The 66,257-nt window shown below is 43.9% G+C and overlaps 2 protein-coding genes across 2 annotated transcripts in view; both read right to left on the bottom strand.

Annotated features, from left to right (window-relative positions):
• Window positions 1-10,873: 10,873 nt before the first annotated feature.
• Window positions 10,874-37,188, bottom strand: STYX (serine/threonine/tyrosine interacting protein). Its single transcript, XM_089665476.1, has 10 exons — window positions 37,004-37,188; window positions 23,214-23,246; window positions 22,919-22,972; window positions 19,878-19,975; window positions 17,035-17,095; window positions 16,483-16,519; window positions 15,354-15,444; window positions 13,196-13,268; window positions 11,973-12,066; window positions 10,874-11,546 (listed from the first exon to the last, which is right to left on the bottom strand). The coding sequence occupies exons 1-10, from the start codon at window positions 37,058-37,060 to the stop codon at window positions 11,473-11,475; spliced, it is 672 nt and encodes a 223-aa protein (XP_089521602.1). The 5' UTR covers window positions 37,061-37,188; the 3' UTR covers window positions 10,874-11,472.
• A 27,883-nt stretch (window positions 37,189-65,071) lies between these two features.
• Window positions 65,072-66,257, bottom strand: part of PSMC6 (proteasome 26S subunit, ATPase 6) — a 9,190-nt gene continuing 8,004 nt past the window's right edge. The window contains exon 9 of the mRNA XM_089665477.1: window positions 65,072-65,573. Coding sequence (XP_089521603.1) covers window positions 65,455-65,573 — 119 coding nt within the window. The 3' untranslated portion in view covers window positions 65,072-65,454. The remainder of the gene's footprint in view (window positions 65,574-66,257) is intronic.

The following is a 66,257-nucleotide window of genomic DNA, read 5'->3' as shown; positions in this document are numbered from 1 at the left end:
AATTATCAAAGTGTGACAGTTCTGAAAGCTGCAAGAGGGTGAAAGTGCCCAGTATTGGGGTGGTTAACCTCCTCTTCATTTTCGATGAGACTAGCATGCAAAAAAGAAGAAATGCACGATCATTTGTCCAATATCTCATCGTGTGTACCAGGATTTACTAAAGGGACGGCCATTTATTTATTTCAGGTACTTCTATAGCGCCGTCAATTTACGCAGCGCTTTACATACATAAAGGAGGAAGAGAGAGAGGGAGGGGGGGGGGGGAGAGAGAGAGGGGAGAAGAGAAAGAGGGAAGAAAGAAGAGAGAATCATATATATATATATACACACACACACACACACACACACACACACACACACTTCTTCAACTCTCGCTTTCTCAGGGGGGGGCGCAAACTATTGTGCCTAGGGCAGCACAAAATCTAAATACACCACTGCATACACATACTAGGGCCAATTTAGACAGGATCCAATTAACCTACCAGCATGTCTTTGGAGTGTGGGAGGAAACCGGAGTAGCCGGAGGAAACCCACGCCGGCACAGGGAGAACATGCAAACTCCAGGCAGGTGGTGCCGTGGTTCTTTTAACTATTAGTTAGCTTAAAGTAAAATTAAACTCTTTAAAAAAAACAAAAAATCCCTCTAGCTGCACTGGAATCATAATACTGCACCAATTTGGCCAAATAATTATTTGCTTTAGCAGTATCCACATGCTTTTTAGTCTGCTTCTCTGAACCTCAGGCACAGGGACATTCACTGTCCGTGTCTTAAACAGTCATGGTTCTTAGTCGAGGGTAGCTGGAACAGAGCTGCTGTCAATCACTGGCTTGGGAGTGACTTAAAACAAAGGCTTTAGTGCTACATATGTGTGAGCCTAGCCAGAAGCAAGCACCTTTGAGTTGCTAAACCAGGGGTAGGCAACCTGCGGCTCTCCAGCTGTTGCAGGACTACAAGTTCCATCATGCCTCTGCAAATCATAGCTGTAACTGTCAGATTTGTAATGTTGCAATGCCTCATGGGAAATGTAGTTCCACAACAGCTAGAGAGCCGCAGGTTGCCTACCCCTGGGCTGAACCCTAGGGCCCTGGTGCCCAAGCTGTGGTCCTGTGGTATATGATGCATGGCCCTCAGACTTCAGCAGTCGTTTGTGGGAACATTGATTAGGGTAATAGCATCGATCTCACCTAGCCTCATGTAATACGTTCCCAGTTTCATTGCCTTTTGTGACATATCCCCCAACCAAAAATGTATCCTGTTCACACTCTCTGACCCTCATTCCCTCTTAGGTCTGCAGTTTCTGACAGTCCTCTCAAGCATTACATATATTGAACATAATGGAGGATATTTAGTAAAACTGGAGAGTGCACAATCTGGTGCAGCTCTGCATAGAAACCAATTTTTTTTTTTTTTTGGTCAAAGCTTAATTGAACAAGCTGAAGTTAGAAGCGGATTGGCTACCATGTACAGCTGCACCAGATTCTGAGTGCTCCAGTTTTAGTAAATCCCACCCTATGTGCAGCCCTTTGGTGAGGTCAGGGGTCGCATTTGAGGCTTCCTTTAGCTCATAAGTTGACAACCACAGCTCCGGGGAAACCCCCAATTGCAGCGTAACCACTCAAAGTACAATAGGCATGAATTTCTGCTGAAAATAGGATGCAAAGAAAAAAACAACAGCGATATGAAAATTATTTGAATATATACAGTGGGTAAAATAAGTATTGAACACGTCACCATTTTTCTAGGTAAATATATTTCTAAAGGTGCTATTGACATGAAATTTCAACACGTGTTGGTAAAAACCCACCCAATGCATACATACAAAGAAAGCAAAACAAACAAAATTTAGAATGAAGTTACCTTCCAGCAGGGACAGGAAAGCTGGTCAGAGTTGATGGGAAGATGGATGGAGCCAAATACAGGGCAATCTTAGAAGAAAACCTGTTGGAGTCTGCAAAAGACTTGAGACCGGGGCGGAGGTTCCCCTTCCAGCAGGACAACGACCCGAAACATCCAGCCAGAGCTACAATGGAATGGTTTAGATCAAAGCATCTTCATGTGTTAGAATGGCCCAGTCACAGTCCAGACCGAAATCCAATTGAGAATCTGTGGTAAGAGTTGAAAACTGCTGTTCCCAGACGCTCTCCATCCAATCTGACAGAGCTTGAGCGATTCTGCAAAGAAGAATGGGCAGAAATGTCCCTCTCTAGATGTGCAAAGCTGGTAGAGACATCCCCAAAAAGACTTGTGGCTGGATTTGCAGCGAAAGGGGGTCCTACAAAGTACTGACTACTGGGGGGTGAATAGAAGTGCGTAACACACCTTTCACAGATTTGTAAAAAAAAAAGTTTGAAAACCATTTCTCATATTCCTTTCAGTTCACAATTATTGTGCCACTTTGTGTTGGTCCATCACAAAAAATGCAATAAAAGACATTTACGTTTTGTAACATGACAACATGCAGAAAATTTCAAGGGGTATGAATACTTTTTCGAGGCTCTGTATGCGTAATAAAATGGAATGACACAAGGAAAATGTATTGAACACATGAAGAAAGAGAGGTGCAAAAAGGGGTGGAAAGGCAAGACACCAGCTGAGATCTATCAGTAATTAGAAAGCAATCCTGCCCCTTGTCACTGCAAATTAATATCCGCTGGTTCAGTCTCAACTGATGGCCTATAAAAAAAAATGTATCTCATTACCAAGTTGTCACACAAGAAACATCTCATGGGTAAAAGCAAAGAGCTCTCTCAAGACCATCACAACCTTATTGTTGCAAAACACACTGATGGCATTGGTTACAAAAGGATTTCTAAACTTCTTAATGTTCCAGTGAGCACTGTTGGGGCCATAATCTGAAAGTGGAAAGATCATCATTTCATCATAACCCAGCCACAAACAGGTGCTCCTCGCAAGATTTCTGATAGGAGTGAAAAGAATTATCAGAAGCGTTGTCTAAAAGCCAAGGACCACTTGTGGAGAGCTTCAGAAAGACCTGGAATTAGCAGGTACAAGTAATGCACTCAACCGCCATGGTCTGTATGCACGCTCTCCAGGCAAGACTATTGAAAAAGCATGGTGAAACTCATTTAAAAAGTTTGCAGCACATTTAGACAAGCCTGTGAAATACTGGGAGAATATAGTCTGGTCAGATGATACCAAAATTGAACTCTTTGGATGCCATAATACACACCATAGTTGGAGGTCACATGACACTGCACATCACCCCAAAAACACCATCCCAACAGTAAAGCATGGAGGTGGGAACATCATGGTATGGGGCTGTTTTTCAGCATACGGTACTGGCAAACTTCATGTTATTGAAGGAAGGATGAATGGAAAAATGTATCAAGACATTCTTGATAATCTTTTGCCATTTACCAGGATGATGAAGATGAAACGAGGGTGGACATTTCAGCAAGACAATGATCCCAAACACAAAACCAGGGAAACTATCAGTTGGTTAAAAGTAAATAAACCTTCTAGAATGGCCCAGCCAATTACCTGACTTGAATCCAATAGAAAATCTCTGGCAAGAACTAAAGATCAGAGTTCATAGAAGAGGCCCACAGAACCTTATGGAATTGAAGACTGTGTGGAAGAATGGACCAAAATCACACCTGAGCAACGCATGCGACTAGTTTATCCATACAGGAGGCATCATGAAGCTGTCATTACCAACAAAGGATTTTGTACGAAGTATTAAATACATTTCGGTTAGCGTGTTCAATACCTTTTCCCTGTGTCATTCCGTTTTATTACACATACCTTAAATTTCTGAACTTATTTTTTTTGGTTTCTTTGTATGGATTGGGTGGGTTGTTACTGACGTGGTGAAATATTCATGTCAATAGCATCTTTTAGAAATATAGATTTAAAGTGCAAGGAATTGTAGAGGTGGCAATGTCATTTTAGATGCTGGTACCATGGCCTAGATCAGGGGTGGGCAAACTTTTTGACTTGAGGGCCGCAATGGGTTCATATATTGGACCCGGGGGCCGGACCAAGAGTAGATGAATGATGTGTATGTGTCATCCATAGTAAGTATAGTAATATTCCCCCATAGTAAGCATAGTAATTCATCCCCCATAGTAATTCATCCCCCATATAGTAATTCATCCCCCATATAGTAATTCATCCCTCATATAGTAATTCATCCCCCCTATAGTAATTCATCCCCCATATTAAGTCCCCAAGTCCCCCCTGTGTCAATTCACTTACTTTTGCTCCGCACGTTCCTCTCGCCGTGTTCCCGCGCCTTTCCGGTGTAGCATGAAAATCTGTCTCCTATGAGGATCTGTCCCCCTCGACGTATCTGCGCATGTGCCAGTTTCAGGCATTAGCAGCCGATCGGCGATCTCCGGCACATGCGCAGATACGTCGAGGGGGACAGATCCTCATAGGAGACAGATTTTCATGCTACACCGGTCTTCAGGGCGCACTGTGAGAGGAGCCTAGCTCCGCGGGCCGGATTAAAAGGTCCGCCGGGCCGTATACGGCCCGCAGGCCGTAGTTTGCCCATTGCTGGCCTAGATGCAGATACAAAAATCACTCGTGTTGGTGCACCAATTAATGTTTTGACAGCTAGCAGGGGGATCTTCTTAAAAAAAAAGAAAAAGAAAAAAAAAAAAAGCCGTAGCTGTGCAGAGCTCTTCCCGTGTCACTCATTCGCAGTATTCTGTGAATGAAAACTACAAGTTCTGACAGCCTTTATGGCTGTTGGCTTGTAGTTCTCAATTAACTACCACGGCGTACAGATACAGTGACATTGTCTGCAGGAGTCCTGAATGGCACCAGCAATCTGCTGATCATGGGTGCAATGCTTTCCAGGATCCCATAGCAGAAAATAATAAATGCACATTTTTTTTACCTGTAACAAAAAAAAAAAAATAATGTACATTTATTTTTTGTTAAAAAGGTGAACATATCCTTTAAAAGCATCTGATCACACCAAGATTGGTGTGATCAGATGCTTTCCCAATTTAAAAATGGCGCTGTTTACATCCAGGAAAACTGGAAGTGATGAATGCTCATCACTTCTGGTTTCCTATACCATAGATATGATCGGAGCTGTTACAGTCTCCGATTACCCCTCTGGTCAGCCAGTGGAAGAGGCAACTGGTCACTCGGGTCTCCAGGTGGGACGGGAGAGCCAGAGAGAGCTGTGGGAGAGGGGGCGTCCCACTGCTTGTAAAATCCATCCAGTGGCTAATTAGCCACTAGGATTGCTTTTACAAGAAAACAAACTGGAATGATGCCTGCAGCTGCAGGCATCATCCTGGTATAACAACTTGAAGTCCCGCGACGTACGGGTAGAGAACATAGAAATTAGATATGATGGTGACCTACTCCTTTTCCACACCAATAACAGCGCTAAAAAAAAGAGAGTGGAATATTAATGAGTTTTACAAACTAAAACCAGTCATTTCTTTGCTTTTCCCCCAGCATGCTAATTTTTTATTTTTTTTTTATGCTAGTAGGACTTTATTTGATTTTGCCCTGTTGGTGTTAGAGCACTGATTTCTCTAATTTCTAGTTCCTCTATGTGCAATTGATAGCCCATGCGGGAGCATGATTTGTTGCTCCTGTTTTAATTGTTATAAATTAATAAAAACCATTGAAATACAAGGTACATACAGAGGTGGATGCAGACACAACTTCACGACAATTTGACACGCGTACAGGAGCACAGATTCAAATGCAGTCAGTATGCATTTGGATCTGTACACCAGCTCCTGCATGCATGTCAAATTTTTGTATTTCAATAGTTTTTAACAAATTTATAACAGTTAAACACAGGAGCAACAAATCACGCCCCACGCAGGGGCTATCAATTGCACATAAAATATTAGAAAAATCAGTGCTCTAACACCAACAGAGCAAAAGGTCTGCCCACGCAGGGGCTACCAATGGCACATAAATAACAAAACATTAGTATAACACCGATAGTAACTCAAACTAAAAGGCAGCTATCCACTGCCACACCAAAAACAAACAGAAAGATAAAAAAAAAAAAAAAAAAAAAGAAGAAGATAACAAAACCAAGAGCAGAGACCCAAGAACGCCAATGCCGAACAACATCACATCCCAGACTAGCCGGAGGGAGCGTGGGAAAGGCATATTGCAACCACAGCTCCAATATTTTCAAGAATTTACGTTGGGAGTCATTGCAGATACTCGACATCTGTTCACTGAGCATCATAATGGTCATACGGTCCCACACCCCCTGAAGAGGGACAAATGGGCTCTTCCAGGCCTGAGCAATTGTTCTAGTGGCCGACAAAAACAAGCATGTCAAATTTTTTACACCTAGCTGTGTCCATGCAGTCACTGCACGCAGCTTGGGGCACATGCAGAAGCAATAACAAATCAGCCGGCACGTAGAACGGATGTCAATATCCATCTGTAGGAAGCCTTACAAAACATATTGGCAGTGAAGATCAGCAACTGTCCAGTTTACAGCAAGTTTTATAAATCCTGGTACTTTAGAAGGTAAAGAATAAATCAAAGACAAGGTTGTCATAATCCAGGATTCATTTTTAAAATGTCAGAAAAATTAGGATCACTCGTTTAAATAATTTTTTCCTCTTTTGGTGGAATGTTTATTTAAGGCACAATAAAAAGGTGAATTTTTAAATAAAAGCCCATGTCTTTTCTTATAGGGAAAAGCTCATGTATGATCTTATTTTGTTGACTTTGGTAATGTTTACATTCCCTACACAATCAAATTGTGGGAGAGGAGTAGTTGTACAGATTGGATTACTTGTTGCCTAGAGATAAACGTAGCAGCAACAGCTAACTTGACTACGACTCGAATTTGCCTTACTGAATCATTTTTATATTAAGTGACCCTGTCATCACAAGTTCACTTAACCACTTCCTGACCGGCCGTTGCATATAAACGGCCGGACGGTGGCAGTGCAGGGTCGGGTGGCCGTTTATAAACGGCCTCCCCGCACCCTGCTTGTGCGCGCTCCCTCAGAGCGTGAAGCACCGCGATCCGGTGCCCGCTGTGTCCTCCGGACACAGTGAAACACCGATCGTCGGACGGGACCTCTGTACGAGGTCCTGATCATGTGATCACTGATTGGCCAATCAATGATCACATGCAAAGTAGTAAGCAAAATGTCACTTGTGACATCATTGCTTACTACGTGTGAAATCTGTGAATGATCACAGAGGTCACATGGTATGGTACAAGGCTATTCACAACAGCCTTCTACCATGTGACAAGCTGTGACCAATCACAGCTCACTCAGTACTTCTCAATGAGTGCAAGAATGCACACAGAGAGAAAGAGAAATGATTGCTTTTACATCCTATATGGGTGTAAAAGCAATCAGTGTAAAAAAAAAAAAAACTTTCATCACCCCCCACAAGTATTAGTGTCACCATTAGTGTTAGTGACACTGTACTGCTAGGGTGACCGTATGTAAAAAATAAAAAATAAAATAAAAATGTAAAAAAAAAAAGTTTAAAAATTAAAATTTTTGGTTATAAACTAATTTGGATTTTTTTTTTTTTTTACTAAGAAGATAACGGAATAAATTTTGGCAAAGATTTATGATGAAATATTATTTGCAAAATTTTATAAAAAAAACACTTTCAAAATGTTTGGACTTTTTCATTTAAATAGCAAAAAAAATAAAAATCCCAGCGGTGAATAAATACCACCAAAATAAAGCTTTATCTGTCTCAAAAAAATGGTAAAAAATTCATTTGGGTAGTGTTGCATGACCGTGCAATTGTCATTCAAAGTGTGATAGCGCTGAAAGCTGAAAATTGCCAATTGCCCTGGTCAGGAAGGGGGTAAAAGTGTCTGGTCTGGAAGTGGTTAAAGAATATGTAAAACCCAACATTTCATATTCCTGATCTGTGCCTGCTGTACCATGCACTTGCATGAGAAAGTATCCTGTTCCCTTTGTATTGCTTCCTTTGTGTGAAATCTCTGGTGTTCCTGCCAGTTTCTCGGATTTCCTATTTAAAACGGAGCACACTAAGGAGAACACGCCACAGTCAGTTCTCATGCTGTACTGGGAACTCCGTGTGCTCTCCTCCAAATGATCAGACTCCACCCCCCCTCCCACACACAGCTATTCACTGGGAAGATCAGGGGGATGCTGGTTCTCCCCCCCCCCTCTCTGTGCAGCAGAGAACAGAGGGTATGTGATCATTTAAAAGGGGGAAAAGGTATTTATAATGTTTTTTATATCCATACACAAATGGTTTGCCTTTCATTTCTATTTTAAATGGGTTGTTTTACAAGTTGAGGGTTTACATATACTTTAAACAAAGTCAGCCCTGTAAAAAGGACAGCATGCATACTTGTCTTTCTGGTGGCTTGTATTCAAACTTTGCTGCCCCCAGCTGTTGCAGGCATTAAAGTAGTTGTAAAGCTTCAAACTTTTTTTCTAAAAAAAAAAAAACAAAACAAAAAACACACACAAAAACATGTAATACTTACCTGCTCTGTGCAATAGTATTGCCCAAAGCGACCCAAACCGCCTCCTCTGAGCTCCCCTCCTCTTCTCCGTGCACCACCATAGGAAGCCGCTTCTTCTCAGGGGCACCTGTGGACTTGCTCTCGAGCCAGACTATGTTTATTGACACACTCAGCATGGCTTGGCCCCATCCCCTCTGCACAGGATTTGAGTGACAGCAACAGGAGCCAATGGCCTTTTGAGGAGAGGAAGAGAGCAGCCCTTCTGCTCTTGGGCACAACACTCAGGTAAGCATTTAGGGAGGTGCAATAACGGTCACTGGGCCATTTTTTACCTTAAAGCAGGGAATACATTAAAGGTACATAAATGTCCAGCCTTTAGAACCACTTTAACCATTTGATGCCCGGCCTATGGTGTCCGCAAAAATGCATTACCTTTCCGGGAGGCCGCCATATGGCTTCCTCCCGCACACACGCAGCTCGCGCGCTTGCAGAGCCACGCAGTGGCGCGATCTGTCACCGGCCGTGTACCTCGGACACGGCCAATGACAGATCTGAGTACCGGCCCCCGTTGCCGGTACCATGTGACCTGCTGTGACCAATCACAGCAGGTCACATGACAGTTGTATACAATGGATGGCTTCATTCATGCCATCCATTGTATACTAGTGTCTAGCTGTGAATGGTCACAGCTAAGCACATGCACATGTGATTAGCTGTGGCCAAATCACAGTGAAGCACAAAAAAAAACCAAAAAAAAAAAAAACCCTGAATGAATCAATGTCATTCAGGTAAATGCTTGCTTATAGCAAAGTAATTCTTTGCTATAAGCAAAATTGTGTTAAAAAAAAAAAAAAACACTGATCACTTCCCCAAAGTAGTACAATGTTACTATGGTAACATTGTACTACTTCGGACAGTGAAATATGAAAAAAAAAATCTTAAAAAAAAAAAAAAAATTTAATTAAAAATTTAAAATAAAAAAAATATATATTTTTTTTTTTTCCACACAGTCACCAGTCAGTGTGAAAAAAACTGATCATTCCAGTTATATGATGACGCTGTACTGCACTGGTCAGACAGTATGTAAAAAAAAAAAAAAAGTGAAAATAAATTTTTCTTTTTTAATTTTCTGAAAAATGACAAAAAAAAATACAACTTCAAAAAACTCGCCATGCCTCTTATGAAGTACGTCGGACTGTCTACTTTGCAAAAAGGGGTCATTTGGGGGGATATCTGTCCTGACATTTGGGGGATATCTGTCCTGTCCAGACATTTGGGGGATATCTGTACTGTTCTGACATTCATGGACCTCAAGAAATTAGATTGGCTGTCAGTACTTCAGGATTGATCAATATTCAGATCTATACTATAGTTTGTGAACTCTATAACTTTCCTACAAACTAAAATCCTAATTTGGGTTATTTTCACCAAAGACATGTAGCAGAATACATCTCGGCCTAAATTTATGAACAATTATTTATTCGCAAACTTTTCTAACAGAAACAAAGAAAAATGTGGGTTTTTTTTCAAAATTTTCGGTCTTTTTTGTTAATTTAGCAAAAAATAAAAACCCCAGCAAATATTAAATACCACCAAAAGAAAGCTCTAGTTGTGTGAAGAAAATGATAAAATTTTAGTTTGGGTACAGTGTTGTATGACTGCGCAATTGTCAAAGTGTGAGCGCTGAAACCTGAAAAATGGCCTGGGAAGGAAGGTGTAAAATTGCCGGTATTGAATTGGTTAAACACTTCCAGGTGTATCAAATACCTGCTCCCCCTCACAGCCTGTACCTTCTTCTATTAACCTATGCAATTACTAGGGTTGCCCTAGGGATCGCAAGACAGGGAGTCAAAGAGGTTCCTGATTGTCAGCCGAGACCAAGATTTGCAGTTTTGCAACTAGGAGCACCTAGTTTCAGCACAGTGCCTTAGTGGTTTGCACTTCTGCCTTGCAGCACTGGGGTCCCCAGTTCAAATCCTGGACAGGACACTGTCTACATGCAGTTTGCATGTTTTTTTCCTGTGCTTGTGTGGGTTTCCTCCCACACTCCAAAGACATAATGGTAGGATAGTTGGGTCATGTTTGAATTGGTCTTAGAATGTGTGTATGTATGTGAGATTGGGACCAGAGATTGTAAACTCCTTGAGGGAGGAGACTGATGTGACTGTATGGCATGTAAACGCATGCTATAAATGCAGATAATATAGGATTAGCGATTGTGTGCCATAACTTTGAAAGGTTAATACCACCGTAATGTGACATTTTAGTTACAAATGGAGTCTATTGGCTGAACCCAAACATCTGGCTTCTTGCCTATGTCAGGGATTCTCCTGGTCAAACTTCCCCCATTTCTGCCATCATCTGCACTCCAACTACATCAACTACATACCCGACTCCACATGACGACAGAAAGCAAGATCCTGGAAACACTATTAATTTACAGTCTGTTTATTTGAAAAACATCAGAACAATCGGTTAGGAACAATCTTTAGGCCAACGCCACAATAGAAACTGCATAATAAAAAGAACTTTGATACAGAAGGTTATTCAATAGTATACAATCTGATCCAATGATCCAAGTAGCATATTTTATTTCATTTTTTTGTTTTATATTTTAAACTGTATAGAATCCGGTTAGTTTAAAAATTTCTTAACTTCTAAACCTATAAAAATGTATTTACAAAAAAACCCGCAAGTCTAGCAAACATTTTAATACTAAAGCCATTTTTTTTTCCTTATAAATTAAACTTTATAGAAACAGGTTTCCTTCCCATCAGTTGCATTGTATTATACAAAAAAAAAAAAAAACTTCAAGTATGAAAAGTGCATTATTGCAGTAATACCAAGTTGCAAGTCCAAACGAAAAAATTTTCTTTAGTAAAACAGCTGTGTAAAAAGCAGTAAAACAATCAGTGCCATCTGCTTATCCATGGACAAGTCCTATTATTGTCTGATTAAAGCACAATAGCAGCACCTGGACAAGAACATGGCCGAAATAAGAGTCAAAATGTGTAGCGAGTGTCTTTTGGGTTTACGCATCATGAGCTGCCGACACCTGCATATTTCCAAGTTCATCTTCCTCTTCATGTGTCCTTTTTAGGCTTCCTGAATGCAAAAAATAAAACAAAAATTCAAGGGAAGTCTGTGTTACCGGCTTCAAGAATAAAGCGTGAAGCTTAAGCCTAGTACATATTATAAGTTTTCGTTCAACCCAGCGGACTGAACAAAAAACAGAGGTCGCTGTACTAGCTGAGCCACTGTGTTTTAACCCCCCACACCACCGCCAGAAGACCTTGATCAACGCTCACAGCCATTGGCTGCCAGCGCTAATTGGCTGCAGGTTTTCCAGCATTTCCTTTCCACTAAAGCCGGATGTTGGACCAGCAGCTGGACACACTGTCCAAACGTCGATCGGTTCGTGCTGATCCGGCCGACATTCGGATTGTGTGTACGCAGCATTACTGTACACACTTCTCTTATACGATCCTAAGCCGGTATGCACAAAGCCTCACAGATTTGAATGACACTTACCTGTAGCACCAGATTGTATAGAAAAGTTCCTTCCTAATTGCAGAGGTGACATCATTTTAATGGTTAATTTTGCTAGATAGATGGCTTCATATTCCTACAAGAAAAAAAATTGATACAATTAGCCTAGTAAAAAAATTTTGAAAAGTTGAAGACCCACCTAATTTCCAAATAATATACTCCGTTCATTCCATTTTCATTGACGTCTTCTGCAAAGTGACTGAAAAGCACTCCGATGCAAAAGACAGACCTTGAACACACAGGCTTCAGCTTGGAAATCTTTCAGCCAGTTTCAAGCAGTTGTCTAGCTGGCTTCAAAAAGCCCCCCCCCCCCCCCAAAAGGAGTTGCCAACCATCCCTGCAGGCTGCAGCCCTCGTGGAATGAAAATAAGGTGGGGGTGGCAACAACCAGCAATCTCCTGTAATGCTTTCAATAAAGCAGCTGGAAGCCACGGGAGGGAGAGGAGGAGACACGGCTTCCAGCTGCTTTATTGAAAGCCATACAGGAAATTGCTGGTTGACACCACCCCCACCACTGCACAGAACGGTTCCGTTTTCTGCCTTCCGCCGCCGCTGTGTTCTTCTCGCTGCCCAGCTCCTCCTTCCATCTTCCGAACCAATAGGAGAAGAGGGGAGAGAGGCTGGATCTGCTCTGCCTTACCCTGTGCCTGCCCACACTCCATTCCCTGCACAGAGGATGTGTGGGTGGGAAATTGAACACAGAGCAGCCGACAGCTCTGATGCTTCTGAATGAGCCATGGCGAGTCTGACCTAACCTTCCTTCCACGCAGCCACCCCTCCCTCCATTCCTTCCTCCCATCCCTCTCTTTTGTGCACCCAGCCATGCTTCGTTCCTTCCAGCCACCCCTCCCTTCCTTCCACCGTTCCACCCACCCCTCCCTTCCACCGTTCCACCCACCCGTCCCTTCCTTCCACCGTTCCACCCACCCGTCCCTTCCTTCCACCGTTCCACCCACCCGTCCCTTCCTTCCACCGTTCCACCCACCCGTCCCTTCCTTCCACCGTTCCACCCACCCGTCCCTTCCACCTCTTCTTTACTTCCATCCACCCCTCCCTGCCTTCCACCTATTCTGCAAGCGTTGTCTGTGAGGAAAGCTTGAGAACATGCATGGTTCTTTTCGGGTTGGCTTGTTTAGAACTGCTATAACAAAACCCCCAAACAAAAGAAATACAGTTCTGATTTTCAGGAAATGAAACTGCAATACCTGAAGTTGGTGAACAAATCCAGCATTGGGATTAATGCAGAACCTTCTTTCTTGCACATATGTAAAAGCATCCCTTTAAAAGAGCAAAAGAATATTTATTCTAAAGGACACCAGCTTTCACTAGGCACCAGAAAATATAAACACATAAAGGCAGCAGTACAGGAGCAGTTCAGTGATAATCAATATCATATATGTGTTGCTGCTGCACTACACAGCAGAACATGCATTAGATTTTGAATGATTTAGCTTCTTTGGTCTAGATCTGGCCATGTTGACTGTCAGACAGATGTAGTCTTAAACATTTTTCTACAATGCGGCCAAAATCTTAAAAAGTGTTACTAAGCCCAGGACCCTGCATTCACCCTATCCGCTCTCCCCGGACCCCGCATTCACCCTATCCGCTCTCCCCGGACCCCGCATTCACCCTATCCGCTCTCCCCGGACCCCGCATTCACCCTATCCGCTCTCCCCGGACCCCGCATTCACCCTATCCGCTCTCCCCGGACCCCGCATTCACCCTATCCGGTCTCCCAGGACCCCGCATTCACCCTATCCGGTCTCCCAGGACCCCGCATTCACCATATCCGGTCTCCCAGGACCCCGCATTCACCATATCCGGACTCCCAGGACCCCGCATTCACCATATCCGGACTCCCAGGACCCCGCATTCACCATATCTGGTCTCCCCAGACCCCGCATTCACTATATCTGGTCTCCCCAGACCCCGCATTCACCATATCTGGTCTCCCACAGTACACAGAACATGGAAATGCAATTATTTTAGTAAATATAAACTGCTAAATACCTTTTAAACAGCAGTTAGAGCAGTGTTGTGACTTCTATCAGTGTCCAGCAGAGCACATGTTAAAGCTTGTAGGAGGAGTTTTTATTTTGCTCTAGGAGGATGCAGAACCCCTGACCTCCATCTGGACAGTGCTGATATGCACTCCCCAGAAAGAAAAACAAAACAAAAAAAAAAAAAAACACCTCTCTAGCAATACACAGCAAACTGAGCATGTGCAGAGTGACTCCACATGCTATGTCTTATCAGGAGATAAGAGGGGGGACACGGGAAGGGGAGGATCAGAGAAGTCAGGATTAAACAACCTTTTTAAACAATGCAGAGGGTTAACCCCTTAGGTTCCACAGTGAGAACAAGCATGCTTTAGTGCATATTCCTAGATTGTAAGCTCGAAAGAGCAGGGCCCTCGATCCCCTCATGTTTTGCATTGTATTGGTATTGTTCTGTCGCATGTTCTGTCTCCCTTTGTAATGTACAGCGCTGAGCGAACTATTGGCGCTTTATAAATACTGTATAATAATAATATACAGACTGGTTTTACTGTTGTGGGTTTAGTAACACTTTAAATTAAAGTCGTTTTTCTATGGCTGAAGTGGTGCAGAAAAGGTCTCGTGTGTTTGCATGCACAGAGACATTACTATATTCCACCATTTCTGGGACAGGATCCAAGCATGTGATCACGGTCACTGAACAGACATCAACTGATAAAGATGTGTTGTCAAAACACTGTTGTGTCTCAGTTAGTAAATCCTGGCAGGTTGTAGTGCTTGCAAGGATCTGGATTAATCCTCAAGACAAATTCCGTGTTCTTGTGGATTCTAGACCAAAGCTTTATAGTCAGGATTTCTAGGCAAGTTGACACTCAACTCAATCCCTGGTGCGAAGCCCTGTCCATGCCAGTTATCAGCCCAGTGACAAGGCCTCCACTAGTGATGAGGCTTCAGCATTGGTCTGTTAAAAGTCAGAACTTAGCACCAAAATGGAGCAGGGTTTAGTGTAGACTTAATGAAACGTAGGGGCCCTCTCTGTACAACCTGGGCCTGGGGTCCATAAGATAATCAGAAGGACACAAAAATAGATTTTTAAAGGCTAACTCCACCTTTATGGACTATGTTACACCCATATTTAGGATGCAACATACATGGTGTGAGTCGGAACCCCCTTTCCCACCCTGCCTTCCCCCACAAACTCATTTGCAAATAATACACATTTTTTCTTCAAATATACATGCATTTTGCATAACTTTGAGTTGGTCTTTAAGTTACAGGAATTACAAGCTGCCAGAAGAAGCTGCTTGTGTTTATGTAGTGCTTCTCACAGAAAACACCCGGCCAATGCATCGAAGAAAACACTCACCTGTATTTTATACCAAACGTTTCCATAATATATGCAATAACCAAGGCAGCGCTCCTTGAAATCCCTGCATTGCCATGGATGAGAACTTTTCCTAAAAAAAAAAAGAAAAAAAAGAAAAAAAAAAAGGGATATATTTTCAGAAGAGTGGAATTTGAAACACCAAAAAACTAATGCAGTAAACCTGTTATAAATCTTTAGTGATTAGGAATTGGCTGCAATCTCAAAGTGACCAGTGATATCACCAATAATGCACCCTATCCATTCACTAGAGACCAGTGACATCACCGAGAATGCAGCCTATCCATTCACTAGAGACCAGTGACATCACCGAGAATGCAGCCTATCCATTCACTAGAGACCAGTGACATCACCGAGAATGCAGCCTATCCATTCACTAGAGACCAGTGACATCACCGAGAATGCAGCCTATCCATTCACTAGAGACCGGTGACATCACTGAGAATGCAGCCTATCCATTCACTAGAGACATCACTGAAAATGCAGCCTGTTCACTAGAGACCGGTGACATCACTGAGAATGCAGCCTATCCATTCACTAGAGACCAGTGACATCACTGAGAATGCAGCCTATCCATTCACTAGAGACCAGTGACATCACTGAGAATGCAGCCTAGCCATTCACTTGAAACCAGTCACATCAATGAGAATGCAGACAATAGACCATTAATTTGATTTCTTTGTAGGCTTTTCTTTATCACAAAAATGCAGAGCATTCTTTTAGGCTGTGTTCACATCTATGATGGTCTGCATTCAAGCAGCCTTTTCATTTAAATGGGCTGCCCTACCCACAGAAACAGGAAAACAATGTGCCATGGTTGCCTATGTGTAAAAATTAATGGCACCCCTGGGCATCTGCTAAACCACAGCACATCGCACATCCACACACCCAGATATGTGAACCTAGATTTAAAGTTAGTGTATACTAAACGAAATATTCAGGCATTCGGCCAACACAATATTAGCATGCAGCCAAGCAGCTGGCATTTTCTGAAAGATCGGCAATGTCAGATGCCTTAGGTTCATTACACATCTTTTAAATCATTTCCACTGTCTATAGCAACGTATTCAACCAACATGACAATTAAAAGGGGGCATGAAAGTCTACTTACCTCCACTGTGTAAACACTCGTCAATGAATTCCTTTGACTAACAGAGGGAAGGAAAAATATGTGTGAGAAACAGACAGGCTGGCACTGCTGCTGTGCAAACTTTCATAATGCTTTACAGATATAAAGCACTGCCGTCTATTAGAGAGTAAATAGCCAGCAGGGTAGCCTCAGCTGTGTTCCAACGAGGTGTACTAATAAAATAGATCTGTTCTTATACTGGTTATTACATGCTGCATGCCTTTCCTATTGTACTAAAGTGACAGATCTAATCTAATGGAAGGGCCAATCCCACCAAAAATATTTTATTCCACAAGCCAAATTTTCAGTATTGGAAAGAATAGAGAATGGATATATTACTCCTCGCCATACAATCAGCTAATGATTACCCAATTACTGGTTCTGCCATACTTAAGCAGTTTCAGAAAAATTAAACCATGCAAACAGGTTGGCATTGTAAGCACACCTGGCACTTCTGCTGGTTAGCATATAACAGAGAGAAAGCATAACACAAAAAGTATGTGACAGAAAAAAAAAGGAAATTCAAACTCTTACCATAGCAAAAAAACGTATAATGTTTTCAATTGGGTTGTCTGCAATATCCAGCACTAAATATCTGTGGAAAAACAAAAACATCCGTTAGTTTATTATTTTAGGAAAAACTATGCTCTTGTACACTTTCACATTTTATATCATGTCGAACCCCTAACAGTTTGATAGGAAAAAAAAAAAAGTGTATACATAAAGCCAAAACTGAATTTTTATATTATGAATAGAATGGGAAAGGGTTCGGAACCCTATCAAGTTTTTATTGATGTGTCCCTGCTGGGAAGATTCACTTCTCTATTCATCATGGTAACTACTTTCCCCAGGATTGAAAGTGAAGAGTAATTCCAAAGGTTTAGATTTCAAGCCATCTATGGCTGTTCCCATTTGTGAGAAGTCAATCTAATGATTGACTTCTCACAAATGGGCTTGTTTATTCGATCCGCGCTGATCAGTGTATTCTGACAGTGGAGAAGTACTCATTGTCAGAATACAAAAACGGGGGATTCCTCTATCCACCTCACTTGTGTGGATGGGGGGGGATCCGTTCATTTTTCTTCTATCAACCCGCTGGCTGATTGAAAAAATAAAAACTGATCCATGTATGGCCAGCCTAAGGAGACAAACAAATTATTTTATCTCCATTATCTAGAATTATGTAGAAGGACAATTGTTCCTAAAATATACCTCATTTGAATGTTTCCAGATTGTACAATCATTTCCAGATTGTACAATCATGTATCGCAGAGGCGATACAACATGAGAATGATTCTCCTGCCCACACTGTATTAGAAGTATGCATTTTACAGGATAGCAAAGAAATGACAGGTTCTCTTTAGAGTGGCTCTAAAGTCTCAGGGTTTTATACTTTCATCCATTCTATGCATAAAGGTAAAAAAAGTGTGTGTGTGTCAGCCCCCCCAACACTTGAGCCCCGTTCTTGATCCAGCAATGTCCACAAGAGTCTCGGCTCTCTGGGGACCCTCATTCCTGATTGGCTAAGTTAGCAGTGGGAGCCACTGGCTCCCGCTGCCATCAATAACAGCCAGCGAGCCAAGCAGGTGAGGGAGGGGCGGGGTTGAGTTGCAGCTGTGTGTATGAATGGACACGCACCTGTTTGTGTACCCCCATAGCAAGTTTTTGCTAAGGGGGCACCAGACAGGATGGAGGGGCCAGGAGTGCCAGCATGGTACCCGAGGAGGAGGAGCCGGGCTGCTCTGTGCAAAACCATTGCACAGAGCAGGGAAGCATGACATGTTTCTTATTTTTAAGATAAAAAAAAAAAAAACAAAAACATCTTTAGCATCATTTTAAGCTTTCTGTGGAGCATGATAGGAAACATCAAATACAAACTAGTGGTGCACCGAAACAAAAATTCAGGATGCACTTGGCAGAAAAACGAAATTGACAGTTTTTAAAAATTAATATATTTTTCTAAAGCAATTTTTTTGGAACAAAATACACTTTAATGATAAAAAACAAAAAAAAAAAAAAAAAAAACAACTCCACAATATATACCCCAATTTTTTTGTAATATATGAAAGATGATGTTACGCAGAGTAAATAGATACCCAACATTTCATGCTTTAAAATTGCACACGCTCCTGGAATGGCGTCAAACTACGGTACTTAAAAATCTCCATGAGTGACGCTTTAAAAATTTCTACAGGTTAGCAGTGTAAAGTTACAGAGGAGGTCTAGTACTAGAATTATTGCTCTTGCTTTGACATTCGTGGCGATACCTCACATGTGGTTTGAACACCGTTTACATATGTGGGCATGGCCTACGTATGCGTTCACCACTACATGCGAACATGGGGGGACGGGGGCATTTTGAAATTTATTTACACTGTCCCGCTAAAAAAAAAATTTTCATCACTTTTATTACTATCACAAGGAATGCATGCATCCCTTGTGATAGAAATAATGACAGGTCTTCTTTATGGAGAGATATGGGGTCAATAACACCCCACATCTCTCATTCACAATGTAAAGCATTAGATCAAAAAAAACATTGATCGAGTGCTTTAAAAAAAAAAATAAATAAACAAAAAGTCCTTGCTTACAAGGCAGGGGAACTGGAAGGGGCATCGCTCTGGTCCTCCAAGGGCATAGAGATGAGTGGAGGCCATCTTTGATTCAGTTATCTCTATGCCCATCACCGAGATTGTTTGGTGGTTTCTCAGCTAAGGCTGAGAACTACCGAGCGGCAGCGGGGCGGGGTTTTTTTCCGGCACCCGTATCGGTGTCTATTTTCATATTGGCCAATAGGGGTGTTTTCGGCCGAAATGTTTCAGCTATCAAAATTCTGGGGCACTCCTAATACAAACCCATATTATACCTCTGGTCCATTAGCCAAAAAAGAAAAAGTTGTAATTTAAAGTGACACTAAACTCTGGTTTAAAAAAGAAATTCTATTCCAGTATGTATTGTTATCTCAAAAAGTCCCTTTTATTGCTCTCAGCCTCCTCCAAATTCTTTTTTTGTTACTGTGATCCGACTTACTGTTGAGAAGGTGGCTAAATTTGTTCTGTATGTAGGAATGTAGCCAGTCTCTTGCTCACTACAAAGATGGACTTGGGACTATGGGATTTCCAGTGTGCATAGAGCAGTGTACATGACAGCAACCGATGCACACTGCTCATGTCAAACAAAAACAAGGGGAAAAAGCAGATGTTTGGGAGCTCATGGAGGCAGAAAAACACCATAAGAAATGATTTAATTAAAAATACGTACGGGGCCATGAAGTAGTGGATGTGTATGGATTATTTTTGGAGAACAAGGATCCTGTTTCGGGTCACTTTAACTCATTCTAAATATGCAAAGTAAATAATAAAACTCTGACAACCTACCTAAATAAATTCTGAAAGTTTGGTTTGATAAAGTTTGCTTCAATACTTTGTCTTATGCAGATTATATGCGTTATTCCATATTTCTGAAGAATTGGGAGCTAAAAAGGAAGCAAGAAGATAGAAATAGTTTAATATCACACAGAAATGCTCAAGTAAAAATGATATAGGTATAAAAATGTCTTTGTTAATCCATTGCTGCCAGACACTACGGGTACAGATGCCATTTAAAAATCTCCACCAATAATAAGTATTTCTGCTTTGGGTGGAATGTGATCGAAGCTTACTGCGTATCTAATGATTGCCATTCATTTGCTCTTAACGGTGCTCTTGCTAAACAGCAGGACGGCAGGTGGGTGAGGCTTATAGCCAGAGGTGGAGACTCAATACAGAGAACATGCTGAGAACTGTATGGGTACTTCACTTCTTGTTGGAGAGATCTCTCACCCGCAGGACTGAGAAAGTCGGGAAAGCTGAGCAAGTTTGGGAGATCTGAGCCAACTATGCAAGTCCAGGGAACAGAGAATCTAAGTCTGAGGGGCGTGAGAGAGCCCGAGGTGCCAGGAGTGGACTTGTGCAGCGAGCTGCTGTAACTAAAGGCTGAGGGAGCCAGGAGAGCCTGAGAGCTGGGTCTCAAGGATACTAACAAGAGCAGTGGCGCTGCTAAACAGTGATGCAGGTGGCTTAACATTTTTTTTTTTTTTGCTGATGGAAAACACCCGTGTGGACAGCCTTCGTTTAAAAGTGGGCCAGCAAGCTCTTAACCAGTTTGGACTGGCATGACTCACTGAAAATGCTCACCACCACTGAACTAAACATCCCCCATATCATCATATCACAACTTGCAATAGGACTTTGAGAACTGACTCTTCTTGGGGTAGTCAAGCTCAAATCACAGATCTATTTTCCCCCCACCAGGGGAGGAGTGAAGGATTATACTCTAGTGTCATTTGAGTTTCAGCTCTGAGCCTGCTGCAGCTTTTGGCATCACATCCAAGATGGTGGCACCCAGCCGCAGTCTCAGGACCTCTAAGTGTCTGCACAAGGGAAGATTTTACAGGTAAATAACATGCATAAAATACAGGGAATGCCTGCATAATCTTATGGAAAGTTGAAATAAATGGTCTGGTGCCAGGATCTATTTAATAAAAGTAATACGAGGCACCTTGAAGTGTCCTCTCTAAGGCAGGAATTTTAGCTTTAAGTCTTTAAAGAGAACAGGTCCATGTTTAATGTCCCTTTAAATAGTTCTTTTGAGCCAAGCTGGCACAGAAACTATTTACCGCACTAACCAAAGGACTTGCTGAGTGTGCTGTATTATCTAAAAGGGGAAGCTTTTCCTCTGACTGGCTGAGGCAGAGAGGTGGACAGCAGATGTCACAATCTCAGCTGCAGCCAATCAGCGGAAACTTTGTATTTATTACTAGAATACAGTTTCCCGTGAATGGCTGAGCAATGCTTCGCCCAACTCTATTTTGTTCCAGGAGTGAGATGGTAATCTCCCAACCCACTTCTGGAACACAGCGCTGTATAGTATATGTAGCGCAGTCATTGTACCCAGGAAGCACACCTGTTAGCGCAGTAAATGGCTTGTTTTTAAAAACGGGACATTAAAATGTGGAATTAGACTAATATTCAGTTCCAAGATGTTGTTGCTTTTACAGCTTACAATTTGTTTTTGTTTTTTTATAAGTAAAATACGAGTATGACATAGACAAATGCTTGTCAGCAATCAAATAACTGTTACAGAAGAAGTGTAGGAGTGCTGTTGCATGAAAGAGTGGTATACATGCATTACAAAATGATATATCACAAGATAAGTAGGACATTCACAATAGTGTCTGAAGCACTTCAACTACAGCTGCAAATGGGTAACATACCATTTACCCATATTAATATAGAAGTAGTAGAAAACAAAAAACATGCAGGATGTTCCTGCCAACGAAAAAACACAAAAGCAAAAAAAAAAAAACCTGGCAAAACTACCCTAACAGGGCAATTTGGTACAAAAAGTACATTCACCTGTATCGGAAGAAGAAAATATGTTATTTGCTAAGGTGGTGATTAATAAAGAAGTATACATGTCCCATTACGGAGGTACAGATAAACATTAGGTTAGCAACATAGAATGACTTTTCCTTAAAATGGAGTCCGATATCAGGTATAATAAAGAGTCACTGGTATTCAGAGTATCAAGTCAAGGGCCTCAGAGTTTGCAAAACATTTTAGGACACCCTCTGGCCAATTTGTTCAATTTGTTTGGTTAAAGCAGAGCTGCCCACAAAAGGGAAAAGTCTGCTTTAAGGCTTTGTTCCCAGCTCCCCGTTAAGGATTAGCACCTTCGTGGGGTGGGTACCCAAATTTGACGGGTACCTGCTCCCACTTCTGGTGCGATCGCCTATGGCGATCAGAAGTTGTCGTTCCCCCCCCTCCCTCCCTCCAGGCACCTGGCTGTGAAGCCGCAAGCTGTCACAGGCAGGTGCCCACAGTGAAGGTGCCAGCGCCGGGGAGAGAAGACGGCCGGTGAAACCAGCCGTGGTAAGAACACAGCTGGACTGAGGGACAGGTAAGTGTCTGTATTTTAAGTCAGCAGCTACAGTTTTTGTAGCTGCTGACTTATTTTTTTATTCATCTGGAACTCCGCTTTACCCCTGGTTCACATATTCCTGCGGGCCATGTTTTGCGTGGGTACGAGAACCAATTAATTTGAATGAACGCCCGTGCCCCGGGACACGCAGGTAAGAAGTCCCTGCACTTCTTCTGAAAGCGCAGCCCGCTCGGGAACCTCGGTTCCCAGTACGGTTGCGATTTCCAGTGCGGGTGGCGTGCCATTAGAATTAATGGACCCCACCTGCGGGTCCGCATTCTTCTGTGTGGGTGGTGCGTCTGCACGGATTTTTGTGCGGATCCGCAGCGGCACCACCCGCACAGATGTGAACCTAGCCTAAATAACCATCTTCCATAGCCCAATATGTAGGGTCTCCATATGGGTCCCTACGTATTAAGTAACTGCTTACAATTTTAGAGAAATTTTATTTACGCACCTTGCTCTTCATTGCTGCAGAATATGGACCCAGAAACAAGCCAGGTAGAATTTCCTAAAAGTAAATAAATAAAAATACAGAAGATTTTAGAACACAGAACATGCACTTCTGTTATGAGACTGTAGCAGCATTACGAAGAAGGTAAAACTACGTGCTGTACGTCTAAGCACTCAAATGAAAAACAGCACACCACCTTATCTGTATAAACAGCAACATAAAAACAAAAACATAAAGACGCTATCTTTGAGGTTTAAAAATAATAATATGGCACAACTTATTTATTTTAAATATATACCTGCATCTCCCGTCTCATAGGGTAACTCCAGTCCTGAGAAATAAATAAAATATTAGGATCAACATGAAAAATAAACAGCAGAGTGAAGATGACCTGCAATATTGTTGATATTGGCAGCTATTATAATATTAGTTATTCTAAACACATGGGTATAGGAAGAACCTCGCTAAATATATCACATTCACATTACAATAACTACACTGTCAAAATAAATGCACCAAAAAAAGAAAAAAATTAAGGATTTGAGGATGCAGTGTGATTGTTGACCAAATAAATGTCAAAATCACAAGCCTAGGACACTTTTAGAAGTCACTGACCGCCAATGTGAATCCTAATAGGAGGGTACATTATTTTTTAAAAACACATTTTGGAGCATATTAGGCCCCATTCAGACAAGCGGTCTGATCAGGTCCACTTGTCAGTTTTCTAGGTGGACCCTGTCTGACTTATTTCCATTTACACTCGCCTGTCTCCAATCTGATCCGATAAAAACAAACGGAAGGGGATCTGTTCCCCTCTGTCTGGGTGGATCAGATCAGAGAGCAGTTGGATGTAAAATTGGTAGTCGATTTGTTTACAACTGACTGCCCATAGAGTAGAGTGGGCTGCGTCTGTGTATGCAGACACACAAACCTGTCCTCCACCCTCTCTGCTCGTAGTTCATAGATTCTTCCTGCTCTCCAGTAACTGTCTGCCCATATGGAGGTACATGCAGACAGTTGTACTGAGAGTCTACAGGAGCCCAAAATTACTCCCGCAATCTAATGCACTTTTTTTTTTTTTAAATGTAAACATATCCTTTAAGCCCTCAAATGCAAAAATCATACAGTGCTGTGGACCTAAGCACTTCTAGTCTTTGCAGTGCACCATTCTTTTAAGCCCTTCCACTCTGTAAACCTGTTATTGCTTTTCATCTCTAAACAATGCTCTTTCCTGGTTTCTGTTTTCAGGTGGCTCCGTCACCCTACAAGTCTCATGGAGCCACCTTTGCATGCGTAGCACTGTGGATGTCTCCTTATGGCCACAGAAACAGACAGTCCTGATGACAAGCCACAACCCTGCCCTCCCCTCCAAGTGGCTGACAGCAGCCGGAGCCTGTACAAGTCTTAGTGCATGCTCCCCCAGAGGTTCAGAAAATGTACGTGCCCTCTGCTCCTCACAGGACCTCCTACTCTCTAGCTCCCTGGTCTCCTCCTCCCACGCCCGATTGCAGGACTTCTCTAGGACTTCCCCCATCCTCTGGAACTCCCTACCTCAATCCATCAGACTGTCACCTACCCTCCTCACCTTTAGGCGCACCCCGAAAACCCTCCTCTTCAGGGAAGCCTACCCCAACCTCACCTAACACCAGACCCCACCTAACAACTAACCTCCTCCACTCCTCTCACCATTCCATCCCCCACAGCCATTTCCTCCTGTACCATGTTCCCCTCCCTCCTAGACTGTAAGCTCGAAAGAGCAGGGCCCTCGAACCCCTCATGTATTGTTACTGTCTTGTCTCATGTTCTGTCCCCCTTGCTACTGTACAGCGCTGAGCAAACCCTTTGGTGCTATATAAATACTGTATAATAATAATTATAATAATAATGTACTGTGTGACCTGGAGCTGACAGTGGTGAGTATTTAAAGTGTTACCCAGGACCCTGCATTCACTATATGTGGTCTACACAGAACATGAAAATGCAATTATTTTAGTAAATATAAACTGCTAAATACCTTTTCTCATCAGCAGTATATAGCAGTCTTGTGCCTTCTATCAGTCTCTGGCTGAGCATTGGTAAAAGCTTGTAGGAGGAGTTTTCACTATCCTATGACGCTGTATGACTCCTGACAAGAGGGTCACTGACCTCCAATGTGAATCCTAATAGGGGGGCATATTATCAGCACAGGGCCAATCAGCATGGTCCAGACAGAGGTTTAGACAGAGCCAACTGGCCCTGTGCCGATCACATGCACCACTTTTTTCTGTCCTGGTCTGTAAATATGAAAGACAGAATCTGGTTGCTATGAGCAAGAGCGGTTGCAAATGCAGGTTGTTGGAGACAGGAGCCTATTTTCTACCTTCAAGAGCATTGCATCATTTAAAAAATAAAGTCAGCAGCTACAAATACTGACGCTGCTTACTTTTAAGAAACAGGCTCTTACCAACCCAGCACTATCTTCAGCCAGGCCAGGTCTTTGCTTCCCCAGCACAGCTATCTTGGCTGTGGGAGTCAGCTGTGATTTTCTGCCATTTCACAGCGAGCTCCGCACTGTGCATGCATGAGATCGCACTGCCAGACTGCTCCTGCAGCCTCCTGAGACACGAGATGTGTCCCAGGAGGTTGTGGGCAAAGCAAAAGATTCACGTTAATAGAAACCCCACCAGCAGTTTATATTCCCCTTTCCATTCGGTAACTGGAAGTAAGGGGGGGAAACGTGACTCACTTTTTCTCCCCCAAGACAGTGCTGTTTGGCAATAGGTTGCTAGGTACCCCGCACTCTCACATAATGAATCCTAATCCTTGTGTAACCTCCAGACTTTGATCGCACACAGGAATTAGGGCTCGTTCACACTTGGCCGTTTTACCAACGCTTGCCAAACGCCTCTATAGCGTTTGGCAAGCATTGCTCCGGCGTTTGCGTTTCACGCTCGGCAAACACCGCATGCACGGTTTAGCGGAAGTTGCTAGGCGCTTGCTGAGCGTTAACACCCCACAAACGCCTATAATGCAGTTTGAGTGGCGTTACCGCTCCGCATCCGCACCGCAATCGCCCGGCACCATAGACGAGAATAGGAGGCTTCAACGCCTCCTGACTTGACCAGAGGCGTCCGTTTTGACGCGACGCAAACGCTCCCGTTAGAACAGCACCATGTGCTGTAATGTGCAGAATTGGCTGAGGTAAAAACGCTTCCCAAACACCTCTCTGCTGCCTGCACGGAACGCTAGTGTGAACGTAGCCCAAATCTCAGCTTCAAGTGGCTGAAGAAAAAAAAAAAAAGAAGAGGCAAGGAAGGAAAGGTCAAGTATGTGCAGCTGTGGGACCAGCAAGGCCAAAGCACAGGTTCTACTCAACATTCTGATTGCCCCAGGAAGCTTTCATTATGGCAACAAAATAAGTTATGACATTGTGGAGAGTTCTCTCCTACAGCAAAAGACTCATCCAGATTTCAAAAGTAGTACAGTCAGGTCCATAAATATTGGGACATCGACACAATTCTAACATTTTTGGCTCTATACACCACCACAATGGATTTGAAAGGAAACGAACAAAATGTGCTTTAACTGCAGACTGTCAGCTTTAATTTGAGGGTATTTACATCCAAATCAGGTGAACGGTGTAGGAATTACAACAGTTTGCATATGTGCCTCCCACTTGTTAAGGGACCAAAAGTAATGGGACAATTGGCTTCTCAGCTGTTCCATGGCCAGGTGTGTGTTATTCCCTCATTATCCCAATTACAACGAGCAGATAAAAAGGTCCAGAGTTCATTTCAAGTGTGCTATTTGCATTTGGAATCTGTTGCTGTCAACTCTCAAGATGAGATCCAAAGAGCTGTCACTATTAGTGAAGCAAGCCATCATTAGGCTGAAAAAAACAAAACAAACCCATCAGAGAGATAGCAAAAACATTAGGCATGGCCAAAACAACTGTTTGGAACATTCTTAAAAAGAAGGAAACGCACCGGTGAGCTCAGCAACACCAAAAGACCCGGAAGACCACAGAAAACAACTCTGGTGGATGACCGAAGAATTTTTTCCCTGGTGAAGAAAACACCCTTCACAACAGTTGGCCAGATCAAGAACACTCTCCAGGAGGTAGGTGTATGTGTGTCAAAGTCAACAATCAAGAGAAGACTTCACCAGAGTGAATACAGAGGGTTCACCACAAGATGGAAACCATTGGTGAGCCTCAAAAACAGGAAGGCCAGATTAGAGTTTGCCAAACGACATCTAAAAAAGCTTTCACAGTTCTGGAACAACATCCTATGGACAGATGAGACCAAGATCAACTTGTACCAGAGTGATGGGAAGAGAAGAGTATGGAGAAGGAAAGGAACTGCTCATGATCCTAAGCATACCACCTCATCAGTGAAGCATGGTGGTGGTAGTGTCATGGCGTGGGCATGTATGGCTGCCAATGGAATTGGTTCTCTTGTATTTATTGATGATGTGACTGCTGACAAAAGCAGCAGGATGAATTCTGAAGTGTTTCGGGAATATTATCTGCTCATATTCAGCCAAATGCTTCACAACTCATTGGACGCTTCACAGTGCAGATGGACAATGACCCAAAGCATACTGCAAAAGCAACCAAAGAGTTTTTTAAGGGAAAGAAGTGGAATGTTATGCAATGGCCAAGTCCATCACCTGACCTGAATCCGATTGAGCATTTCACTTGCTGAAGACAAAACTGAAGGGAAAATGCCCCAAGAACAAGCAGGAACTGAAGACAGTTGCAGTAGAGGCCTGGCAGAGCATCACCAGGGATGAAACCCAGCGTCTGGTGATGTCTATGCGTTCCAGACTTCAGGCTGTAATTGACTGAAAAGGATTTACAACCAAGTATTAAAAAGTGAAAGTTTGATTTATGATTATTATTCTGTCCCATTACTTTTAGTCTCTTAACAAGGGGGAGGCATATATGCAAACTGTTGTAATTTCTACACCGTTCACCTGATTTGGATGTAAATACCCTCAACTTAAAGCGGACAGTCTGCAGTTAAAGAACATCTTGTTTGTTTCATTTCAAATCCATTGTGTGGTGTATAGAGCCAAAAATGTTGTCGATGTCCCAATATTTATGGACCTGACTATATGCCTACACATGGCTCAATATTCTTAAAAGACGAAACAGAACACTGCTTGCAATAAATGAAAATAACAGAATGTTTTGGAGCATCAGACGCTCTCATCGTGCTCTCTCCTCATCTATGCTGCACTATTTTAAGCAATGGGACGTTTTATTTTGTTGCCATTGTTCTACTGTAAATCTTAATCTAATATTACAATAAGCCATATGCCTGCCAGCTCAGTGTAATCAGGGTGGATAAAAATCAATGAAAAAAACAAAAAAAAACAAAAATCGGATTTTTTTTTATTTAAATTGGATTATTTTAAATGCGATTTTTTTTTATTTTAAATCCGATTTTTTTGTATAAAATGCTTTTTGAGGAAAATATATTACCATCCAAAGGTTATTCCATCATGAAATAAAGATTAGCTTTTTAATTATGTAGAATAAGGCTGTATATGTTTAATTTTTTTGGTAAATAAATTCCATGAATCCATTCACAATGTCATGCTCTTCCAGAGGTTTTTGTACGATTATTGGGCAGTTTCTCTGCCTACAAGATATTATCACAGATGTTGGTTTACTTTTGCAGTTCTCAAAACTGAATTTGACTCAGCGGAGATCACATGCCTCTTCTTCACAGCAAAAATGTTATAACATGAACAGAGTTAAGAAAAAGACCTTCATCCTAACTTCTACAAACCTATGAATACAGAATCAACCCCTTCAGTGCTAAGTTTCAAGAAGTTCAGTGAATAGAATAGAAACAGTATTTTTCTGATTGTTTGGAGTGGAATAGATCTGCACAAGAAGAAAGTGAAACTAAGTGTGAGGAGGAGGGGCTGACAGTCTAAGTTTCTTCAAATATATAGATTTTGTTTAGCCAAATTAGTTACCAAACATGGATGTTTAAGCAAATCACATATGCTGGAATGTTATTGTTTCAGATGAATAAATCTATTTAAATTGTTATTATTAAGGGAATGATTATTTTTCTCCTTCCTAAGTACAACAGAAAAGTTGTCCAAATATGAATGATTAACCTATTAAACTGGGGATAAAAAAACTAATATGAAAAGTTGTTATTCTAAAAATCTTCATCTACTTGTATATTAAAGTTATACCAGCAAGAATTAGTCTTTATGTAGAAAACTAGGATTTACATCAAGCCTTACTGACTAGTGATTTAAATCAAATCCACCCTGGTCAAAACCTTATTGGAAAAATTTTTAAGCAGAATTGGGGGGGGGGAAATAGTCGAAGCCTAAAACATGTATCAGCTATAGTTTGGTATAAGGAATATGCATCTAGGCACGAGAGGATAGGCGGATTGATGCGTCTTTGAAGCTTGCATTAGTATATCTCAACTGCATGCATCGCACACTGGGTTGGAAACGGCTCCGTTCAAAAAAAATTCCCCTCTGGGTGATCTATGTACGTTGCAAGGATTTTAACAAATTTTGTTGCAGATTTCTACCTTTTGCTATCCTGAAGGAGTAGCTATTTGTCCATGTGCAGAGTGAAGCTGTATGGGAGTGACTGATTAATTATCAATCAGCTGCTGCACCTGCAGGACACGAATGAGGAAGACTGCAGGGTCTGTGTCCTTTTTAGCTGTGATTTCCCATAGGGAGTACTTTAAAAAAAAAAAAAAAAATGTATTTTTGTTGCAGGGGATGCCAAAAATTTGACTTGCATCTTAGTGCAGACTCTTGAGAAAATCACTAAGCCAATCCCAAGCAGAAAAAAACATTTTTTAGGGGGGCGTTCTGTAGATAATCTGTGTACAGAACGCCTCCAAGGAGCAATATTGCATTTTATGGAAAAGTACAGAGCTGCAGATAGAAAAGGAAAGGTCATTTTTAAGAACATTCAATCACAATATGAATTGAGTCACAAGTGTAAACACTATATTATTTGTTTTATTTGCTGATTTTGCACAAAAGTGGAGTTACCTTTTAGTTACAGTTCTGTTTGTCAAAAAGCAATATTTTTTTTTGTTTATGAAACTTTTATTTATAAGGACGTTATAGATCACAACGGCTAAATCTGTGTTTGTAGTTCAACTCTTAACACCATAAATAATGTGATTACATTTTTAATGCAGGAGTATATAATGAGTTTGGAAATTCTAGAGCAGCGGTTCTCAACCTGGGGGTCGCGACCCCTTTGGGGGTCGAACGACGCTTCCACAGGGGTCGCCTAAGACCATCGGAAAACACATATTTCCGATGGTCTTAGGAACCGAGACACCGCTCCTCGCCGCCTCCACCGCCGTCTCCCAGGTGTGGGCGGGATGACATGCCGCCCCTGTCATCTGGACACACCTCGAGATCAATCCTCGCCTGTGATTGGCCGCCGGCACTGTAGCTCAGGAGAGGCACACAGGCGGCCAATCACCGGCAAGGAGGTGGAGCTTGGAGAGGAGGAGCCGAGCGGCACCGCGAAGATCGAGCGAGTGAAGAGGAGGAGAGCGGCCGGAGAAGGAAGACATCTGACAGGTAAGTGTCGGTACCATGGGAGAGGGAGGGAGCGAGCGAGCCCAGGCTGGAGCAGGGGTCTGCAAGGTAAGTATCATTGGTGTCGGTGGGAATAGTGCCCCATCATTGGTGTCACTAATACCAATGATGAGGCACTATTCCTCCCACTGACACCAACGATGGGGCACTATTCCTCCCCCCACGGACACCAAGGATGGGGCACTATTCCTCCCCCCACTGACACCAAGGATGGGGCACTATTCCTCCCCCCACTGACACCAAGGATGGGGCACTATTCCTCCCCCCACTGACACCAAGGATGGGGCACTATTCCTCCCCCCACTGACACCTATGATGGGGCACTATTCCCCCCACTGACACCAATGATGGGGCACTATTCCCCCCACTGACACCAATGATGGGGCACTATTCCCCCCACTGACACCAATGATGGGGCACTATTCCTCCCCCCACTGACGCCAATGATGGGGCACTATTCCTCCCCCCACTGACACCAATGATGGGGCACTATTCCTCCCCCCACTGACACCAATGATGGGGCACTATTCCTCCTCCCACTGATACCAATGACGGGGCACTATTCCTCCTCCCACTGATACCAATGATGGGGCACTATTCCTCCCACTGACACCAATGATGGGGCACTATTCCTCCCCCCACTGACACCTATGATGGGGCACTATTCCTCCTCCCACTGACACCTATGATGGGGCACTATTCCTCCTCCCACTGATACCGATGATGAGGCACTATTCCTCCCACTGACACCGATGATGGGGCACTATTCCTCCCACTGACACCGATGATGGGGCACTATTCCTCCCACTGACACCAATGACGGGGCACGATTCCTCCCACTGACACCAATGACGGGGCACGATTCCTCCCACTGACACCAATGACGGGGCACGATTCCTCCCACTGACACCAATGACGGGGCACTATTCCTCCCACTGACACCAATGACGGGGCACTATTCCTCCCACTGACACCAATGACGGGGCACTATTCCTCCCACTGACACCAATGACGGGGCACTATTCCTCCCACTGACACCAATGACGGGGCACTATTCCTCCCACTGATACCAATGATGGGGCACCATTCCTCCTACTGCAAAATTACAGTTATGAAGTAGCAACGAAAATAATTTTATGGTTGGGGGTCATCACAACATGAGGAACTGTATTAAGGGGTCGCGGCGCTAGAAAGGTTGAGAACCACTGTTCTAGAGAAATGCTTAAATAATGCATTACAACTAAACCCATTTGATTTTACTTGACTGAGAATTGGAATTGATTTTTCACAGTTTTCGTCAATTGTTGCTCTGCCCGGACCCCGGCGTTCCCTATATCCGCTCTGCCCGGACCCCGGCGTTCCCTATATCCGCTCTGCCCGGACCCCGGCGTTCCCTATATCCGCTCTGCCCGGACCCCGGCGTTCCCTATATCCGCTCTGCCCGGACCCCGGCGTTCCCTATATCCGCTCTGCCCGGACCCCGGCGTTCCCTATATCCGCTCTGCCCGGACCCCGGCGTTCCCTATATCCGCTCTGCCCGGACCCCGGCGTTCCCTATATCCGCTCTGCCCGGACCCCGGCGTTCCCTATATCCGCTCTGCCCGGACCCCGGCATTCCCTATATCCGCTCTGCCCGGACCCCGCATTCCCTATATCCGCTCTGCCCGGACCCCGCATTCCCTATATCCGCTCTGCCCGGACCCCGCATTCCCTATATCCGCTCTGCCCGGACCCCGCATTCCCTATATCCGCTCTCCCCGGACCCCGCATTCACTATATCCGCTCTCCCCGGACCCCGCATTCACTATATCCTGTCTCCCCGGACCCCGCATTCACTATATCCGGTCTCCCCGGACCCCGCATTCACTATATCCGGTCTCCCCGGACCCCGCATTCACTATATCCGGTCTCCCCGGACCCCGCATTCACTATATCCGGTCTCCCCGGACCCCGCATTCACTATATCCGGTCTCCCCGGACCCCGCATTCACTATATCCGGTCTCCCCGGACCCCGCATTCACTATATCCGGTCTCCCCGGACCCCGCATTCACTATATCCGGTCTCCCCGGACCCCGCATTCACTATATCCGGTCTCCCCGGACCCCGCATTCACTATATCCGGTCTCCCCGGACCCCGCATTCACTATATCTGCTCTCCCCGGACCCTGCATTCATTATATCCGCTCTGTTTGGACCCTGCATTCACTATATCCGCTCTCCCCGGACCCTGCATTTACTATATCCGCTCTGTTTGGACCCCGCATTCACTATATCTGCTCTCCCCGGACCCTGCATTCACTATATCTGCTCTCCCCGGACCCTGCATTCACTATATCTGGTCTCCCCGGACCCCGCATTCACTATATCCGCTCTCCCCGGTCCCTGCATTCACTATATCTGCTCTCCCACAGTACACAACATAAAAATGCTAATATTTTAGTAAATATAAACTGCTACATCCTTACTGCTCATCAACAGAGCAGTCTTGTAACTGCTATCAGTGTCCAGCAGAGCACTGGTTAAAGCTTGTAGGAGTTTTCATTCTCCCTTGATTGTCCTATGAGGCTGCATGACCCCTGAACCTCTGTCAGGACAGTGCTGAGTGGACCTGTGCTGATCATATGCACACTCCCAAGAAAAAAAAAACCCCTCTGCCTTCCTCTGGATCAACTGTGGGTATTGCATAACTTTTTTTTTTTTTTTTTAAATGGTTAAACTGGATGGACTTTTGTTTTTTTCAGCCAGGCTAACTATGGAACTATGTAAAACACATCAGACTGAGTATGTGCAGCTTGCACCCAAGGCTCTGTTCTATCAGCAGATGGATTGGAAACTGTGGAAGAAGGGGAGGATTCACAGAAGACAGGATCAAACAGCCTTTTTACACAATGCAGAGGATTAACTCCTTAGGTTCCACAATGAGTATAACAAGCATGCTTTACTGCATCTACAGACTGATTGTACTGTTGTGGGTTTAGTAACACTTTAATTCTAATTTTATTTTACTTTTTTTCACTGAAAGCATGCAGCCGACGAAAAATATAATAAAAACTATTTTTGTCGACCAATTTAACATTGATTATTAGTACCGTATTATCACAGCAATAACAGCTGCACTGCTATAACAGGCCATCACATAGAAGACCAGAAGCATTATCCCTCCCATAGGGCAAGCCTATATAATAGTGGGGGAGGGGAGACAGGAGTTCTGGAGATTTGTCTGAGAAGTCTTCTCCATGGTTGTCATGCAACCGCACAGAAATTCTCCAAATCAAACATTTACAAGTATGACTGTCATACATCCGATGGATATACAATTGTTACTCCGGCTGCATTATGAATATTAGTCCTCCTGCACACGGGACGGTTTTTACAGCGGCTGTTTTTGGCTTTTGACATTTTTTTTTCTACGGCCAGTAAACCCCCCCAGCATGTTATCCTATGTGTCCATTCACACAGACTGGAATCAACGGTTTTTGGCTGGAAGAAAAACCCAGGACTAGTGGGTTCTAGAGGAGTTGTTTTAGCTGAAAAAAGTGGTAAATAGCAGCAAACCAACATTTCAGGACTTTTTTTTTTTTTTTTACCCCCCTAAAAAGTTTTTTTTTTTGGTCAAGCAAAGCTAAAAAATGCAAACGCAAAAAATGCTAATACAAAAACGCTGAAAAACTCACATTTTTAACATGACTTTACACAGCTAATGTTACCGGCGTTATTGAAACGCTCCGTGTGCATGGAGCCTAATGACACGGCAATGTCTCCGCCATATTAGGGCTCATGTACGCTGCAGCTGATAAACTGACGGTCAGGAACTTTTCTGCGTTTTTTTCAGCAGCCCCTGAACTCTCCCTAATGTTTTCCTATGTGTCCGTGTACACATCGTCCTTTACAGTTGTTTTTTTGAATGCAGAAAACTTGCATTCAGCAGTCGATTTTATCCGCGGTTCGAATGCAAAATGCTTGTAAATGCGGCTAAACGCATTTATAAGCGTTTGAAATTTTTTTTTTACCTCTTCCAGTTCCCGATGCTGTCCAGAGCCTTTTTTCATCATGAAAAATGCATGCAAATCATTTTCAAGGTACTCAGATAGATAAAACACTGACCACAGGATGTTCCTACCAAGCTTGTCACACATTGTAATGACCAATTCACACCTCAGACCTCTCCCACCCTTGGAAACAATAGATATAATGACCAATTAACACCTCAGACCTCTCCCACCCTTGGAAAGGATAGAATGACCAATTCCCACCTCAGACCTCTCCCACCCTTGGAAACAATAGATATAATGACCATTTCCTACCTCAGACCTCTCCCACCCTTGGAAACAATAGATATGATAATGACCAATTCACGCCTCAGACCTCTCCCACCCTTGGAAACAAAAGATAGAATGACCAATTCCCACCTCAGACCTCTCCCACCCTTGGAAACAAAAGATATGATAATGACCAATTCCCACCTCAGACCTCTCCCACCCTTGGAAACAAAAGATATGATAATGACCAATTCCCACCTCAGACCTCTCCCACCCTTGGAAACAAAAGATATATATATATATATATATACACACACAACATATAAAGCGATTTATAACTCTGCCACCAATTACACCACCAATCTTGTCTCCAAATATCACCCAAAATGTACTCTCCGCTCCTCCCACAACCACCTACTCTCTAGCTCCCTTCTCTCCTCCATCCATGCTCATCTCCAGGATTTCTCCAGAGCTTCCCCCATCCTCTGGAACTCTCTATCCCAATTTATCAGACCATCGCCTACTCTGCTCACTTTTAGGCAACCTCTGAAAACCTCTCTCTTCAGGGAAGCCTATCCTGCCCTCAGCTAATAATGGAATCTTCTATTCCTCCTACCAGTCCATCCCCCACAGTTACTACCTTTTGTACCACTAGCCCCTCCCTCCTAGATTGTAAGCTCCCAGGATCAGGGCCCTCCTGTCCCTCTTGTATTGAACTGTATTGTTGCTGTATTGTCTCCCGTTATATTGTAAAGAGCTGAGCAAACTGTTGGTGCTATATAAATCCTGTATAATAATAAGTTAATGGGCATTCAACCTCAAATTGCTCATGCAGACCCCCTGCCAGGTGGCCTTAACTCCTCCACCAGACACCTTTCCCACCCTTGGAAACAAAAGAAATGTTAATGAGCAACTCACCTCAGCTAATCTAAACACATACTGCTGTCTCTGCTTCTACTCTCTGTATTTCTCTGAAACAGTTCATAATTTACCACTTTTCAGTGCATTCTGGGCATTTGGGAGGTTCTCCTGTGCTTATCTTTTAAAAAATGCTTCTAAATGCAAAACGCACATAAAAGCTTTATGCAAACGCAGCTAAACAGACGGTCAGCTGTGACCGGCTGGGGTCACAGCGTTTTTGCGGGGGGGGGGGGGGGCACCTGGCAGGGGGCCCACCAGGGGTTCCATGAGAGTCACCGCCCATATAAGGACAGCCATACAGGGATCGAAATTCAACCGATTTTTCATCTGAAAAGCGGACCTAAGAATAATCGGCCAATTTTCACTCTGTTAGTGGGTCAATGGCCAATTTTCGTGGTTCCTCCCTTTTTCGGTGATCGGGCATGTTGGAAAATACATGAAAAACAACGATTTTCGACTCAATGAAGGTCAAATCATACGATCGTTTTTCCCAAAAGAATTTGCGCATGAGCCGTGACCCGGAAGGAACAGAAGTCTCGCCTGTCATATGGGGTGAACTTTATGACTCGGTCGGCTGATTTTCGGAATCATTGATGGCACCAGCGGATCACCGAGCGAACAACGTTTTCGAATTTTGGACGAAAAATCGTTCGGAATTCAAACCGTATATGGCCTGCATCAGGGAAGCGCCGGTTACTACAGGTGACAGTCCCTGCTCGGGCCCATATGCGGGAACACCGGTTACTACGGGTGACAGTCCCTGCTCAGGCCCATATGCGGGAACACCGGTTGCTACGGGTGACAGTCCCTGCTCAGGCCCATATGAGGGAACACCGGTTGCTACGGGTGACAGTCCCTGCTCGGGCCCATATGAGGGAACGCCGGTTGCTACGGGTGACAGTCCCTGCTCGGGCCCACATGAGGGAACGCCGGTTGCTACGGGTGACAGTCCCTGCTCGGGCCCACATGAGGGAACACCGGTTGCTACGGGTGACAGTCTCTGCTCAGGCCCACATGAGGGAACGCCGGTTGCTACGGGTGACAGTCCCTCCTCGTGCACACATGCGGGAACACCGGTTGCTATGGGTGACAGTCCCTGCTCGGGCCCACATGCGGGAACACCGGTTGCTACGGGTGACAGTCCCTGCTCGGGCCCACATGGGGGAACACCGGTTGCTACGGGTGACAGTCCCTGCTCGTGCCCATATGAGGGAACACCGGTTGCTATGGGTGACAGTCCACCCGCCCCGGCGTGGCGGACGCTCAGTCACGTGATACCAGCCGGCCCGGGCCTCCCTCTCTCCCCGCCTCACCTCCTGGTCGTCCTTGCACTGTGGCAGGGCGGGGAACTCCAGCTTGACGTCCTCCATGTTGTGCCCGGCGAAGGCTCTCACACTGCCAGCCCGGGGATCACCGCACTCAGCGCAGCCATAGCCATGCCTGCGCGCCTCAAGCCGACCAGGCGCGCTCCCGCTCTTACTTAGCCGCAGGCGGCGACGCGCACGTCAGCGCAGAACTCCGGCGCTCAGCGATGGCGTCACGACCTGCTTCCGAAGTGGTGGAGTAGCCTCATGAAAAATAACAGCCAAGCCCGGCACTGCGCATGCGCGGGCTCCAGGATCAGGAAGGGGCCTAGCAGGATGAAACCAAATTATATTTTCTAAAAAATAATCCATACACATCGACTACTTCATGACCCTGTCATTCATCAATTGGCTTCTTGTGTTTTTCTAACTTTTTTTTTTAGCATCCTCTGTGAGCTCCCCAACCTTTGCTTTTCCCCCTCACCTCAGAAATGCCTGTTAGCTGTGGTCATGTGTGGTGTTCCATGTATACTACACACCTCATAGTCCATCTGGGGTGAACAAGAGAGGGTGGCTACCTTCCTACATCTGGGGGGGCCATGGAGAACAAACAGCTGCAAGTCAGATCACAGCAGCAAGAAAATAAAATAAAAAATAATTTCTAAGTCGGAACCACACCGATTTAACCACTGCAGTTGTGGACAATAGGGTGCAACTTGGCATACGATTGCAAGTTGCATGGCATGCGGATCGCATGCCAAGCCGTACCCGATGTGAATTAGGTGTTAGTATGCTGAACTGAGACAAGTACACATTATAGAGGGATATGTTTTGTTCATATTTCATGTCTGAGCTTTACAACCGCTTCAACGGTTTCCCAAAACAGTTCTACTCAAGGCAAGTCTTGAATAAAAAAAACTTACAGTTACTAAAGTGCCCATGTTAGAGCTCAACAGAACTGCCAATCCATCAAATGGCAGTTGCCATAGCTGATCACATGCAGCGCCATGGCAACTGCAGATCGAACAACAGGTAAGATGGCCGCTTCCTTGGCTGTAAAAGGATAGGATGGTCAAGTTCTTCTGTAGTGGTGGCATATGCCAGCTCCCTGGGGAGTAACTTTCAGCTGAGGTAGAGATGTGCCTCCCCTGACCGATGAACCTGGCTCAGGACTGCACCTAAGTCCTAGGAAGAGGCAGCAGTTGGCACCAAAAACCAAAGGTGGAAGCTGGAGCTTGTAGCACAGGAACCACTGACCAATGCCTCCATCAAGGCTTGGAAGGCCTTCTCACACTCTGGCATCCAATACACCAGCTTACGCCTTTTCTTCTTTTTTGATTCAGTCTAGGGCGGTGTTTCTCGACCATTTTCCAGCTGCGGCACCCTTTAAAATTCTGCACAATCACGAGGCACCCCATTCTAAAAATGTAAAAAAAAAACTAAACATATTTCTTTTTTACGTAATGCATCAACATCCAAACATATAGGACACCCAACATTAGAGGTGATTTATTCTGACTAGTGTTTCTCTTCTCCCTCAGTTTCTATCCCTCACTCAGCTACTGTTAGCCCAACATTGATGGAGAGGGGAGAACTAGAATGCTCTGCAAGCGTCCAACATTCTCCTTATCAACTGATAATGTCATTGGTTGTTAGAACGCTGGCGGCTGGAAGGTTGTAATGGTGCACAATGAAGACCTGTGGCTTACTGTAACTAGAAGTAGGCTTCATCCACCCACTGGCTTATATACAATTTTTAGGCATTTGCCCAAGGCACCCCTGAAGAATCCTGAAAGCACCCCAGGGTGCCCCTGAATGAAAAAGGCTGGTCTACGGTTTGATCAAAGTACTATAACTTCAAACAAATTTTCTACAGTAGCCAGCTGTCTGTAAATGGCATAACTTGCTTCTTGGTGTGAGGGGTAGGTCAGGCCATGATGGACTCCATCATTCCACTCGGGGTACTTCCTTCCACTTGGGGGTCCCAAGTACTAGACTTCTGTCATGCAGATCCAACACGCACTTAGTTTATCCATTGGGTTATCCGCTGTTTCTCTAGAACGTTTGACAAGTATGTAAAGTGTTCCCACCACGTGGAGGGGAACACTGCAATGTCATCCAGGTAGGACAGGGGTGTCCAACTGCATTTCATCGCGGGCCGTATCAGCATTATGGTTCCCATCAAAGGGCTGGATGTATCTGTAAGACTAGATGTCCAAAGCACCCCACCTCCCATTTCATCAGATGTCAAGAATCCCATACCCTCCCTAACATCACTGTCCACCCCCTTTGGGGGCAAAGCTGGAAAGCAGAAAGTGCAGGGTCTGGAGGAAGACCAGAAGAGGAGTGCCAGAAGAGTGCCAGCCCGGGGTAGGCCCCCGGGCTCGGGATCGACACGGGCCAGACCTCCTGCGTCCAGAGGCTCTTGGCCGAGCAGTGCTCCCTCTCCCGGGGGAGGCCCCCGGGCTCAAGATCGACACTGCCCCGGGCCAGACCTCCTGCGTCCTGAGGCTCTTGGCCGAGCAGCGCCCCCTCTCCCGGGGGAGGCCCCTGGGCTCGGGATCGACGCTGCCCCGGGCCAAACCTCCTGCATCCAGAGGCTCTTGGCCGAGCAGTGCCCCCTCTCCTGGTGGAGGCCCCGGGGCTCGGGATCAACACTGCCCCTGATTTACTATTGCGCCTAGGTGCATTTCCGTGGGCGAACAACTAATTTTTACTAGCGACCGTCTACTTTTACCCCACTAAGAGATTTACTAAAGAGAAGCGTCAACAAGTAGACGCCAAATCAAATTTACTAACGAGACACAGCCCAGGAATCAGACTCAAAAAGCAGACTTGCTAAAAGGCACGTCTAACACCATGAAAAATCACTGCAGAAACATGTTCACATCGAAATTTGCTTTGCCAAATACCAGGACTTCACTTTAAACAATATCTGCCATTTCCCAAAAAATTTAAAATGTGTTAAAAAGTTTTTTTTTAAGCAAATCGACACAGTGAAGAACTAGACGCTTGTGCAGTGTATTTGGCCGATATAAATGCGCATGTGCAGAACACATTTTAGATGTCCTCTGTGGGCGCTTACTTTTTAGCCACTGCTCAATAGTAAATCTTTGTGTGGAGTCCTCTGACAGCCGGCACTCGGTCGCTTCTACTGTGTTTAACAAAAGTACTAAGCATATCTTTATGTATTCTAATTAGATTTCCTTAGTTCTAGTGATTCTATTTTTGTTTCTTATCCTTTTTAATTATTTCTGTAATGATTTTACTTATTTCGAAGGTCTAGATAATATTTATTTTGACAGCTGAATGTAAAAATAAAGGTCTGCAATTAAAAAAAAAAAAAACAACGTGGGGTCCCCCCTCTCATCCATACCAAGCCCTTCAGGTCTGGTATGGATATTAAGGGGTAACTCCATGCCGAAATAAAAAAAATAACAGTGTGGAGTCCCCCCCAAAATCCATACCAGACCCTTATCCGAGCATACAGCCTGGCAGGTCAGGAAAGGGGGGGAGAGCGAGCGCCCCCCTCCTGAACCATCCCAGGCCACATGCCCTCAACATGGGGGGGGTGCTTTGGGGCAGGGGGGCTCCCCCCCAAAGCACCTTGTCCCCATGTTGATGGGGACAAGGGCCTCTTCCCCACAACCCTGGCCAGTGGTTGTGGGGTCTGCTGGCGGGGGGCTTATCAGAATCTGGAAGCCCCCTTTAACAAGGGGCCCCCAGATCCCGCCCCCCCTACGTGAATGAGTATGCGGTACATAGTACCGCTACTAATTCACAAAAAAAGCAAAAGTGTAGTGTAAGAAAACACAGTATAGGGTCTTTGACAAGCCCTTTAATAAAACAATGTTCCCCGAAGTAGATCCAACGTTAGCATATGATCCCACCTCATGTGACATCAATGATGTCACATGGGGCGGGTAAACTCGGATGATGTCCCCGGCTGGCCCCGCCCCTTACCTATTTAAGAACTGTCACCCTGTCTTCTGCATCTAGCCTCTGTCTAGAGCGGAGCTTTTTTTTTTTCTTTTTTCGAGTCGCCGTGATTGACGTTGGATCTACTTCGGGGGAACCCCACTGACAGCTGAAACATTAATGCAGGCCATAGATGGGTTGAAAACCGGCTGTTTAAAAGAAAAAAAGAAAAATCGGTCCTTCAATAGGCCGACATTACCACCAGCGGTAAAAATAATTGGACAATTTTCGTCCTGTCTATGGCCTGCATTTTTCTTTTTCTTTTTTTTTTATTCTTTTTCTTCTTTTTCTTGCAGGTCACGGCTCATGCAAAGATTTTTTTATCGGTAAAAAGATCGGCCGATTTGACGATAATTAAAACATAAAAAGTGCAGCGCTAACGTATCCTCAATTAACTGATATAATAATAATAATGTGCATAAATAATGAGTGTAAATCAATAGTTCATCCAAATATCATAAGATAGTAAAGTTCAAATAAATGAATATAAATAATAGCCGCACAAATGGATAATCTTCACAGCAGCAGATTGTAGAAAACCAAGGCTTGTAACAGGATCAAATAGTAAAAATGCAAACTCGCCGCAAGCACATTGGAAATGCGCATATAAATATATAACCACCAAGGGTCTCAGGGTTGGGTGGATGGTGAGCTTCCTTCTATTATGGTCATCAAGCATAGAATTGGGGAGTACATCGATTTTTTCCTCCAACCTATTGTCTCACAAACGCCTTCATATTTACAAGACACCAAACAGGTATTAAACGAGGTTAGTAATATCACTATATCTCCAGACACATTTTTGGTAACAGCAGATGTTGCCTCCCTTTATACTAATATGGATCACCTTGATGGCATGGAAGCTGCTGACTTCTACCTAACGCACAACAGCACTTTACCTGCAAGTCAGAAAAACTTTATTTTGCATTTGCTGGAATTCGCAATGCATAACAACTACTTCTGGTTTAACAAGGCTTATTATTTGCAAATTAAGGGAGTTGCAATGGGGGCCAAGTTTGCCCCTAGTCTGACAAACTTGTTTATGTCCCGTTGGGAGGAAGATCTCATTTATGCCAGAGACTGGTCTGAATTGGCACTGTACAAGCGGTATATTGATGATATTTTTCTCCTTTGGAATGGGGAAGAAGAATCTCTCATCAACTTTTTCAGCACCCTGATTAACACTAAATTGAACATTAGCCTAACTTACAGTTACAGTAAGCAAGAAATACATTTTCTGGACCTGACCCTTATTAATATTAATGGGAAAATTATTACCAAGTCATTTTTTAAAACAACTGACCAGAACAGCTACATTCCTACTGATGAAAAATATAGATAAACAGCGCAAACATAGACCTCTATATCAAATCAACATACATAGTGCAAACATATATAGAAAATTAATTAATAATTAATAATTAATTAGATTAATAGTGAAGTCCATCAAAATTAATAAACCAAAGTTCAAAAAATCTCAAAAATATATTTTGTGCAACAAGAAATTTTCAAATTCTTCTTCTAATATAAAGAGACTTCCACCTTCCACCCGTGAAAACCAACATCAAATGCACTCACCAGATTTAGGTGAATGAAACGCCTTTAAGGAATTTATGGGCTCCTAAAACCTCTCTCGTATCCACTCTGTAGGAATCCTCACCTCCAGCATAGGCTCCACCATCCAACCAGGGAGAAAAAATCTCAGATAGTGTAATATTGCAAAACACCATTCATAAGTGAAATCAAGGATTAAGGCCACTCACATTAAAATCACTTTAAAAAGGCATATTTATTAGGACCAGCTTCTTTCCAGATGAACAGTAGATGTAAGGCAACCTCCCACGGAATCTCACATCACAGCTCCAGGTTACAGCAGAAGCTCCACAGAGACCACACATCTACAGATCCCAAAAAATGGCCGCTGGAACGCACCGCTCAGCGTGCGCTCCACTCACCGGAAGTGACGTCAGACGTAAGGATTAACAACCGGAAATGCGTCAACGCGTTTCGCCCCTCCCATCGGGCGTTCTCAAGCTTGAGAACGCCCGATGGGAGGGGCGAAACGCGTTGACGCATTTCCGGTTGTTAATCCTTACGTCTGACGTCACTTCCGGTGAGTGGAGCGCACGCTGAGCGGTGCGTTCCAGCGGCCATTTTTTGGGATCTGTAGATGTGTGGTCTCTGTGGAGCTTCTGCTGTAACCTGGAGCTGTGATGTGAGATTCCGTGGGAGGTTGCCTTACATCTACTGTTCATCTGGAAAGAAGCTGGTCCTAATAAATATGCCTTTTTAAAGTGATTTTAATGTGAGTGGCCTTAATCCTTGATTTCACTTATGAATGGTGTTTTGCAATATTACACTATCTGAGATTTTTTCTCCCTGGTTGGATGGTGGAGCCTATGCTGGAGGTGAGGATTCCTACAGAGTGGATACGAGAGAGGTTTTAGGAGCCCATAAATTCCTTAAAGGCGTTTCATTCACCTAAATCTGGTGAGTGCATTTGATGTTGGTTTTCACGGGTGGAAGGTGGAAGTCTCTTTATATTAGAAGAAGAATTTGAAAATTTCTTGTTGCACAAAATATATTTTTGAGATTTTTTGAACTTTGGTTTATTAATTTTGATGGACTTCACTATTAATCTAATTAATTATTAATTAATTTTCTATATATGTTTGCACTTTGTATGTTGATTTGATATAGAGGTCTATGTTTGCGCTGTTTATCTATATTTTTCACAATTTGTGTTGACCACATTGCACAGCAGCAGGATAGAACCTGAAGTAGGGTTTTCACTGGGCGCAGGAAGAATTTTTAGTACATTCCTACTGATAGTTGCCATCATCCCACTTGGCTGGCTAACATTCCAAAGGGCCAGTTTATGAGAATACAACGTAATTGTACAGATGTCAAAACCTTCCTATCACAGGCTGAGACCTTGAAGAATAGGTTTTTGGAAAAAGGGTACGATGACACTATTTTAGAAAAAACGATTCAAAATGTAATAAACCTTTTCTGCAATCCTTCCCCAAAGCTCAGATCCTACCTCACATTTCCAAATTAAATTGAAAAATGTCCACAATACAAAGTCCAAAATGTCCACACTATCCAATCTTCCAACTGTGATAAATATCCAATTCGTCACTTCAATCCAAGATACCTCAAAAAAAATGAAACTGAATATAGTGCATTATCTTTCAAATGATATAATATTATGTGATATCATGCAAAAACTCTAGTGACACAAAAAAAAAAAAATTATTATATATTTGTAAAATAAATGAAAACAAAAATTATAATTATACAATATTATAAACCCCACACGTGAAGTTCAATAAATCCACACAACTCAACTAGTGATATGGTGAGTTAATCACTCCAACAAGTGAAATACAACAAATCCAAAATATGTAGCTAGTGATAAAGTGCACTAGTCCAAATAGGTGCCACCACTCTGCGTTAGGATAACATGCTATTACCCTCTTTCAGCTTGCACAGGCGTTTCGCACACTCCCACATGCCAGATGGCTTTCCTCTTAAGGGAGTACGCAGTGGGATTTCCCCGTTCCTCACAGGGCAGAGAAGAGAAGACTCAGTGGAGTAGATGCATAAAATTCAAACACTTAATATCTGCTTACATATGAGGAAAAAAACACGTCCATCCTATGCAAAAACCACATCCAAGATGGCCACGCTGCTCCTTCCGGTTTTGCGTCTGACATCACGACCCTGACGCGTTTCATCACTTCCGACTTTTTTCTCAATATCCTAAGAACTGATATTGAGAAAAAGTTGGAAGTGACGAAACGCGTCAGTGTCGTGACGTCAGACGCAAAACCGGAAGGAGCAGCGCGGCCATCTTGGATGTGGTTTTTGCATAGGATGGACGGTTTTTTCCTCATATGTAAGCAGATATTAAATGTTTGAATGATTGCAGAAAAGGTTTATGACATTTGCATTCAAGGGTGAAAGATTTACTTTTCTTTGGGGATACACAGAGATTCTGATTTGATTCAAAATGTAGCTAACATGGACAGAAATGAGATGTTATTAAACAAACCCAAACTAACACAAGCTAAAGTTTGTCCTTTTATCACCACCTATTCAATACAACATAAAAGTATCTGTAGAATTATTAATAAAAATTGGGAAATCTTGAAAGCAGACCCTGTGTTGTCTAAAATCCTACCTGACAAACCAGAAATAATTTTTCGGAAAGCCATGGCTGTTAGGCACAAACTTGCTCCTAATGTTGTTGACCCCCCAAAGAGTTTATCTCTGTTCACTGATCTTAAGGGATTCCATCCCTGTAATAGGTGCATTATATGCAAATGTAATAATATCAGAAAATTAAGAATTAACACATTTAGTTCCTCCATCACTGGCAAATCATACGATATAAGGAATTTTATTTCTTGTCACAGCAGATATGTCGTTTACCTGCTGCAATGCCCTTGCCAGAAACAGTATGTGGGCCGTACGACCAGGAGATTACGTGATTGCTTGCGGGAGCACGTATCCAATATCAAAAAAGGATTTAGAGAACATTCACTATCAAACCATTATTGTTTATATCAACCCAAGGATCCATCTGCTCTTAAGTTCGTTGGAATCGATATTATTACCCCCCATTGGAGGGGTATAAATAAAACTAGGGCTGTTTCCCAAGCTGAGACAAAATGGGTATTTGAGTTGAATACTTTACACCCTTTAGGACACAATATAGAGGTTGATGTCAATTGCTTTATTGCTAGTAGTTGAACCCCGGGCTTCCCAGGTTTATTATCAGTACGCGCCCCCTCCATATACACATCTCTATCTGGTTGTTTTATACAGAGTTTTAATAGGTATTATTTGTCTCACTCCTATACTATTCTATTTCTGGCATTTTTTTTCTTATTGTGACAATTTTAGTCTTCATTTTTATATCCGTGTTTTTTATGGGTTCTACTTATTTTATCATTTCATGACATATGTATCATTACCTATGCTCATTATATTTATGCAGCTATTTTGGTCCTACATGCCGCCCATTACCTTTACCCGATATTATAGTTTTGAATTTATATATATTTTAATATTTATATCCTCATTGATGTTTTTATTATTTTGTATTATTTATCTCTATTGTGCAATTTTACAGTTTTTATGTCTTTATCGCCCCATTTGCCGTGGATGCAGCAGTTTCATATGCATATTTTATCCATTGAGCTTTTATGGTATTCATTATAATACCTGAGATTAACATTATTTAGTCCTACATGAAATTTTGCACTGATGGTCTCCACAGATGGTTAAGGAGATTTTATATTTACATTCCAAGTAGCCATGTCATGTTATATGACTAGCTTCCCACTTACTCCCTGTGGGTTGCGGCATCACCGCCACCCATTCCTATTCATTAGAGAGGCTGCTGTCTCTTCTGAATAGTTTCTATATGCGCATACCGCGATCTCCGACAAAATGGCAGTGGCTAAGTGCGCTCGCGCCATTTCCTCTATTTAAGTTGTTGACATCGGTCACGCTGCTGTTAGCCTCCCCGCTGATGATGCGCAATGCACGAAAGGCCTAAGGAGGAGCTAACAGAGCGTGACGTCATCGCCGCCAGAGCCACGAGGAGGCTCGGCGGCCATCTTTTAAAGGGGTTAGTGCTGCATACTCTGCAATTTCTTTAGTTTTTTGCACACTATCCTGATTGTTGCACATTTTACTTTTATGGCAATAAACATGTTTTAAGTGGACATGCTACACTATGGGCATGTGTTTTATGGCTCCTATTTGGAGCTATTAAGGTTGCAGATCACCCTCACTACATCCAGTATCGAGAAGAGGGAGCCCTGTACCCAGGCTGAGCACCTGTCCATCCTTAACCACTTGCCCTCCAGAGGATTTACCCCCCTTAATGACCAGGCCTCTTTTTGCTACTTGGCGCTGCACTAATTCAACTGATAATTGCGCGGTCATGCAATGCTGCACAAAATTTATGTCCTTTTTTTCACACAAATAGAGCTTTCTTTCGGGGGTATTTGATCACCTGTGCGCTTTTTATTTTTCACGCTATAAACCAAAAAAGTCCAAAAATTTTGAAGAAAAACAATATTTTTTACTTTCAGCTATAAAAAATATATAGTAAACTCAAAGTTAGTTATAAATTTAGGCCAAAATGTATTCTGCTCCATGTTTTTGGTAAAAGAAATCCCAATAAGTGTATATTGATTGCTTTGTGTGGAAGTTATAGCGTCTACAAACTATGGTATAGATACTGCAATTTACACCATTTTTCTGCTATACAGCGCTGCGCTAGTTTAACGGACAATTGCGCGGTCATGCAAAACGGTACATAAATTAAATTTACATCCTTTTTTTTTCCCACAAATTGAGCTTTCTTTCGGTGGTATTTGATCGCCTGTGCGGTTTTTATTTTTTGCGCTATAAAAAAAAAGCTGACAATTTTGAGGAAAAAAAACAATATTTTGGACTTTTTGCTATAAAACATGTCCAGTAAAAAAAAATTTAAAAATCAAATTTAGTCATAAATTTCTGCCAAAATGCATTCTGCGACATGTCTTTGCTAAAAAAAAAACCCAATACGTGTAAATTAATTGGTTTACGTGAAAGTTATAGCGTTTATAAATGGCGGGAAAGATACTGGGATTTTTAGGTTTTTTTTATACTAATAATGGCGGCGATCAGCGACTTATGGTGACGATCAGTGACTTATGGCGGCGATTAGCGACTTATGGCAGGACTGCAGTGGACATTCTGACATTGGGGGGTACTGACTTGGGGTCACTGACATCCCCAGTGACATCAATACAGTGATCAGTGCAAAAAAAAAACCACTGACACTGTACTAATGGCACTGGGGAGGAAGGGGTTAAGTTTATTATTCAGGGAAAGGGTTAACTGTGTGAGGGGAGTGTTTTACTAGGGGGCGGGCGTGTGTACTGCAGGGAACACCCTGATCGCTGATCGGGAGAGAGAAACTCTTCTGTCCCGATCAGCGTATCCTGGAGCTGTCAGGGAACTGACAGAAAGCACAGCTACTGCAGGTGCTTTTGGGGGGGAGCCCCCCTGCCCCAAAGCACCCTCCCATGTTGAGGGCATGTGGCCTGGTATGGTTCGGGGGGGGGGGGGGCGCTCGCTCGTCCCCCCTCCTTTCCTGGCCTGCCAGGCTGCATGCTCGGATAAGGATCTGGTATGGATTTTGGGGGGGACCACATGCAGTGTTTTTTTTTTTAATTTCCGCATGGTTACCCCTTAATATCAATGCCAGACCCGAATGGCTTGGTGTGGATTGGACCACACGCTGTTTTTTCTTTACATTTTGGTGTGGAGTTACCCCTTAATATACATATTAGACCCGAAGGGCTTGATATGGATGGGGGGGGGGGACCCCATGCCGTTTTTATTTATTATGGTGCTGGTTTTTAAATGTAATTCTCCCCTTTTTTTTCCTTCACTATAGCTCAGAAATTCACCTGTCACTTCCCCCAGCTAAAAGAGAAAGTTTTCTTGGCACTTATATCTCTAAAGGAAACAATGTTTACATTGAGTTTATTAAAAGATACAACGTTTTCTGTAATTTCGGGGAAAGTGACTTCTAAGCTTGTGAACTATAGTGAAGAAAAAGAAAAGGCTGGCATTTGCATTTGAAAATCAGCGCCGACATACACTTTGTATTGCGAAAAAAAATTATTAACAATTGTGTAAACCGAGGCATTATTTTCAATGGATTTTTATTCGTAAACCGAAAATTACGTTAACCGAGGCGTTGGTAAACTGAGGTACGCCTGTATTAGTATTGCAATCATTTGTATTTTGATACATAGAACCAACATACATCTGAATTGGCAACATAGCACATCATTTGTGTCACATTTGAGATATCTGGCTAGTTCACTGACCTTGCCCAAGGACTTAGGGTTGATTCACACCACAGAAATACAGGCAGGATTAGTGTTCAACAGCTCTGTGGATTAGTGGTTAGCACTACTGTCTCACAAAGCTAGGGTTGTTGGTTTGAATCCCAACCACAGCAATGAATTTGCATGTTCTCTATGTGACTACCCTAACATACATATGCTAGTGGCAGCATCTTTGCTTTCTGTCTAAATGATCCCTAGAATGTGAATTAGAATGAGGCCTTGTCTGTTCAAACACCTTTAAAGTTGCACCTTATGTGAATGTCAAAGGATGGGATGAGATAAGGGCCCGGGACTAATGATTGATTGGATAATGTTGGTTTGCACTCCACCTCCTTTTGGGAAAGTTTGTCAAACCATGAGAAGAGTGAGCGAGAGAGAGAAAAGGATTAAAAAAAATAAATAAATAAAATAATAGCATGGAGTTCCCCCCCCCCAAATCCATAACAGACCCTTATCGGAGCATGCAGATACCGCATGCCTTCAAAGATTTATTTCCTTTGTTGAATTGCCTGCTTGGTTCACACTAGATGCGATTTAAAATTGTGCTTTTTGTTGGCAATTTCACCGTATTTTCTGTAGATTTACCAATGAGTTATTGCATTTTCAATTGTGTTTTGCATTGCGGTTTCTATTGTAGTCTATATGTGCAATCGCTACAAAATGCTGAAAAAGTTAGACAAGAACTACTTTTGAAATTGTGTTGCAGCAAATCGCTTACGTTAAGACACTCACATCCACATTCATTAGATCCGATATCAGGTATAATTTAAATTCCCAAATTGCACCTGAAATCGTGCACCCTATCGTATGCCAAGTCGCACCCTATTGTCTGCTATTAGAGCAGTCACATGGGTGCGTTTCCGACACTGATTTCTAAGGTAGTACATGTACTACTTTTGTGACGATTTGCATAGATATCTGTGTCAGATGTCTTGCAAATCGCAAGGAAATCAGCATCTTCACTGTACGTGGCACAATTTCTAAATCGGCTTTGATGTGACCGGGGTGTAAGGCCTTTTTATGTTTGATTTCCTGAGTGTTTTTCTGATTTATTTCCCATGCCGCATACTAACAAATGTGAATTGACATTTTCAGTATTGCTTGCGAGATGTGTTCATGTGACTGCCTTAACTCATGCGATAATCTGGAGTGAATTGTGCCCATAGGGCCAAGCAATATTGCCAATAGGGTTCCCTTTTACATCCCTGTTCAATGTTCTGTTGTATGCTGCACAGGTACACTTCACTGTGGCTTTCTTTCTGACTCTGATTTGTGGGGCCTGTATACCAAGGGTTAACGCAGGTGGGAAGAGGATTCATCAGGTGCAAACACTTTCTCTGACCAAATGAATGACAGTGGTGGGTGTGGCCTACCTTATATAAAGAGATGCAGTAGTGGCTGATATTCCTTGTACAGGCCACATTATTTCTGCAAGTCCTTGTCTGTGGTTGTTTGGAGAGGAAGAGATATTGTGGTGAATTGCCCCCAGGCCACACTCACACTGTGTTTTGATGTGGGCTGTAAATGTTTTGCATGTTCTTCCTTCTAAGGTGTGTTTGTGTGTTATTGTACAATGATTGTGTTTATTATCTTTGCATTGTAATCCTAACACATGCAAATTGCTCTGCTCTTCCAAATTTGCTTTATTTAGAATGAAATGCAGTTTTCAGACAAACATGATGAGAAATGTATGTGTGGGGGATTTGGGGAGGTGGGAGGTGTTTTTATTTTGGCATGTATGTATTTTTATATTGATATTTTGATCTGCAGCTTGTTTTGTGGATAAGCCTAAGTGATTTATATTAACCGTTTGTTTCCTGCTGTAACCTGTGAAAGCACAGTTCATTAGAAGTATAATCTTTAAGATTGTAATCTCTTATGAGCAGGACCGTTCTATTTTAGCAACATCAATCCTGCTTTTTTTTTTCCACCAAGATATTGAATGTACCTACTTGTTGTTGCTCTCCAAATAAATGTGGAATGTGTATTTGATCAATAAACATTTGGACTATGTATTTTTGGGGGGGATTACTTCATGTTCTAGTTGAATGTAGCACAGTGGCTTTGTTGTCACGAAACATGTCAAGCCAAAGGATGTACCCATTATGTTTTGTCAAATGCTTGTAAAAATGGAATTTATACATGTACAGTATGTATAAAAATTCCTCATTCATACCAAAAGATGAATATATGTAGCTGTCCAAGTGCTTCAATCTGAAATATGCAGCCTACAAAAGAAACATGCAATTAGTTGTTACAATTGTACAATGCCTAGTGACACAACTTGCTCACACATAAAGACTCTGATAGAGTAGCCATTGTATCCCACTAGACTCTTCTGTTTGTGTATTATCCTGATAGCCTCCCTACTGTGTTTTTGACTTATAATTCATGTAGCGTGCCGAATTCTATTTAACTTCATGTTGGTTCATTAACAATTTGTGCTAATAAAAATGTCCCGTATTCACTTATAGCAAATTTACGTAATATTCACACATTTATCTGCCTAAAAGGAAACTATAATTTGCTCCCAGTGATAACACACCCACACAGTTTATATTGTAATTTTCCCCTTAGAGTGATTGTCACCTTAATGAAGTTGCTGAAATGAGCTGATTCTGTAAAATAATAAAGTGAATGCTTACCACTCCTGCTGCCAGGACACTTTTGAAAACTGATGCTCCTGGGAGTGTTGTTTCCAGCTGATCATTACAGGGCATGGAAGGGTTGGTGGGAGGAATCACTCCTGGAAGTGGCGTTTTTTAAGACCTTCCTGCAGAGGATTTCTTTACAACAGATTGGTGTTCAGTGACGCCACCAGCAGAAGAGGTAATTATTCACTTTATTCCTTTGCAGGCGAAGTATATGTCATCAATATTACAGAGTCACTTTAAAGAAAACCTGTACGGAGGATTGTTTAAGGTTAGGTGTATGATGGTCATTCTGGTCATCAAGTGAGTTTGTGCTTTGTGTCACTGCAGATCTAGGGCTCTGACTCTCTCTCTCTCTATATATATATACAGTTGTGTTCAAAATAATAGCAGTGTGTTGAAAAAAAGTGAATAAAGCTCAAAATCCTTCTATTAGCTTTTATTTCCATCCACACAAATGCATTGGGAACACGACACATTCTATTCCAAATCAAAACATGAAGATAAATAGATCAAATTTGTGTTGTTCCGCTAAAAAAATTTAAGAAAAGTGAATATTAGACGGTTCGAAAAAAATAGCAGTGTTTGTATTCTTCTTTACAAACTCAAACATTCACTATATAAACTGAGAAATGTTTGAAGATTTTGCTTTCCTTTGAATGACTTCATGAATATTTGGTTGTAATCGCACTGTTTCTGAGAACTGCTGTACATCTGTGTTGCATGGAGTCACCCAACTTCTGGCCCCTGTGATCAGGTATTCCAGCCCAGGATGATTGGACTACATTCCACAGTTCTTCTCTATTTCTTGGTTTTGCCTCAGAAACTGCATTTTTGATGTCACCCCACAAGTTTTCTATTGGATTAAGATCCGGGGATTGGGCTGGCCACTCCATAACATCCATCTTGTTGGTCTGGAACCAAGATGTTGCACGTTTACTGGTGTGTTTGGGGTCGTTGTCTTGTTGGAACACCCATTTCAAGGGCATTCCCTCTTCAGCATAAGGCAACATGACCTCTTCAAGTATTCTGATGTATTCAAACTGATCTATGATCCCTGGTATGCGATAAATAGGCCCAACACCGTAGTATGAGAAAGATCCCCATATCATGATGCTTGCACCACCATGCTTCACGGTCTTCACAGTGTACTGTGGCTTGAATTCAGTGTTTGGGGGTCGTCTGACAAACTGTCTCCGCCCACTAGACCCAAAAAGAACAATCTTACTTTCATCAGTCCACAAAATGTTGCCCCATTTCTCTTTAGGCCAGTCAATGTGCTCTTTGGCAAATTGTAACCTCTTCAGCACGTCTTTTTTCCAACAGTGGGACTTTGCGGGGACTTCTTGCAGATAGCTTGGCTTCACATAGGCGTCTTCTAATTGTAACAGTCCTCACAGGGAACTTTACACCTTCTTTCATCTTCCTGGAGCTGATTGTTGGCTGAGTCCGCGCCATTGTGGCTGTTCTTCTATCCATTCCAATGGTAGATTTTTGCTTTCTTCCACGTCTTTCAGGTTTTGGTTGCCATTTTAAAGCATTTGGATCATTTTAGCTGAGCAGCCAATCATTTTCTGCACTTCTTTATATGTTTTCCCCTCTCCAATCAACTTTTTAATCAAGGTATGCTGTTCTTCTGAACAATGTCTGGAATGATCCATTTTCCTCAGAATTTCAGAGAGAAATGCACTGTAACCAGCATGTACAACATTTGCTGCCTTCCTTCCTTAAATAAGGGCAATAATTGCCACCTGTTTTTCAAAGAATGAATGACCTCACTAATAGAACTCCACACTGCTATTATTTTGAACATGCCCCTTTCAATGAGTGATTCAATGACATAGAATCAGCAGCATGCATGTCATGACTGTTGGGTCTGTTGGATTTCTATTACTCTACTACACCTGCTAGTAAATTATTTGCCATGTAGAAATATCATTTCTACCAAAAACAGTGATTGATCCGGTTAGTGATGTCTGACTGCTAGTATTTTGAACAAAACTGGATATATTTTTTTTCATTGCTTCCTTTTTGGTCTGTGACTTAAATGTAGCTCTCCAGTTTTACAAAAAAAAGGCAATTTAAAAATAATTATATAGAATCTACAATTGTGACACAAACCATATTGTAGATGGTAACCAGGAGGTGTTTACAGTTGATATACAGAATGCCCCCAGAGTTGTAATAGCCTGCTTGTGTGAAGAACTCTGCACAAAAAAATGTAGTTTGTGGTGAGATACTCCTTAAGGGCCAGTTCACATTACAAAAATGCATTCTGGATACATTTTTGCTTACAGTTCACACCACACACAGTTTTGATGCAGTTTGCCATGTTTCAGTATGGTTCTGTGCAGAAAAAATGCAGCATCAACAAGCCCTAAAGGCTAGTTCACACTAGATGCAGTTCAATGCACTTTTTTTTCTGCATCACAAATGCATGCAGTGTTTTCCATGCATTCCAATGGCCCTGGTTCACACCGGTACAGTCAGTTTCTGGTGCAGAAAAAAAAATAGTAAAATATGCTGCTTTTTTTCTGCACAGAACCACACTGGAACATAGCGAACCGCATCGAAACTGCGTGTGAACTGTAAGCGAAAATGTATCCAGAGTGCATTTTTGTAGTGTGAACTGGCCCTAAAGGTTCTTTATTTCTAAAGGGATGCAAGATAACTTTTCTCATCAGTACACCAGGCATTGTTTTTTAAATAGTTACAGCTAGCAGGGAGAAGATCCCCTGCTAGCTGTCACAACGGGGATCAGGGTTGTGCGGAGGCCCGGTCTGATCATAACATGTTACACTCTCAATATGGGTGTAACATGTTATAAAAGGTGAACTTGTCCTTTAATGCTTTTTAAGAATTATATTTATATTTTACGTTTATTACTGTCAAGTGGGCAGCACAGTGGCTAAGTGGTTAGCACTTCCGTCTGGCAGTACTAGGGTCGTTGGTTTGAATCCCAGCCACAGCAGCACCTTCCTGGAGTTTGCATGATCTCCCTGTGCCTGCGTGGGTTTCCTCCAGGTACTCCGGTTTCCTTCCACACTCCAAAGACATGCTGAGAGATGAATTGGCTCCTGTCTACATTGGCCCCAGTATGTACAGTCAGGTCCATAAATATTGGGACGTCGACACAATTTGAACATTTTGGGCTCTATACACCACCACAATGGATTTGAAACGAAACAAACAAGATGGGCTTTAACTGCAGACTGTCAGCTTTAATTTGAGGGTATTTACATCCAAATCAGGTGAACGATGTAGGAATTACAACAGTTTGCATATGTGCCTCCCACTTGTTAAGGGACCAAAAGTAATGGGACAATTGGCTTCTCAGCTGTTCCATGGCCAGATGTGTGTTATTCCCTCATTATCCCAATTACAATGAGCAGATAAAAGGTCCAGAGTTCATTTCAAGTGTGCTATTTGCATTTGGAATCTGTTGCTGTCAACTCTCAAGATGAGATCCAAAGAGCTGTCACTATCAATGAAGCAAGCCATCATTAGACTGAAAAAACAAAACAAACCCATCAGAGAGATAGCAAAAACATTAGGCGTGGCCAAAACAACTGTTTGGAACATTCTTAAAAAGAAGGAACGCACCGGTGAGCTCAGCAACACCAAAAGACCCGGAAGACCACGGAAAACAACTGTGGGGGATGACCGAAGAATTTTTTCCCTGGTGAACAAAACACCCTTCACAACAGTTGTCCAGATCAAGAACACTCTCCAGGAGGTAGGTGTCTGTATGTCAAAGTCACCAATCAAGAGAAGACTTCACCAGAGTGAATACAGAGGGTTCACCACAAGATGGAAACCATTGGTGAGCCTCAAAAACAGGAAGGCCAGATTAGAGTTTGCCAAACGACATCTAAAAAAGCCTTCACAGTTCTGGAACAACATCCTATGGACAGATGAGACCAAGATCAACTTGTACCAGAGTGATGGGAAGAGAAGAGTATGGAGAAGGAAAGGAACTGCTCATGATCCTAAGCATACCACCTCATCAGTGAAGCATGGTGGTGGTAGTGTCATGGCGTGGGCATGTATGGCTGCCAATGGAACTGGTTCTCTTGTATTTATTGATGATGTGACTGCTGACAAAAGCAGCCGGATGAATTCTGAAGTGTTTCGGGAATATTATCTGCTCATATTCAGCCAAATGCTTCACAACTCATTGGACGCTTCGCAGTGCAGATGGACAATGACCCAAAGCAGACTGCAAAAGCAACCAAAGAGTTTTTTAAGGGAAAGAAGTGGAATGTTATGCAATGGCCAAGTCAATCACCTGACCTGAATCCGATTGAGCATGCATTTCACTTGCTGAAGACAAAACTGAAGGGAAAATGCCCCAGGAAACAAGCAGGAACTGAAGACAGTTGCAGTAGAGGCCTGGCAGAGCATCACCAGGGATGAAACCCAGCGTCTGGTGATGTCTATGCGTTCCAGACTTCAGGCTGTAATTGACTGCAAAGAATTTGCAACCAAGTATTCAAAAGTGAAAGTTTGATTTATGATTATTCTGTCCCATTACTTTTGGTCCCTTAACAAGTGGGAGGCACATATGCAAACTGTTGTAATTCCTACATCGTTCACCTGATTTGGATGTAAATACCCTCAAATTAAAGCTGACAGTCTGCAGTTAAAGCCCATCTTGTTTGTTTCATTTCAAATCCATTGTGGTGGTGTATAGAGCCAAAAATGTTAGAATTGTGTCAATGTCCCAATATTTATGGACCTGACTGTATATGTATGAATGTGAGTTAGGGACCTTAGATTGTACACCCCTTGAGCATTAGGGACTGATGTGAATGTACAATATATATGTAAAGTGCTGCGTAAATTGACAGCGCTATATAAGTACCTGAAATAAATACGTTCTACAAAGTAAACCCAACATACAAAAACTTCCAAGGTGAAACATGTTGTCACTTTCACACCTGCAAATCAGTGTTTCCATTTTTTGTCTAACCCCTGTAAATATGTCTTTGTAACAAGAGATACAATGTAACAATTCTAGGAAAAAGGAGTAATTGTATATAATGAATGGTTACATGTATTTGCTAATCACCTCTTGAATTATTGAGCATTGTATCTCATGAAGTTTTTGCTTAAGTCACACAGAAATGTACATACAGATCCTCTAGGTAGTTGGCTATGTTAATTTTATTTAAATAGATTCCTAAGACCAGACCACTCCTTTGAGTTACAGTCAGTTACCAGAGTCTGCTGAATGGTGAGACGAGGGGAGGCAGAGATGAGGGGGTGCTGCATCTGCACTGAGAGGTGCAGGATTTGGCAGAGTTCTAATCTCCTCCCTGATGCTGACTAGTGTGACAATGGGGGGGGGGGGGGGAGATGGGGGGTTGGAGCCAGCAGGCCTTGTGTTTGACACCTAGATAGGAGAGAGCGCATCGAGCATATAATTTTCAACCCTCTGAAAGGTTGACGGCAGATTCTTCATTCTAAGCAACATTACAGTTAATACCCCAAATAGGGTGATTTAGAACTATTTTTCCTGAGCTTCAGGTGCTGTCAGTTTTAAGAGCTTCCCATGACACGTCATCAGGTCAGTCCAAACCTTGGGACCAAGAACCTCTGCAAACTTCCCAGCAGTATCATCAACCTTGTTTGTTTTGAGTGGCATATTCTTTCACTGGTAACTCAGATTTTACAGCATTTCCATCAGAAAGGGAACAACAAATACAAAGCAGGCATGGGTCCTCCCTGCATGCTTTTTTTTTTTTTTCTCACTTGGTAATCCTGCAAATGACACTTTTCCTGTCGCTAAGCAGCTGCACTCACTCTCACCATTGTATGGAGTCTAGCACTATTCTGTGCTCACCAACTGGAAGATCTGAACTCATCTCTACATAATGTAACATGGGCATGCTGGAAGCCATTTTGTTCTTTATATTCTAATTTTTATGGTTTCCGAACAAAGACTATTTTATTAACCACATGCCGCCCAGCCACTGTATAAATACGGCGGCAGGGCGGCACAGCTGGGCAAAAGCACGTTTTAAAACGTGCATTTTGTAAACAGGTAGGGGGCGCACGCAAGGCGCGCCGCCGCCCTACCTGTCCCACTGATCACAGCCACGGATGTCAGTCGCCCGGTCACAGCCGGTTACCAGCTATGTCCCGGCGATCGGCGGCAATTGCTGACAGAGAGCACAGCCGCAGTAGCTGTGCTTTCTGTCAGTTCCCTGACATCTCCAGGACACGCTGATCGGGACAGAAGGGTTTCTCTCTCCCGATCAGCAGTGTTCCTGCAGTACACACCCCCACCCCCTAGTAAAACACTCCCCCACACAGTTAACCCTTTCCCGGAAAAATGAACTTAACCCCTTCCTCCCCAGTGCCATTAGTACAGTGTCAGTGTTTTTTTTTTTTTTTGCACTGATCACTGTATTGGTGTCACTGGGGATGTCAGTGACCCCAAGTCAGTACCCCCCAATGCCAGAATGGCCGCCGCAGTCCCGCCGTAAGTCGCTGATCGCCGCCATTATTAGTATTAAAACAAAAACTAAAAATCCCAGTATCTTTCCCGCCATTTGTAAACACTATAACTTTCACGTAAACCAATTTACACGTATTGGGTTTTTCCCGAGTCATCTTCTAGGACAGCTCACTTGAGAGATAGGGCTCCTCCCAGGAAACACCCGCTCCACCTTTTTTTCCCCTTTATAGGCGTCCTCTCTCCCATTGGCCCCCAGTTTTAGTGTTTCCTCCGGCCAGGAAGGAGCTACGCCCGTTTTTTATTTTTTATCTGGGCTCTCTGGCGGAGTACAGAGGGTCCCTGGCTGGGGCCCCCCCCTTCCTCCAAGCAAGGCAGGGGCCTTGTGAGGGGGGGGACCTTTCAGCCAGTTTCACCAGGGATGCCCGTTGTGGGGTGGGGGCGTCGGCCCCAGATGGTCCCAGCGGGGCTCTCCAGGGGGGTAGAGCCCGCTCCGCCGACCGAGGCATTGGTGCCTTTCCCTGGGGGTTCAGGTAAGTCTTACCTGCTCCTGGATCCCGGCAGCATGGCCAGGTGGCTCGGCTGCGGTGGGTCTGGACGCTGCGATCGCGTCACTTCCGGGCGCCGGGTGTCGTCACTTCCGGGCGCCGGGTGTCGCCACTTCCGGCGCAGGAGCAGGGAACGGCCGCCGCCATCTTGGAAATGGGCGGCGGGCCGTGGAAGGAACCCGTGCCACGGCCGCTTCTCCACCGGCGGCCGTGAGAGGGGGGTCGGCGAGGGGGGATCGCGGGGGGGGGGGCGGAGCCCACCAGCCCCTGAAAAACCGTCGCACCGAGGCAGAGTCTGCGGCGGCATGGAGGCAGATCTGTCAGGAGCGGGGGAGGCCTGCAGTAAGGTAAGGGCCTTGTTTGGCAAACTTTCTTTTGTTTTTACCCCCCTCCTCGGGATGATTGGGTACCCCCCACGCACACACAGCCCCCCTCTCCCCCCCCCCCCCCAGGCCCACAGCTGGAGCTTGCACAGTGGCACAGGGGGGAAGGCGCTGCTGTTACAGACGCATGAACGCGTGTATCTCCTTGTCCCCAGATGGGCCCACAGGAGGAGGATAGAGGGGAGAAAGAAGCTCCTTGTGAGCAGAAAAAGAAGTGTGCCACTTGTAGGAAGAAACTGGCGAGCTCCTGGAGGAAGCAGCTCTGCCAGGGGTGCATAGACAAGCTCATCAAGAAGGAGTCTGGATCTCTTTTTAAAGACTTCCTACAGAATATGACACAAGAGATGTCCAAGACATTTCAAAGCTTCAGAGAACAGAAGCCGGGACCGGCCCAGGATGAGCCCCAACCGGGCACTTCTGGCACCCAAGGGGGGAAAAAGAGGAAGCTGGTAGCGCCGGTAAGGGACTGGGAGGACGAACAGTCGGACACCTCAGACTCGGAGGAGGGTGAGATTGAGGCTCAGGGCCCAAAGGCAGACAGGTTCCTTTTTCAGGTGGAAGACACGGAGGACCTGTTAAAGGTGATCTATGAGACCCTGGATCTGGAGGAAGAACAGCAGGACCTCTCCCTCCACGACCAACTGTACGCAGGGCTACAGGCAAAAAGCAGCCGTACATTCCCAGTACACCCTGCCCTATGGTCCACGATCAGGAGAGAATGGGAAGAGCCAGAGAAGAAGGCTTTCCTTCCCAAGAACCTCAAGAGACGTTTCCCCTTTAAGGAGGAAGATGCCTCGGTTTGGGAGACTTGCCCAAAGCCAGACGCCCCTCTCTCGAGGATCTCGAAGGACACGGATCTGTCCTTTGAAGACGGTGGGTCCCTAAAAGACCCGATGGATCGGAAAGCGGACGCCTTCTTGAAGAGGGCATGGGAAGCGTCCGCAGTGAATTTTAAACCTGCAGTGGCAACGGCCTGTGTGTCCAGAACCCTGGATGTGTGGTTGGGGCAGCTCTGTTCGCATCTGGAACAAGGCACTCCGGGGGAAGAGATTCTGAAGTCCCTTCCGGTGCTGGAGAAAGCGGTAGCCTTCATCGCGGACGCATCAGCAGAGACCATCAGACTCTCTGCTAGATCTACAGCGCTCATAAACACGGCAAGGAGGGCTATCTGGCTGAAATCGTGGCAGGGGGATCTGGCCTCCAAATCTAAACTCTGTGGCCTGCCGTTTGAAGGTAAACTCCTTTTCGGCCCGGAGCTGAATTCAGTCCTGGAAAGGTCGGCCGACAGGAAAAAGAGCTTCCCGGTCCCCAGCAGGCAGGTTGGACGGAAGGGGTTTCGCCCATCCAGGCGATACGCGTCAAGGGAAGCTAGGTTCCAAACCCAGCGCCCAGGCTGGGGCGCAAGAAGAGGCAGGAACGAGCCGAGAGGCAGGGGAGGTTTCCTTTTCAACCCCGGCCAGAATAGACCCAAAACCCAGCCGAAGTGACTGGAGAGGCCAGGTGGGAGCGAGACTGGGGCGCTTCCACGCACAATGGCTAAGGATAACCCAGAACACCTACATTCTGGAGGCCATCCACAGGGGGTACAGAATAGAGTTCACAAGGGCCCCCCCTCAGAGATTCTTTGCAACACCCCTGCCAAAGGACAGGGCTATGGCGGATGCGCTGGTGGACCTCCTACAAAATATGCTCAGTCAGAACGTTATCTGCCAGTTGAGAGAAGAGGAAAGGGGAAGTGGATTCTTCTCCCATTTCTTTCTAAGGAAAAAACCGTCAGGTACTTACAGGATGATATTGAATCTGCGGAAGGTGAACGAGTTCGTGAGGCCCAGCAAATTCCGTATGGAATCCATACACACGGTGAAGGAACTCCTTTCACCTGGGGTGTTCATGGCCTCGATAGATCTGCAAGACGCATACCTACATGTCCCGATAAGAGAAGATTCCAGGAGATTCCTGAGGTTTGCGCTGGAAGGAGAAAAGGGTCCGGTGCTATTTCAGTTCAACACACTCCCCTTCGGCCTGTCGTCGGCCCCGAGGATATTCACCAAGATTTTAGCGGAGCCTTTAAGAGTTTTGAGACTGGAAGGGATAAACATTATCCCCTATTTGGACGACCTGCTTGTATTTGCGGACACAGAGGGAGGCCTGAGATCGTACATCGAACGTACGATATCTTTTCTGGAAAGTCTGGGGTGGCTTATCAACAAGAAGTCACAGCTAACCCCCTCCAAAATGATTACGTACTTGGGGTACGTCCTGGACTCCGCACAGGCCCGATCGTACCTAACATCAGAAAAAGCCCTCAACCTGCGGCAGGACACAAGGGCCCTCCGGAGGATGTCGACCTGCACGGTCAGGACCGCGATGAGAATAATCGGGCGGATGACAGCGGCAATTCCAGGGGTGCAATGGGCGCAACTTCACTCCAGGGTGCTGCAAAATCACACCCTTTCCCACTGGGACAGCAGCCGAGCAGGTCTGAGTTCCAGGATCCGCATCACGCACGAAGTGAAGGAATCGCTAAGGTGGTGGGGAAGCAGCCTCACCTTGGAACGAGGAAGAAGTTGGAGGCTGGCCAACCCACTGCGGATCACCACGGATGCAAGCATGACTGGTTGGGGCGCCCATATGGAAGACGGCCTGGCCCAGGGCACGTGGAGTGCAGTAGACTCCAGCAGGTCGTCAAATTACAGGGAGCTGCTGGCAGTTTTCAAGGCACTTACGACCTTTCAGGAAAAGATAAGGGGGAGAGGTGTCCAGATTCTCTCCGACAATACCACTGCAGTGGCGTATTTGAACAGGCAGGGAGGCACAAGGTCCCCAAGGCTGATGGAGTTGGCCGGATCCCTCCTGAGCTGGGCGGAGGAAAACCTGGAGTTCATCACGGCAGTACATCTGAAAGGGGACCTGAACCAGTTGGCGGATCAACTGAGCCGGAGAGAGGTCATCCAGACAGAATGGTGCCTCAGCCAGTCAGCGTTCGATCAGATTTGCCCCAGGTGGGGCTCCCCCTCTATCGATCTATTTGCCAACGGCCAGAACACAAAGCGGGAAAGGTACTTCTGCCTGCAGAAGGACCCCAAAAGCGAGGGGATAGATGCGCTAGCCCAGCAGTGGGAAGGAGGCCTCCTTTATGCCTTCCCTCCATTCAGACTACTGCCGAAGGTGATTCAGAAGATGCGGGTGTCTCAAGCCAAAGTTATTCTGATTGCGCCATTCTGGCCCAAGAGATCTTGGTTCTCCCGGTTGAAGGAGCTCAGTTTAGCAGACCCTTGGATGATACCACCCACGCGCGATTCACTCAACCAAGGGAGGGTGATGCATCCTCATCCAGAAAGGCTGTCCTTAGCGGCGTGGCTTCTGAGCGGGACAGGCTAGCGGAAAAGGGGCTCTCGGCAAGAGTGGTCGCCACCCTTTTGGATGGCCGGAAGAGGTCGACGAACGCCTTGTACGACAAGGTCTGGAAGAAGTTTTCCGCCTGGAAGGTCAGAAACGAAGCACCGGGCACGCCCATTTTGCATACAGTTCTTGAATTCCTTCAAGCCGGGGCGGATAAGAGTCTGGCCGCCAATACCCTCAAAGTACAGGTAGCGGCTCTGTCGAACTTTCTCGAGCTGAGGTTGGCGGCAGACCCATTAGTAATCAGATTCCTGAGGGCTATCTCCAGGCGCCGTGCCCCGTCCTTGCCAAAACTTCCATCATGGGACCTGGGCACAGTCCTGAAGAGCTTTCAGCGGGGGCCTTTCGAACCGCTGGATGAATGTTCGCTCAGATCTTTGACTCTTAAAACCATCCTCCTCACGGCACTAGTTTCTGCCCGCAGGGTCAGCGAGTTGCATGCCCTTTCAGTGATCGAGCCGTACTGCACCATCTTATTGGATAGAATCATCCTCCGCACGGACGCGGCCTTCCTACCTAAGGTCACGTCACACTTCCATAGATCTCAGGAAATAGTAATACCTTCCCTGGAGGCCGATCCGGGCAGCGCGGAGGACTGTAGCAGGTTAGACGTAAGACGGTGTTTGATCACGTACATCGAACGCACAAAGACATGGAGACGCTCGTCCCGGCTTTTCGTCCTATTCCAGGGACCAAGGAAGGGGGACGGTGCCTCCAAGGGCACCATCGCCAGATGGATCAGAGAGGCAGTTTCGGAAGGTTACAAGTCGGCAGGCCTGTCACCACCGCCCGGCCTAAAAGCCCATTCCACAAGGGCCACTGCGGCCTCCTGGGCGGAAAAAGGGGGGGCCTCCCCCGGACAGATCTGCAGAGCCGCGACGTGGTCCAGTTTCGCCACCTTCACTAAACATTACAGGCTGGATCTGATCGGCAGCAAGGACCAGGCATTTGGCAGGAAGGTCCTACAAGCAGGGTGCCCGCCCTAATGTACGTATTTCTATTCTACTCCTCTCAAGTGAGCTGTCCTAGAAGATGACTCGGGAAAACGCAGTTATTTACCTGTTAACTGTATTTCCAGGAATCTTCTAGGACAGCGTAACTCCCCCCCGATTACTGTTTGATCACACGATTATGTGCAGGTATGTTGCGAACCTATGGGGGATATCTTTATTACTGGTTTTCTTCTTTGTTTTTCTCCTAGGCCTTCGGTCATATTCTTATACTGGGGGCCAATGGGAGAGAGGACGCCTATAAAGGGGAAAAAAAGGTGGAGCGGGTGTTTCCTGGGAGGAGCCCTATCTCTCAAGTGAGCTGTCCTAGAAGATTCCTGGAAATACAGTTAACAGGTAAATAACTGCGTTTTTTTTTAGCAAAGACATGTCGCAGAATGCATTTTGGCAGAAGTTTATGACTAAATTTGATTTTTAAATTTTTTTTTTTTACTGGACACGTTTTATAGCAAAAAGTCCAAAATATTGTTTTTTTTCCTCAAAATTTGCAGCCTTTTTTTTTATAGCGCAAAAAATAAAAACTGCACAGGCGATCAAATACCACTGAAAGAAAGCTCAGTTTGTGGGGGGGGGGAAGTAAATTTCATTTATGTACCATATTGCATGTCCGCAAAATTGTCCGTTAAACTAGCGCAGCGCTGTATAGCAAAAAAATGGTGTAAATTGCAGTATCTATACCATAGTTTGTAGACGCTATAACTTTCACACAAAGCAATCAATATACACTTATTGGGATTTTTTTTTTTTTTTTACCAAAAACATAGCAGAATACATTTTGGCCTAAATTTATCATCAACTTTGAGTTTACTATATATTTTTTTATAGCTGAAAGTAAAAAAAAAATATAGTTTTTCTTCAAAATTTTTGGCCTTTTTTTGTTTATAGCGTGAAAAATAAAAAAAGCGCACAGGTGATCAAATACCACCGAAAGAAAGCTCTATTTGTGTGAAAACAAGGACATAAATTTCTTTTGGGTGCAGCATTGCATGACCGCGCAATTATCAGTTGAATTAGTGCAGCGCCGAGTAGCAAAAAGAGGCCTGGTCATTAAGGGGGGTAAATCCTCTGGAGATCAAGTGATTAATATATATTTTTGCTTTTTATTTCATCTTCAAATTAGCACACATTAAGAACTCAAATTGTCAATTTATGAAAATTAGTAGGAAATCTCCCTAATTCCAGATATCTGCCTGTTTTCGTATATATGGATTATTTTCTCAGAGCTCAAGTTCTCACAGTATGGGGGAATCCATGGTTGTACCACTGTACTTACTAAAAATGTTCATGAAAAATGAACACTAATGCAGTCAATGTTTGGGAAAGGCAGGCAAATTAAGACGTCCTTACAGGCATACTTGTGGGTCAGTAGTTAAAGGCCAAGTTCACATTTGGAACATGTTGTTACATATTTCAGCTCCCGTACACATGTATTTTACTTTCTTTCACCAATTTGTGCAAATAAAAGCAGAAAAAAAAAAAAAAAAGACCAGGAATACATTCTGGAGGCTTGGTATTCATGGCAATCTGCATCAATTTGCTTAAAATATGCTAACATCCCTTTATGTACTTTCTTTGCCACATAATCTACAACATCACAGTTGCTCTGCGCCCCATCTTTGCTTTGGTTCTTTAAAAATTCCGGTAACAAAACTGGAATTTACATTAGGATCATGAAGTATCATTAGGGTGTGACTCATTAACTTGGAGAAATGAAAACACCCAATTTTTACAATGTTTATTTACCTTGTAAAGAAAAGACAAAAAAAGTTGGTTAATATAAAATACTTCTTACGAAACACCGTAACTTTCTTAAAATCTGTCCTGTTGCTTCAATTATTGCCCCCGGCTCCTCTCACTTGTTCACACAATAAATATTTTTGTAAAACAAATCTTTTCTATGCAGGGAATCACAAACAAGAGTGTTTGTGAAAATACATGACCCCTTTTGTAGCAGATAAATCCCCCCCACCCCCTCCCTTCTGAAATTACCAAGCTACTAATTCTGACGATGTTGTATGTACTTTTAATAACAACCATACCCTAGAGGAACAACAGAACCTCTAACAGAAAACACATAGATCACCCATGCATCCATTATCTACATTAAACAGGTTTGTAATCTAGTTTAGACTCCAGCTTCTTAGAATCCGCAACTTTTCGGACTGCCTTCATGAAGTCTTCCTGGACGACAAAGTCACGATCTGCCCGAATTGCAAACATACCTGCAATAATGATTATAAAAAGAATAGATTACAACTCCTGAAACAAAAAACCAAAAAAGAAAAAAAAAACCAAAAACACACATTTTAGGTAGCTAAAGCACTGTGTATCAAACTTTTTTTGGCAATAAAAATATTTAATATTTGTTTTTGCCTTTTCCATTCTTTGTTATATCTTAGGTTGCTGATCTTTCAGCCCCTTTGCAACCACCTCATGTCTCTGTGCACTCTGGCGATGGCTGCATGGCATTTCTCAGGGTGCATTTTCTGGTGGTGACAACAGTGGGCCACATGTCAAAATAGCTACTTGCTACTCTTCATCAAAAGCCTCTGACAGGGTGACAAGGCAGAGTACAACTGGCAGGCAAGTGCAGACTGTTGTCACCATATATCAGAAGTGCCTGAACAAGGACCTTCATGGCAAGATCACCACGTATTCTTACAAAAGGAAGGTGGAAGATTCACCCCCGTTTCACATCTATGCAGGTGGTGCCAATGCGGATCCGCACAAAAATCCATGCAGCCGCACCACCCGCACAGGGAAATTCAGACCTGCGGGGGCCATTTAGTTCTAATCGCACGCCGCCCACACTGGAGAACGCAACTGTACTGGGAACCGAGGTTCCTGCGCGGGCTGCATTTTCCAAAGTGGTTTGCTTGTTAGGGAGATCCAACCTGTCTACCGCT

The sequence above is a fragment of the Staurois parvus genome, unplaced genomic scaffold, assembly GCF_062004578.1.
Source record: "Staurois parvus isolate SC_StPar_1 unplaced genomic scaffold, SC_StPar_1.0 ptg002209l, whole genome shotgun sequence".
Taxonomy (NCBI): domain Eukaryota; kingdom Metazoa; phylum Chordata; class Amphibia; order Anura; family Ranidae; genus Staurois; species Staurois parvus.
The sequence above is the reverse complement of the archived record's forward strand: the minus strand, read 5'-3'. Positions and strand labels throughout refer to the sequence as shown.

Bases quoted from the DNA above. Each gene is read 5' to 3' on its own strand.
- STYX (XM_089665476.1), bottom strand. From the start codon at position 37,060: ATGGAGGACGTCAAGCTGGAGTTCCCCGCCCTGCCACAGTGCAAGGAC. The intron at 17,096-19,877 runs GTAGGTTGTCAG...GTTTTTCCACAG, and splicing joins AACTTTCAGAATTTATTTAG to ATATTTAGTGCTGGATATTG. The intron at 13,269-15,353 runs GTGAGTGTTTTC...GCTCTTTTAAAG, and splicing joins ACGTTTGGTATAAAATACAG to GGATGCTTTTACATATGTGC.